The following is a 71,102-nucleotide window of genomic DNA, read 5'->3' as shown; positions in this document are numbered from 1 at the left end:
CGTGCAGGCCCCCATTTGAGTGAGGGTCTTTTTTTTTTGGTTTGGTTTGGTGTACGTACGCGCGGGCAGAACGACTTCGGCGTGAGTTGATTCCACGCGCACGCGCAACAAGTGGATCCATCCATCAAACGCCGCGCAGCCGCCAGTCTGAGGAGCTCGCGCTCCGTCTTCTCCCGGCGCAGCCTCAGCCGGCGCGTCCCAGGGTCCTAGACTCGGTCCTAGGGCTCTTCTCCGGCCACGCCAAGCCTGTCGCCGCCTCTCAAACCACCGCGCGGGCACAGCCCCAAGAAGCAGGGCTCTTCTTCCCGTGGGGCTTGATCTTCTTTTTCTCACCTGCGACTGTGAGAAGGTGCCGTGCACCAACCGCGCCCACTGGGTCTTCCACTCGCCGTCGTGTCACGCCTTGTTGGGGAACATCATGTTCGAGAAGATCGAGGAGAAACGCGGGCCCGCCATCCTTGGCCTGTCTGACCCCAACACCGTCCGCGTCCGGCAAATCGCCTCTGATATTATCCGTACAGCCCACGACCTCTTCCCCCGCGGCGACGATGACCACGACGATAAGCAGGAGACGACGGAGCGCCATGACTTCAAGTGGGAGGTGGTCATCGTCAATGATGACAAAGCTAAGGCGTACAGCTTGCCCAATGGCAAGATTGTAGTCTACACGGGATTGCCCGAACCACAGGTTTGGAAAGAAATATTAGATCGGGAATGGATCAGCAAGAATCGAGGGAAGGAGATCTGGAATGGAGCAGAAACGATGCGACTTTGTTTTTTGAACACTGAAACAATTGAGACTTTGAGAGAAAGTGGAGGGAAAACCGGTCGAACGGGATGTTTTTAGTGGAAGGAAGAATAAACCGGTGGGAGGGGGTGGTGGGAGGTGAGGCGAAAGAAAACCGCGGGCACCGGCCTACCAACTCCTTCATTAGGAGTAGAGATGAGCTTTAATCCTAGATGTGTGCATTATTTCGTTTCATGTAAAAACGGTTACTACTTAACTTTGTGTTCAACACATTCCAGCGAAAATCATCAAAAATTGGATGTAAAAGCATGTACAACTTTATTATAGGATCAGCACATTATGGTAATACTTTTACTAGAAATACATATCAATTTTGAAGGATTAAAATTATTTTTCATACTAATGAGGTCGAGTCTCCTGGGGTAGAAGCTTTCTCATACTGATCAGAGCTAACCTATACAAAATCAGGGCAAGGCGAAATCAACTAGATGCCAACATGAGATTCTAGGAAAACATACTAGATTACTTGTCAAACTGAACTATTACTGATAAAATAATACATACATTTGCCTAAGCAAATAATACATACCATAAGCAAATTTACAAACTTCACAAGATTGCCCAAACGGTAAATTTAATACCTAGCACTAGCTATACATTTGCCTCGCAGGCTCGCAAAAAAAAAACTAGCCAGGCTGAAAGAAAGTATAAATCATGTCCATGTAAACCAGGACGTCCTGAATTTATGACTCAACAAATAATACTATCTAGCTGAACATTTGAGAGAACCAAGCCAACCAACGAGACACTATTTCACCAACCACACGGTCATTGCCTTAAGATGCAAACATGAGTAAAGAAATTCCTGTCACCTTCAAAGTGAGCACACGTCCCAAAAATCTATAACCTACTAATGCCTAAAACAATCCACACGCGTGGATCCAGTGATCCCCTTCACCTCCGACAACCGAGGTTACCGGCGGAGGGGAGTTGTCGGAGGACGGCGGCGGAAGGAAGCTCTCTTAGGGTGGCAGGCGAGATCGTCTTTCTTTGTTCCCATAGAAGATAGAAAACGATATACAGTATGCGGGCTAGACACGCACTTGGGCAACGGCGAGTTGTGAAGACGAGGCAGCAAGAGGAGCACGTACGGACACATGAGTTTTCCTTTTTTTCATACAAAAAGCACAGATAATAAGGGAAGGGTTGACCGCAACAACGCCGTACGTGTGGATCACCGATTGATCGTGCGGCCGTAGGTAACTGTTTTGGACGCACGCGCAGGAGCAACAGCCCAAATATTACTTGGCACGTACGCGGTACGCATGCAAAACGATAGGGAAAATCGAGTATATATACTTCGTACGTGCATCATCCGCACGGCCTGTAATCAAGCACCGCACCTCATCCTCCGGCCGGCGGCGTATCCATAGGTCGGTCAAACGACGGCGCCGCCATGAACTTCCTGAAAAACTCGCGCTCCGTCTTCTCCCGGCTCAAGACTGTCCGGCGATACTCAAACCTGGCGCAGCCTCAGCCGGCGCGTCCCAGGGTCCTAGACTCGGTCCGAGGGCTCTTCTCCGGCCACGCCAAGCCTGTCGCCGCCTCTCAAACCGCCGCGCAGGCACAGCCCCAAGAAGCAGGGCTCTTCTTCCCGTGGGGCTTGATCTTCTTTTTCCTCACCTGCAACCGCGAGAAGGTGCCGTGCACCAACCGCGCCCACTGGGTCTTCCTCTCGCCGTCGTGTCACGCCTTGATGGGGAACATCATGTTCGAGAAGATCGAGGAGAAACGCGGGCCGGCCATCCTTGGCCCGTCTGACCCCAACACCGTCCGTGTCCGGCAAATCGCCTCCGGTATTATCCGCGCAGCCCATGACCTCTTCCCCCGCGGCGACGATGACCACGATGATAAGCAGGAGACGCCGGAGCGCCATGACTTCAAGTGGGAGGTGGTCATCGTCAATGATGGCAAAGCTAAGGCGTACAGCTTGCCCAATGGTAAGATTGTAGTCTACACGGGATTGCTGAACTGCCTAAAGACCGATGCTGAAATTGCCGCCCTTATTGCACATGAGGTAGATTTTCCCTTGTTGCCTGTTTTTTTATTGAAAGATCCATTAATCATTGCTTGATTTTGGTAGCCCTCAAGTGGAACGGATGGAATTATTTATGCCTTTTTTTTCTTATTATTAGGCCGGACACGTTGTTGCAAACCATGACATGGAGTTCTCAAGGATCCTTCCGTTCTTTGACACACTAGCCCCGCAAAGGTATTATAATTAACCTTTCACAATTTTACGTATGCTGAATATTTAATTAGTTAATACTCACTCCGTCTTAAAATAAGTGACTCAACTTTGTACTAAAACTAGTACAAAGTTGACTCACTTATTTTGGGACGGAGGGAGTACATGTTTTCTACTTTAAAAGAAGCAATTACATTTTCCATCCCTTTATTGCAAAAAGGAACATGTAAGCAATTACATTCATTATGGACATTGAAACTTGCTAGTTTGCCAGATCCTGTTTGCTACATGTATGCAAGTATATTTCATGTTAGAGGCTATATAGTATATACCGGGTCTCATGCGTGTTTTACCTGTATACAATGTAGGAATGAGATGGAGGCGGATCTCATCGGGCTGAAGCTACTTGCAGCCGCTGGTTTTGATACACACGTAGCCCATGGGGTCTATGAGACGTTCGGGCAGATCGGAGGAAACTGGTGGTCCCGATTTCATCCTTGGTGTAAGAAAGAATAACTGTTTTTCATCGGGAGGCAAGGTCATGGAGGAGGCGCTGAAACTGTACAAGCAAATTTGTGCCGGAAGAGACGTCGACTGAAATATTAATTTTAGAATAACTTCATAAACAATATTTATTTCATCGGTGGCAAGTTTTCCAATATTAATTTTCGAGTAACTTTGTAAACAAAATTTATGACATTTAATTCGTTGGCTTGCTACGTGAACAATGAATAATTTTTTTTGTTTTTACAGAACAAAATTGTTATTATATACTAGGTATTTATGCGTGCGTTACTACAGGATATAAATATTCTTTTTTTAACACTATACTCCCTCCGTCCTTTAAAAAGTGTACTTTCAACTTTGTTGGAGGGTCAAACTATCTCAAAGTTTGACTGAGTTTGTGCAAAAATATATCATTGTTTGTGAAACCAAATAGGTATATGATGAAAATATATTTTATGATGAATCTAATGCTACTAATTTGATGGCATAAATGTTGGTATATTATCATATAAATATGGTCAAACATAAAAATGTTTGACTTTCCAACAAAGTTGGAAGTACACTTTTCAAAAGATGGAGGGAGTATAATGGAAGCCCCTCACATACACGGGCATATACTCACACCTATGAACACTCGCACGCATGCCCTACCCCTATGAGCACCTTCAAGAGACTGAGCCAGCATATCATCTCGAGTTGTCATAGGAACATCTCCTTCCACTGAATATGCATCACAAAAAGGTCTAGAATGAATCCAGCAAAATGCGAGCACCAATGTGATGGATGTCATGGAGCCCCTTCCCCAGGAGACTGTCGGGTGCGAGCTGGACATGGAGGTGGCGGCGGAGATCGACGAGCACCAGCCGTAGTAGTACTCTTTTTTTTTGTTTAATTAATTAAGAGCATCGGTCTTTAATTTGTTAGAGTAATGTTTAGGTCAGCTAACTCTGTTTAATTGCTGAACTTGCTTGATTAAGAAGTGTGGGTGTGTTGTAGTCTCCTTTGTGTACCCAAATTATGCAATGACGTGGATGACCACTGTAACCATGGAAATTCGAACCAAAACTTTTGACGTTCAAACTCATCACACACGGGTTAAGCTAGCTGAATCGTTTGTGATGTCCACATATCGTACACAGTTCTGAATAAGGGACCGTGTCTGATAACACTTTGCGCGCCAGTTTTTTGGCTGAAGCGATTCTAAATTTTCGGCTTCCGCGGAAATATCTACCTCCCCGCCCCCTCCCCCTTACCAAAAGCCACATTCCCCCCTCTTTCCGCCTTCGTTTTCAAGTTGAAACCTTCACTCCTTGCTTGCAGCGCCGCCTCCTCGTCGGCGACCCTCCTTCACGCTGCTCGGCCTTGTCTATCCAGGCAGGTAATCCACACCCGACCCTCATCCTCCTCCTCCTCCTTCCACATCCCACATGCCCCGACCGCCGGCGCGAGCGCGACACCTTCCACCCAAATCATCGACCCCTCCACCAAATAAGCGCCGGCCTAAGCCATGGTGCACGCAGTATAGCCAGGATCTCAAGGAGCATTTGGCAGCGGAGAAGCAAATCGCGGCCGCATGCGCGGATGAGGTCGCGATGGCTGCCATTCGTGCCAACCCCCAGATCTTGGAGGAGCACCTTGCCATTTGCTAGCTACGCCGGTTAAGCATGCTCGGTTTACCCGTTGCGTGTGCTGCACCTGCCTTTCCTTCACACATTCTAGTGAATTGTGCTATCTAATTTTACCATGCAATCTGTTGCTCTAGTGTATATGTTGTATATGTCATGCAGTGTCGTGCTCACTTATTAACCGTTTTGTTAATTAGTTGTCATCTTCAGTTAACTATTTGGTTCAATTATGCAAATATGATGTCTAATTCTTCAGGCTGCAATTTTGTATTGTCTTTCATGTGAGAAATAAATCGAATTTATCTTTACAAAATACATGAGAAACGAATACAATTGCTATATTTCCAAGTTGTCAAGCATGCTTGGTTTGGTTATACATTGTGCAATGTGATGCTCAGTGAATGTTTGGTTCATTTGTGTTGTGGTGTTTAGTTAAATGTTTGGTTCAATTCTGCAATGCGATGTTCAATAGTTATGGGTGCATTCTGTTATTATATACTATATGAGGAATAAATTGAATTTGGCTGTGAATTTGGCTGTAGTAAATACATGAGAAACAAATACAATTGGTACAATTGGTTGTAGTTAACTATTTGGTTAACTGTCTGATCTTTATTAGGAGTATGTTATATTATGCAATGTGGTGCTCAGTTAATATTTGGTTTATTTGTTGTGGTGTTTAGTTAACTGCTTGGTTCAATTCTGCAATGCGATGTCCAATTGTCACAGATAGAATTTTGTATTGTTGTGCATGTGAGGAATAAATCGAATTTGGCTGCACTTAATACATGAGAAACATATACAAGTGCTATATTTCCTAATTCTTAATCATGCTTGGTTTGGGTAAATGGGTTTTCCGTGTGGCTTCAATTAATCTGATGAGTCTGCAATGTGCTTATTTTTCATCAACATATTTTACTGATAGTATGCGAACCCTTACTTAAACTGATGACTAACTACCTTATATGTGTTGCAGGGAAACAATGGGAAGAACTGAGGTTTACAATCGAGGTTAGCACGTGCATGGTCCGTTCTCTAATAGCACATTATTGTGTAATTATAGGAACCATTCTAATATTTTGGTTTTTAACAATTTGCTCTTGCATATGTAGGTCTTGCTGTAAGAGGTTTTGACCCACTATTCGACCCTTTTTGCATATGGAAATGTTGTCCATGAATATCAATCAAATCAAGAAACTCAGAAAGATTGTTAGGATAAAGAAATTAGCGACAAAAAACAACAAAATCTTTGTCTGCACAATGAAGAAGACATCAGTTCACTACAAGATGGTACTAACTATTATACCTTGCCTTTTTTTTATTTCTTTGCCCCATTTTCAATATAGAGAAGATATTTATGCACATCCTTATTTTCAGGCCTTTTCAAAGCAGTTCACTGATGATTACCTCTCAAACCACCTTTATGGTCAGGAGGCGAGGAAGGTTTTCATACAACACCCACGGTTGAATATTGAAGAGTTCCTGAAGAGGATGAACGACGGAGGGTCAATCATCCACAGGCACTGGCCTAAAGTTGCAAAGACCTTCAACATGAATGAAGGCTCAATATTCGCCTTCCGCTTCAGTAATTTTTCAGATGAGATGCATCTGTCTATATACCGTCTATGATGCTAACTTCGAAAGGTTCTATATGTTGCATGTGAAACTTGCTGCTAACGCAGTTGTGTAATGAGGTAGCTGAATGCTGAAGCTATATCATATTGTACTCTGATGTATTTCAATTATGAAATTCTGGTTCCTTAATATGGAAATGAAATATATTATGTGCTTAATATAAAATGTCAATTAGATTAATAAATATATTATGAATAATCGGATAATTAGCCTGCTAATGGCGAATTAGCCTGCTAATTGGGTTTTGCTACTGCAAATGGTTGTTGAAAAAATACTGTGGGCGATGACCTCAGGCAACGCACAAAGTTTCTAGGAATAAACCGTGTTGGATCAATGAACAATCACATACGACTTTGTCTTGAAAACTGTTTGCGTTAGGCCATCTTGTGCAAACACTTACCACATAAAAACTATGTGTGATGGACAGCCTTTGCCACACAGTTTCTTCTACGGACCGTGTGTGATACATTCAATAACGCAAATGATTTAACGGGAAAAATTGTGTGTGATGTACCTGTGAACGGAAATGTTTTCCTTGGAGCGACTGTGTGGGATGTACATACGAACAGAAACGTTTAGCGGGGACTGACTATGTGGGAAGTACTTGCGACCGGAAACAATTTCGTCGTATAATTGTAATTTTTTAGCTCTACTGTACGTATTTCCGTATTTGAGCGCTCGCCGGTCGCACACGACCTCATTTTGCCGAGCGTGTGTGCCAGGAGGGCATATCCCCAACGGTTTCTGAGTCGTGTGGGAAGGACCCCCTATCGCCCACACTCACTTGGCGGCGGTTCCAAATGTCGTCGCGGAAAGGGGTTAAAAACCGTTTGTTTAGGACCGACGCGTACCAGTGACGGTTGCTTGATTGTAATCACCAACCATGAGTACTGAAGCTCATTGGTTCTCAAAAAAAATAATCCAGATGGTAACTTCAATCCAAAGATGGTGGCAATTTTGACAACAATACCATGGCAACAGCATTTATCACCGGATAATAGCTTTATGGCCGAAGAAAAATTTCTCAGAACATTACCCGAGTGAGATCTAGTTGCGAAGCCCGCGACTATTCGAAGCCAAGGTGAAAGCGGATTGTGAATCAGGGGTTTAGTCTAAGAAGATTTTTTGTTTTTTGTTTTACAAGCAGTTATCAGTTTGGTTTCCTGCCTGGAAGGTCGACCATGGAAGCCATTTTCTTGGTACGACAACTTATGAAGAGATACAGGGAGCAAAAGAAGGACTTGCATATGGTGTTCATTGACTTGGAGAAGGCCTATGACAAGATACCGAGGAATTTCATGTGGTGGGCCTTGGAGAAGCACAAAGTCCCAGCAAAGTACATTACCTCATCAAGGACATGTACGATAATGTTGTGACAAGTGTTCGAACAAGTGATGTCGACACTGATGACTTCCTGATTAAGGTAGGACTACATTAGGGGTCGGCTTTGAGCGCTTATCTTTTTGCCTTGTTGATGGATGAAGTCACAAGGGATATACAAGGAGATATCCCATGGTGTATGCTCTTTGCAGATGATGTGGTGCTAGTTGACGATAGTCGGGCGGGGGTAAATAGGAAGTTAGAGTTATGGAGATAAACTTTGGAATCGAAAGGGTTTAGGCTTAGTAGAACTAAAACCGAGTACATGATGTGCGATTTCCGTACTACTAGGTGTGAGGAGGAGGAAGTTAGCCTTGATGGGCAGGTGGTATCTCAGAAGGACACCTTTCGATATTTGGGGTCAATATTGCAGGAGGATGGGGGTATTGATGAAGATGTGAACCATCGAATCAAAGCCGGATGGATGAAGTGGCGCCAAGCTTCTGGCATTCTCTGTGACAAGAGAGTGCCACAAAAGCTAAGAGGCAAGTTCTACAGGACGGCTGTTCGACCCGCAATGTTGTATGGCGCTGAGTGTTTGCCGACTAAAAGGCGACTTGTTCAACAGTTAGGTGTGGCGGAGATGCGTATGTTGAGATAGACGTGTGGCCACACGAGGAAGGATAGAGTCCGGAATGATGATATACGAGATAGAGTTGGGGTAGCACCAATTAAAGAGAAGCTTGTCCAACATCGTCTGAGATGGTTTGGGCATATTTAGTGCAGGCCCCTAGAAGCTCCAGTGCATAGCGGACGGCTAAAGCGTGCGGAGAATGTCAAAAAAGGTCGTGGTAGACCGAATTTGACATGGGAGAAGTCCGTTAAGAGAGACCTGAAGGCTTGGAGTATCACCAAAAAACTAGCTATGTACAGGGGTGCGTGGAAGCTTGCTATCCATGTGCCAGAGCCATGAGTCGGTCGCGAGATCTTATGGGTTTCACCTCTAGCCTACCCCAATTTGTTTGGGACTAAAGGCTTTGTTGCTGTTGTTGTTGTTTTTTTGTTGTTGTTGTTGTTGTTGTTGTTGTTGTTGTTGTTTTACAAGCAGTTGTATTATACTTACATCATTATATGTACAATGCATGCATACAAATGCATAGCTCCAATTGGGACGCTTAAAAAAACTGCCCAGGGAACGTTCTCTCATTAGCATTTGCTTTGATTTTAGGGAGGTTCAAGTATAGACTCGCGTCACCATAAATTCCTAAATCCAATACTATATAATAAAACCCACGAGAGTTAGCTGCTTCCGCCATAACCATTGCTCTTTTTTCGAAAAGGATCAGCACAATTATAAAATTTCATCGAAAATACAAAGCATCTCAAATATAATAAATATTAAATAAAGATTTAGAGGCTATCGAACGACCACTACTACCGCCAGAACAAGCCGTCGACGCGCCGTTTTCGCCGCTCTCCTACCGGAGCCTTGTTAATCACAGCCAGGAATTTTTCGTCAATGTGCCCTCAAGGACCAGCGCCCTACAGCCACAGCCGTCGCCGTTGAACCCTTGTATAGATCTGAAGCACCTTACGTCAAATCTCTTCACATGACGAGAAACCCTAACCTCACTGCCGCAAAGAGACAACGGGATTCTAAGCCGGAATTCTGTCGACTAAGTCCAAACGGACGAAATTGAGGATGATCGAAGCATGGAAGACAAACCTGAAGAAGCGCCGCCATCCCTCGAGCATTGCAACTGCAAGGACTAAAAAAATCCTAACTTAAACTACTACCGGAGCAGAGACACCGGCATTCTTCTCCCAGCCATGGGCGCGAAAGCGGCAAGCAGAGAGGAGACGAATCCACGGGCTCACTGGTGAAGTCTGGTGGGAAAAGTTTGTCGTAGCCTCCTAGGGTTAGCACAGGAAACCACATGTAGTGTTCTATTCGTGTCTCAGTAAAATATAAGCATTGTTTACTCATGCACCGACTCATATAGTGTCCATTAAAGACTAGGTTTGTGGGCCTAATATTGACGAAGATTGCGTACACTTTATTATCAAGTATCGATGAGAATGTGGTATCTCATAGTTTCATCTTAAGACTAGCCACAATGAAGAGTAACATACACATATCCTTAGACTATGTTACTACCTTCATAGTGGGTAGTAACATAAGTGTTGTGTCATGCAAAGCTTCATTTATTAGGTTATAGACTCATATTGCACTGGGACATGTGATGTTATGGTAACTAGCTAAGTTACTCAAACTACCTCTTTCATCATTAACTCACTGCCACATGAGCAAATTTGCTGAGTTGGACTCGATGTTACTGCTGAAGTTACTCCCACTATGGCTAGTCTAACTAACACATATGAGTACTCAACACACATCGCACTTCAAACCTAAAATTTGATTATAATGTATTGGGCTTCGGGCAAGTGTGAGTTGTGGTCCCCGTAAAAAATATGTGAGAGTTGTGGGGACGAGGCACAAGAAAGACATGGATATTCGATTAATAACTCAATTTTAAGGAAGCGCTCGATCTAACGAGGGAAGGGGTGACCGCAGCAAAGCCGTTCGTGTGGATCATCGATTGATCGTGCGGCCGTAGGACGCACGTGCAACACCCCAATATTACTTGGCACGTACGCATGCAAAGCCCATAGGGTAAATTCGGGAATATATACTTCGTACGTCTTGGCCTCTCGTCTCATCAAGCGGCGCACCGCCATCCCCCGCCGGCGTATCCCTGGATTGATCAAACGCCGCCGCAGCCGCCAGCATGAACTTCCTGAGGAACTCGCGCTCCGCCTTCTCCCGGCGCCACCAGATCGCCCGCCGCCACTGCAGCAACTCCGTGCATCCCCCGGCAGCTCCATCATCAGGCACCAAACAAGCAGGGCTCCTCTTCTCCGGCGCCGCGTTGTTCTTTGTCAGCACCTGCCACCGCGAGAAGGTGCCCTACACCAACCGCGTCCACTGGGTCTTCCTCCCTCCGTCGGTTCACCCCAAGTTTGGGAACATTTTCTTCGACAAGATCAAGAAGAAACGTGGACACGCCATCCTTGGCCCGTCTGACCCCAACGCCGTCCGTGTCCGCCGCATCGCCTCTGATATCATCCGTGGAGTCCACGACGTCTTCCCCACCAAGAGCAGCCCCCGCGAAGAAGATGACGGTACGCCGCAGACGAGGCATCTCGATGACCTCGACTGGGAGGTGATCGTCATCAATAACGCCAAAGTTAAGGCGTACAGCTTCCCCAATGGTAAGATTGTGATCCACACGGGATTGCTCGACTGCCTAAAGACGGACGCTGAAATCGCCGCCCTTATTGCGCATGAGGTATAGGTTTTTATTTATCGCCTCGTTTTTTGTCATCATCAAGAAAGCGAGGACGGGATTCATCGATGCTTTCTTTTGTAGGCCGGACACATTGTTGCAAAGCATTACATGGAGGTTTCAAGGATCATTCCGCCTATTTGTGACCTACTGGCCGTGCAAAGGTATTATAATTAATTAACCTTCTGCACCTTGAAAGAAGCAATTACATTCTCTATCTCCTATTATTATTGCAAAAAGGAACTTTTTTTTTAGGGCCGGTTTGCCAACCCTACTAGCTCCATGTACGCACGTATATTTCATGTTACAGGCTCTATATATACCGGCCGGGTCTCATCTCTCATGTGTGCTTTAACTGTATACAATCTAGGAATGAGATGGAGGCAGACCTCATCGGACTGAAGCTACTGGCAGCCGCTGGTTTTGATAAACACGTAGCCCATGGCGTCTATGAGAAGTTCGGGGAGATCGGACGAGAGTGGGGGTTTCATCCTTGGTGTAAGAAAGAATAACGGTTTTTATCGGGAGGCAAGGTCATGAAGGATGCATGCGTTGGAATGGTGCAAGCAGGTTTGTGCCTGAAAAGTCGTTGAGCAAGGTTTTCCTTACGGTGGCAAGATCTCTCATATTAATTCGATGTCAGAGTAACTTTGTAAACAAAATTTGGAAGATTTAATACTTTGGTTGGCTGGCTGCATGGTCTTGCTTTCACAACATTGAAACAAAATTAGTGATCTAAAATGTCTTACATTAGTTTACAGAGGGATTATTTATTACTCCCTCTGTAAACAAATACAAGATGTTTTAAGGAGTATATGCTAGAATTGCTACTTGGTTGAGGGGCGCCTACAAGTGCTATATTTCTACTACTTAGGGCATGTCTGGGGATCGACCACTCGTGGTTGAGCCGGAGATTGAACAGCAGCTCGTCTCTTTGAACCCATCGGGAAGCGCCGGCTCGAGGTCTTTGAGGCAACGGACCTAGACATGAATGGCAGCGGCAGTGGTCATGGACCTCGAAGGAAGGTTGAGATTGTTTGCCTAGACTATTGGTCATGGACCTTGGAGGAAGGTTGAGGTTGTCTGCCTAGACTGCTTCTAGTCACTCTCCATTGATGGCCGTGTGGCTGGATCGGGAACTCGGGAAGAGTTCGTGTACTTTGTAAGCGAGCACAGACTCATAGTTTGTCACAGATAGCAAAAAAAGATTCCCTGGAGGAATGCACTAAATTTTATTTGCAAAAAGAAGAAAAAGATTTGTCATAGGTTATCATAGAGATTTTGTATGGTCATTTTATTCAAAAGGATTCAAATCTAACATAAAAATGCAGTAATCCGTCGGCAACAATGGCCTCCATACAATCCTCTGATGTCTGCAAGACAATACAAATTGGCAGGCCCACATTCAGAGAAAACCATGCACTGAATTTAGGTTGTAGAAATTCAGATCTCGACTGGGTCACCGGCTTCGCCCTCGGCCTTCTTAATAGCAAAACTTTAGCGACAGAGTAAACTCCGCCTCTGCAAATGAATAAACAGAAATGTATTATCATCCCAGAAGGGTGGATGCGCTGCATGATAGTAGGTAGGCAGTGAACATCAAAATCACATTCCCTCCTTGGAGGCATCATTCTTGGAGGTGTGCATTGGCTCGAGGGACTAGTGGAGTGTTTCAGCGGTGGAGCGGCGTTTCATGTCACGCATCGATGATGTGGAGTCTCGGCGGCATGGCGTAGCAGGTTCTTGGTGACGGAAGAGTGATGATGGACATGCGTAGGGAGGTGGCGTTGTCTGGCGCCGTGGTGGCGTCGACGACATGCCTGGCAATCGATACGTTAGTACCTGCTCTGCAGATGGATCGGTGGAAGACGGCGGCGGCGACTTCTGAGAGTGCGCCAGACCGGTGTGTGCCCCAGACCTAGAAATGCGGCTTGGTTGGGGTCTCCGGCTTTAGATGTTAGGCTTTGGTGCGAGGTCTGTTTGGTGTTTGGCTTGGACTATCAGTATCCCGTCATCAAGTGGATAGGACTAGCGACAGATATTGTCAAGATGGTGGCTTCAGTACTGATGTATTACTTTTTAAGGTCTTTGTGAATAATTAATAAAATGGTTGTATGCATCGTCGAGATGCAGAGGCCGGGGGTCATCCTCCTTTTCAAAAAAACTCAAAAGCACATGGGTCTCTGATTGTCCAATCTTAGTAGGTCACCTTGCACATGAGCCTGGCCTATGATGGCGGCGGCGGGCCTTCTCCCTCACGCGGTGGTGGCGATATCTCCGGGCGGCGGCGGCGCATGGTATGATGGAGATCCGGCGGCAAGGAGCGGCGGGATCCCTACGGCGTGCGTGACGGCGGTGTCCGCGGAGGCGCCCCTGTGGCGGCGGGCGGGATCGCGGGTCTTGTCTTGCCCAGATGGCCTTGGGTGGGCTGGCGGTTCCGGTGTGCATCTACAGGTGAGCGTGGTGGGCCTGGCGGCGCCGGCAGTAGGCACCGTGGTGGTGCCATGGCCGGTCAGGCGGCGGCGGTCTGGATCCATTTCATCCAGTCCCGGCAGAGATGGTGGCAGTCCGTGCACGAGATGCTTGAGGGAGCCTCTTCGAACAGATCTGGGTGAAAACCTGCTCTCGGCTAGATGCCAAGGCCGGCGGTGGCGGCACTGTGTGCTCGTTCCCTTCTTGAAGGCATCGTCGTGGAGAAGTTCAAGGCCACTCTATGCTACCTCCGGGGGAAACCCTAGATCAGTAGATCAGATGGCAGCGGCGCTATGGTGTCGTTTCCCTCTTGGGGGCGTCATTCGTGGTGGTGTACACGGGCCAAGGGACCAGTGGAAGGCTTCTTTGGTGGAGCGGTGCTTCAGCTTACGCATTGATGGCCGCGGATCTCGACGGCATGGCGCAGTGGAGACTTGGCGTCCGATGGGCGGAGATGGACTCGCGCGGGAGGAGGAAACTATCTGGCGTCATGGTGGCATCGATGGCAGAGAGACCTGGCAAGGTCGGTGCATCAGTTCTTCTCTGAGGATGGATCGATGGAAGATGGAGGTGACGGCCCTTGCAACGTGCGGTGCTCACTGGGACTGTGCCAGACCGGTGTGTGACTCCATCCAGGTAGTGGCTTGGATGGGGCATCCGGCTTTAGATGTTAGGCTTTGGTGTGATATCTGTTTGGTATTAGGCCCGGACATTCGGTACACCTTCATCAAGGGGATATGAGTAGCAACCGTGTTTCCAAGATGGTGGCTTCGGGTTTATTGATGTATCACCTTATATGGTCTTTGCGAATAATTAATAATATGGCTGCATGCATCGTCCAGATGCAGAGGCCAGGGTACATCCTTTTTTCAAAAAGAAAAACCTTGCACTCTCGTTGCTTCCCCCAAGTAAAGAAAACTTACACTCTTGCACTTTGACACTCTTAACCTTTCAATAAACGACTCTCAGTTTATGTGAAGCAGAAGTGTGGCTAGCTCATGCGTACGTATCAGTTTCTGTTGGAAAAGGAAATCTGTTCTTTGATAATACTACTATGTTAATTACACGCCTCCTCCTTCTCCATAAAAAAAAGCTTGGGTTTCTGCCTTCCGTCGGCGCCCCCGCAGGTCCGCCTCCTCTCCGGTGGCTCTAGGGCCATGGGGGCGCGGTGGATCTCGGCAAGAGCCGGTGGGAGGGCTCATTTTCTAGTCGTTTCTTTTAATTTTGCTAGGGTTTGTGTCCTGCTCAGGGAGACGAGATGGCGGTGGCTCCCTGAAGATGGAATAAAGGTCTCCCCGCCTAGCCCCCGTTCCGGCGGTGCGTCTAGCACTGTTGGAGGGCGTGTGGAGGTGTGTCTCCGGCGGATCTATCTTTGGTGGATTTGCTCGGATCTCGCCGTTGTTCGTCTACTTTCGTGTGTCTTCGCGTTGGATCCTTCTGATCTACGTTATTCTTCATCTGCGGCGGTTGCTGTTCTGGTGCGCTGGTCTTACGTGGCCTTAGCACGACGATTTCCCGACTGTCTACTACAACAAGTTGTGCCCGACTCCGGCGATGGAGGGGCGATGACGGCGGCGCGCCTTCGGCTAGCTTCAATGCTTGTAGTCGTCGCTAGGTGGTCTACGGATCTGGATGTAATCTCTATTACTTCTGGTATTCGTTGTACTGCCATGATTGAAGATGAATAGATCAAAAAATTTCTTGCAAAAAAAATACTACTATTTTATTTAGAAAATCATACGAGACCACGAGTCCACAACTGATCCTCCCTAAAGTTAATGTCCGGCAAAAGAGAAGAGTTTATCTTGAGCATTAGTTAGAGGCATCCAACATACTCCCTCTATTCATATATATAGGGCATAATGCATTTTTCAAGGCTAACTTTAACTATATGTTTTTTTTTCGAAAAGGGGGTTTACCCCGGTCTCTGTATCAGAAAGATGCATACGGCCATATTATTAAAATGCAAAAAGTTCAACCGAGGTCTCGTAGTCTCATACAATGGAACAAAAAGCTCAACAAGGAGCACGAAAGCACAAAAAGGGATAGCCACAACCGGCAGGCAAAGAACAGATAGGAAACTAAACACCTATCCTATTATATGACCGCCATCCAAGCCGGTTGAAGATAGCCCGAGCTACCGTCTCCCATCAGATAGAACCAGTAACCAAATGCTCCCTGGCCTCCGTCGGAGTGAGTAGCGACCACATACGGATGAGTGTAGTGGCCCGAAAGATAACCTGCAAGAAACTAATATTTGTTGTTCTGTTAAAAACCAAATCATTTCTGCAATTCCAGATTGCCCAGAGTAAAGCACATACTCCTACTCGGTTATGTCTCGCTGTTACTATGTCAATCCCATCTAGCCACGTCCCAAATAACGTGCTGATGGAATTCGGAGGCGTTATATTAAAAGATATGTGGATCTCCACAAAATCTTTGCCAAAGGGCAATCAAGAAAGAGGTGTCTGATTGATTCATCACTATCACAAAAACTACATCTTTTAGAGCCCGTCCAAACTTTAACTACATGTTAGAGCAATAATATACTACATGCAAGTTACACAAAGCATACCAGCAAATTATACATCTCATAGACTATTAATCTTATCAATAGCCAATGACGGTCTTTAAAAACACATTAGGCCCTATGTATATGGATGGAGGGAGTATACATGCTCCCAAATTCTAATTACTGACTGAATTGCATATCACTAACAATGTAAGGTTAGCTTGGGGGCAAAAGGTACCAGGTCAAGGACCATGGAGGGTGCGAGCGGCCTCGGTTGACACCGGATCCGACCGGTTGGCTCGCACGGCGGCAGCCGGTGGGAACGTATAGGCCCGGCGGTGGAGAGGCGGCGACGGAACCACGTGGGGATGAGCGGTAGCCTGCCGACGATCGAGAGTAGAATGGGAGCGGCCGCTAGGGTTTGGCCGGTTTAAATACCACATAGATTGCCAAGTACCTTTCATCGGGGATCTCGGCAAAAACTGCCCACCATCACGGGGCCGTCAGCTGCAAACAGTCGTGCCACGTGGCTCCTCTTTACCGGGTGCCTTCTACAGGGCTCTCGGCATACCATGCATAAGCCGAGTGCCTTTATGTTTGCCGAGTGTATACCGGCGGGGCTCAGCAGAACTTCCCATGTGTCGTGTCCTAGTGTGTGCCGAGACCCGTACTCGGCTTAGATGTCTTTTGCCATGATCCCATGTTCTCGTACTCGGCAAATACAAAAGAACTAGGTAACGGCAATTTTTCCAGTAGTGTGGGTGAGCTCTCACATCCCTCTCTTCTCTCTCCTTTGATATGTTGCAGATTTCTTCAAAGTCCAGGACCTCTGTATGCTGATTGCGCCCGTATACTATATACTCCAAATTTCTTCTGTATCGTGTATATGCCAATTGTTTCCTGTACTGTGTGCACAGCGATTGTGCTCTAGCACTAATATAAATTTTGGATTCATAATTGCAGCCTGTAATTAAGTTGCCACGAAACTATAACCAATGTCACAATCCTTATTTTAGTCAGGGCAATGAACTATTGAAAAACCTAAAACTAGACGCATTCAGTATTTGAGAAGGTAATTCCATCATTCAGTATCACTATTTGGAGTAGGTGCTACAGTTATAATGAAACAGCTGGATTCTTGTACTTGTGGCCTATATACACTAACTATTTTAAATACCTGATACTGCAGCTAAAGTATGAAGTCTCAAAAGAAAAAGAAACATAACATTAAGTTGTTCACCAGCAATGCACAAGGAAACCGGAAAGCACATAGATGATCGCACTGGTAGAAAGGACTTAAATTAATAGTTCAAGCACATATCTTGGTTTCTCCCTGCAGTCAGGTACTGAAGAAAAGCTCCAACACACGATGAAATGGCAGAAAAGAAGAAGCCAACAATTAACCTTCCCTAAACAGGAGTTCTCAGGATCCAATCGAAGTTTCTGAGATGCAACATGGAAGACGTCAGATCCTCACAGATCTTCCTCTCAAGTCTTAACAACATGTATATAACCTCCTTCAGAAACTTACATTGATCTATAGAAAACCCATTTATTCTTTGATCTTTTGTGTTTTGCAAATACATACAATTCTCGCTAAATATGAAAATGTCATTTTCTTCTCCCGTTGCGATGCACGTGCATGTTTGCTAGTGAATTACTGGTCAGTTTGGGGGCAAAGGGAACCAGGTCAAGGACCATGGACCGGCATGTGATACCGCTGTCTTGGCCAGCATCTCTGTCGGTAATGGCGCCACGGTCTGGTCTATGATTTTGTACACGCCGCAACAGAGATGATCGCCCTCGGCCTTTGTCAAACATGTAGGGTGAGTGCTGAGCTTAAGCTCTCTTACAAAGTAGACGCAGTCTTCCTGAGCTCCAACTCCAACCGCACAGCCATCAACAGAAGCTGGGAGCGAGAAAGAGCATTCTAGGCTGAGAAAAAGAGCACGCCCCTTCAACCTATCAACCTTCCTCCAACGTCCATGGCCGCAGTCCAAGTCCAGGTCCATTGCCTCGAAGACCTTGAGCCACCGAGTCCGGATTCGTTTATTAGAGACGCGGTCCACTTCGATCTCCCGTTCAACCATGAGCAGCCGGTCACCGGACACGACCAAGTAGTAATAGCGCTTGTAGACGCCGTCCGAGAAGCAATCTGTTGTGGTGCCTGGTATACAGCATTGGACGGATGGTTGGTGCTGCAGGCCCGACCTCAAGTCCAGGACATGGAGCTCCCGGTGCGCATCCGGCGAAGTCAAACAACCAGTGAGCAGATAGAGCTTGCCTTTGAAGAGTGCCATGCCATCCGGAATCAACGGAGACAGCTTAATGGAGCCTACTTGCGGCCGCGGCCCGCGGGTAAAGATGTGCAATCGGGAGTAGTTGCAGCTTGAAACGACGAACATGTTGTCCGAAACCACAATCTTGCGGATGTTGTACGGGATGAGGTAGAGGGGATTCAATCTTGTCACCTGAAACCAGAGGATGTCGTGGTCGACGTGTTGCGGGGTCGTCTCCCCGGTGAGAGGGTTCATGAGGGAGCAGCCGCCGTCGTCGTGCAAGAGGAAGAGCATGCCGCCGGTGGAGACACGCCTGGCCACATTGGCTGGGATGGCGGGCAGGAGGTGGACAACGCCACCGGGGAGGCTGAGGAAGGTGCCGTCGCGGAGGGCGAGCCATGGCAGCAGCGGGGGCAGGTCGCTCGCCGCGGAGCGCCACGGCCGGCACACGGCGCGGAGGCGGACGCAGTCGGCGTGGGATGGCACGCGCAGGACCACCAGCCGCAGCAACTCTGGCGGGAGGTCCGGCCATGGGCTGCCGGCCTCTTGCGGTGGTGGCGCGCAACTGCTTGACCCAGCGACTGCTATCGGGATTGGCGCCGCTGGCATGGCCGCCTGCTTCTTCTAGCACGCGTGGGACGCGTGGAGGGTTTCTATTTTTTAGTTTGTCTAATTCACATCTAGATGTTTTTTAAGGATATCACATCTAAACACCCACAAGTATATAATGTAGCAACAAGAAACAAAAAAAACTAAAACAAAAGAAATAGATCACAAACAGAGTGGACATCAACTTAGATGTGACATAACTATGTCACATCTAGATGTGTCCTAGATAGACCCTTTTTTTTTGCGGCAATGCGCGGAGGGTTTCCAAAGGTACGTGGATGGTGGGCGTGGGTTGTTTCGATCCGACAACCTATTTATTTAGTCCCAATTCTTATGGTAACTTATGATGGTTTATGGCGTATAAATCTTTCCCTTCCTAACTTATTGTTTTAGAAACCGCCATTCATATTGTAAAAACCAGTGAAGAAGAATGGAAAACAATGAAACCGAGAAAGAAACAAAGAAAACCGATGAAAACCAAAAAACACAAAGAAACCCGAAGAAAAAATAAAGAAAAGAAAAAACGACGGGGCGTCCCGGGCTGAGATGAGCCTGGGAGTGAACACTAAAGTCACTAGAAATAGTAAAAAAATTGCGGTGAAAGATCGTTGAGTTTGTGATGTCTGTGCAAAAATTGACAAATTTAGGGTCTATGAGAAAGTTTACTGTTTTGCATTGTTCAACCTGAATTTTTTTTTGGCTGACACCTACTCAGATGTCCGGATGAGCTGAAATTTTACACGGACATCACGCACTCAAGCATCTTTCATCACAATTTTTTTGGAATTTTTCGAATTTTTGTATTTTTTTATTTAATGTTCATAGGTTGTAGATGATCTTGGTAGCCGAATTGGATATTCGAGAAAAAACTAGTGAAAACTATGAAAGAAACAAAAGTACTAAAAAAATCGAAAAAAAGCGAAGGAAGAAGAAACCAGTGAACACCAATAAAGAACGAAGAAAACCGCTCAAAAAACAAGGAAAGAAAATCCGAGTATGAATCAAATAAAACTGAAGAAACAAAAGAATAACGAAAAAGAAAAGAATAACAAAAAAGAAGAGAAAACGAAGCGCACAAAGCCAACGAACGCAAGGAGAGATCAAGAAAACAAACAATAGAAAATGGGTCGACCCATTATTGTAGTGTGCATGGAAAAGCTCGTACATCTTGCTTTAATCGAGAAATAACTCCTGTACGCTAGTAGAAACAATGAGAGAAATAGGGAAATCATTTTTCTACATGGACAATATTGGGCCAATATGCAAGTCTTTGTGTTTCTACAATTTATTGTGGCCCGAGCCAACAGTCCACTTCTACCTCTATGACTTTTTTGTTTGCAAACAATTTATGTCAAATTTGATTACTTCTCCCTCTTTATGGTTCCTCTATGAGAAAATATAATACTGATGCACTAGGTATAATACTGACCGGAGCACCAGCCACAACAACTCTGGCAGGAGGTGCGGCCATGGGCTGCCGGCCTCTTGCATTCATGGCGCGCTCTTGCTTGCCTTGGCGACGGCATTCGGGATTCGTGATGCTACCATGGTCGTCTGCTTCTTCTACCATGGGTATGCACTGAGGGTTTTGAGAGGTACGTGGACGGTGGGCGTGGATTGCTTCGAGCAGAAAACCTATTTCTTTAGACCCAATTCTTTTTAGTGACTTATGGTGGTTTACGGCATAATAAATCGTTCCCTTTCTAACAAACTTTAGAAAACGTCATTCATATTAGTTGGGATTTTAAATTAATTAAGGCATTGATTTTTATTGTGCCTTATTAAACTTCCGTGTTCTTCTGCATCAAGTATATATCCAACTATTGTGCCAATATGTAAAGAATCACATTGGTGGCAAGTTGGGAATGCGACGAGCGACCCTTCATCTCGCTTGAACGTAGTAGGGTAGCACGACATGTGCCAGCCCAAGTGTGCTGCAGGCCATAGCCTCATTTTTTCAACATATTTTTTGTTTCCGTTTTTTGCTTCTTTTTTTACTTTCGTTTATAATTTAAAATATTCTAAATAAATATATTACAAAAATCAATCAACATAAAACATTTGAAATATATTGAACAAGAATTTTAAAAATGTTAAATATATAAAGAAAATAATTATCATGTATACGAAAAACGTATGCAAAAATATGTTTCTGAAACAATTCGATCATGTATTTAAAAAAATTAAACAAGTATTTTTAAAATTTTGAATATTGTTTGAAAAATTATAATCAAGCTATCGGAAATGTTAAATGTGTATTGAAAAAATGTTGACCATGTATTATAAAAATGATAAGAATTTTTTATCATGTATATAAAAATGTTAATCAAACATTTGAAAAAATGTTGAATTGTTTTTTCTAAGTCAATCAAGCATATGAAAAATGTTACATGTGTAAATATAAATTATTGACCATGTGTTAAAAGATGTGGGAAAATTTGGTCATGAATATAAAAATATTAATCAAGCATTTGGAAGAATGTTGAACAAGTATTTGAAAAATGTAAATCAATCATTTGAGAAATGTTAAATGTGTTTAGAAAAAAATGTTGGTCATGGGTTAAAAATGTTAATATTGCATTTAATAAATATTAATCAAGCATTAAAATAATGTTATATTGCAATATTTAAAAAACACAAGGTTTCTCTTTCACCTTTCTTCCCACCACCCCTTCGTCCAACTTTCCCCATATAATAATCAATCGCCTTAATTTACTTACCTTCTGAGCAAATTCCACTTTATTTTACTTACCAAACATCTGATCAAAATATATAAGGTAAATCACGGACAAAATTTCATAAAAAATTATTACACAATCACATACTATGGGCAGGTAAATCACTTCTGATCAAAATATAGGTAAATCAAGGGCAGAATTTGCTAACATTTATTTACACAATCACATATTATGGGCAGAGAAATCAATTCTGATCAAAATATAAGGTAAATCATGGACAAAATTTGATGAACATTTATTTACTTAATCGCCTATTATGAGCGAACGTACTACAATATTTATATCCATTGCAACGCATGGGCATTGTTCTAGTGTAATTCAAAAAAGTTGGCCATGTATTAGATAATGTTAATCTTGTATTTGAAAATTGTTAATCAAGCATTTGAATTTTTTTAATGTGTGCATAGGAAAAATGTTGACCATATATTTAAAAAACATTAATGTTGGGTTTGAAAAATATTAATCCATCATTTGAAAAATACTAAAAATGTGTATAGAAAAATTGTTGACCAGGGAATACAAAAATGTTAAACTTGTACTAGAAAAATGTTAAACTTGTATTGGAAAATTGTTGCACATGCATTAGAAAAATATTGTTGACATATACAAAATATGTACAACAAAAACCATAGTAAACAAAGAAAAGCAAAGAAATAAAAATAAAAAAAGAAACAAATGTCAAAAGCGAAGAAAAAATGAGGAAATATTGAAAACCAATAAAGAAACAAAGTGAAACAAAAAACTTTGAAACCTAAGAAATAAAATAGAAGGAAAATGAGAAAAAATAAAAAGGATAAAAACCATGAAACAAACAAAAAGAAACAAAATAAAAATGAAAGAAGAACAAAAAAAAAGGATAATGACAAAAAACCAAAGAAAACATGAGAAAACTATAAAAAACAAAAAACCAAAACAATCAGAGAAACCAAATAAAACGGAAGAAAAATAAGGAAAAGAAAAAACCCAGTGAAAACCGGGAAATAAAAAATTAAACCAAAGAAGAAACATAGATATAAAAAAACACAGGAAAGAAACAAAGAAAACCATAGAAAAAAACGGAAGAAAAAAGTCTATGAAAGCAGAGAAAGAAGCAAATAAAAGCGGTGAAAAACTGAAGTTATAAGAAAGAAAAAAGACACACCAAAGAAAACAGAAGGAACCAAAAAAAACAAGAAAAAGAAAAAATCCGCAGAAAACCTAGAGCTAGGAAACGTACAGTGAGTCGTAGGGAGTGAATCGATCGAACCTAGGCTAATAGGACCATCCCGTATAATCACAACCTTTAGCGAGAGCTCCTTCCATATCGCTTAAGGCATGATATAGCTCTTGCGTAGAACCCCTATGTGTCCCTTACAGCGTGACATAGCGAAATTACGCAACGAAGCTGCCAGAATGGGCCAGTCCAACAGGTAGCACTGGGCTTCAGCCTTCTTCTCTTTTTTCTTTGTTTTTACATTTTGTTTCTTGATGTTTTTACTTTTTCTTAAATTAAGAAGTATTATAAATATATTATAAAATCATTTTATACAAGTCAAAATATTAATCATGCATTTGAAAAATCTTAAATGTTTATAGTAACATTTTTCTAATGTATATGAAAATTTTATAATGTGTATGAAAAAATAGACATTAAAAAATGAAGAAAAATTAATCATGTATCTCAAATGTTAAAAGTTAATGAAAAATGTTCCTAATGTTAATAAAAAATGTACTGTGTGTATGGGCAAAAATAGACATCAAAACATATATATGAAAAAAGTGTTAATCATGCATTGAACAAATGTTAATGTATTTGGAAAACGTTATGTGTACAAAAGATGTTCATGATGTATATAGAAATGTTGAATGTGTAGGCAAAAGTAGATAAAAATATAATTTTCAAAATATGTTAATTATGTATTTGAAAATGTTAAATGTTTCAGATGTATGCGGAAAACGTAGAATGTGTATGAACAAAGTTGAAATCAAACATTTATGTTGAAAAACCATGTTAATCATGTATTTGAAAAAATGTTCAATGTGTACAAAAAAAACATTTATTTGAATAACTGTGAATTGTGTATCAAGAAAGGTTCCTGCTCCATATGACATCAGAACAAAATGATTGAACCAAAAAAAAAGAAAGCAGAGAAAACAAACAAAGTGAATGAAAGCCAAAAGGAAACAAAGGACACCTAATAAAAAATAGTGCAAAAGAATGGAAATCAATGAAACCAAGGAGGAAACAAAGAAAACCGATGAAACCCAAAACAGACAAAGAAACCTGAAGAAAAAAATAAAGAAAACATGAAATAAAAGAAAGAACCAGTGAAAACCAAGAAAGAAACAAAAAAACCAAAAGAAAGAAAGAAAGAAAAGAAGAAAACCAGTGAACACTGACAAAGGAACAAAGAAAACCGGTCAAAAAACTAAGAAAATCAGAGGAAACCGATAAAACCGAGTATCAATCAAATAAAACTGAAGAAACAAAAGAATAACGAAAAGGCATAAAACCGAAGGGAACAAAGCCAATGAACAAATGACAGAAAATGGGTCGACTCATTAATGTAGCGTGCATGGAAAAGCTCATACATCTTGCTATAAGCGAGAAATAGCTCCCTCGGGCTTGTAGCTACAACGAGAGAAATATGGAAATCATTTGTCTATTAAATGGATAGTATTGGGCCAATATGCAAGTCCCTGTGTTTCTGCAATTTATTGTGGCCCGAGCCAACATTCGACTTCTACCTCTATGACTTTTGCGCTTCTGAGCAATTTATGGTCCCGGTTCGTCCGGCCATGGGCACGCGCAGGACCACCAGCCGCAGCAACTCTGGTGGGAGGTCCGGCCATGGGCTGCCGGCCTCTTGCGGTGGTGGCGCGCAACTGCTTGACCCAGCGACTGCTTTCGGGATTGGCGCCGCTGGCATGGCCGCCTGCTTCTTCTAGCACGCGCGGGACGCGCAGAGGGTTTCTTTTTTTTAGTTTGTCTAATTCACATCTAGATGTTTTTTAAGGATGTCACATCTAAACTCCCACAAGTATATAATGTAGCAACAAGAAACAAAAAAAACTAAAACAAAAGAAATAGATCACAAATAGAGTGGACATCAACTTAGATGTGACATAACTATGTCACATCTAGATGTGTCCTAGATAGACCCTTTTTTTGCGGGAATGCGCGGAGGGTTTCCAAAGGTACGTGGATGGTGGGCGTGGGTTGTTTCGATCCGACAACCTATTTATTTAGTCCCAATTCTTATGGTAACTTATGATGGTTTATGGCGTATAAATCTTTCCCTTCCTAACTTATTGTTTTAGAAACCGCCATTCATATTGTAAAAACCAGTTAAGAAGAATGGAAAACAATGAAACCGAGAAAGAAACAAAGAAAACCGATGAAAACCAAAAAACACAAAGAAACCCGAAGAAAAAATAAAGAAAAGAAAAAACGACGGGGCGTCCCGGGCTGAGATGAGCCCGGGAGTGAACACTAAAGTCACTAGAAATAGTAAAAAATTTGCGATGAAAGATCGTTGAGTTTGTGATGTCTGTGCAAAAATTGACAAATTTAGGGTCTATGAGAAAGTTTACTGTTTTGCATTGTTCAACCTGAATTTTTTTTGGCTGAGACCTACTCAGATGTCCGGATGAGCTGAAATTTTACACGGACATCACGCACTCAAGCATCTTTCATCACAATTTTTTTGTAATTTTTGTAGTTTTTTATTTAATGTTCATAGGTTGTAGATGATCTTGGTAGCCGAATTGGATATTCGAGAAAAAACTAGTGAAAACTATGAAAGAAACAAAAGTACTAAAAAAATCAAAAAAAAGCGAAGGAAGAAGAAACCAGTGAACACCAATAAAGAACGAAGAAAACCGCTCAAAAAACAAGGAAAGAAAATCCGAGTATGAATCAAATAAAACTGAAGAAACAAAAGAATAACGAAAAAGAAAAGAATAACGAAAAAGAAGAGAAAACGAAGCGCACAAAGCCAACGAACGCAAGGAGAGAACAAGAAAACAAACAATAGAAAATGGGTCGACCCATTATTGTAGTGTGCATGGAAAAGCTCGTACATCTTGCTTTAATCGAGAAATAACTCCTGTACGCTAGTAGAAACAATGAGAGAAATAGGGAAATCATTTTTCTATTACATGGACAATATTGGGCCAGTATGCAAGTCTTTGTGTTTCTACAATTTATTGTGGCCCGAGCCAACAGTCCACTTCTACCTCTATGACTTTTTTGTTTGCAAACAATTTATGTCAAATTTGATTACTTCTCCCTCTTTATGGTTCCTCTATGAGAAAATATAATACTGATGCACTAGGTATAATACTGACCGGAGCACCGGCCGCAACAACTCTGGCAGGAGGTGCGGCCATGGGCTGCCGGCCTCTTGCATTCATGGCGCGCTCTTGCTTGCCTTGGCGGCGGCATTCGGGATTCGTGATGCTACCATGGTCGTCTGCTTCTTCTACCATGGGTGTGCACTGAGGGTTTTGAGAGGTACGTGGACGATGGGCGTGGATTGCTTCGAGCAGAAAACCTATTTATTTAGACCCAATTCTTTTTAGTGACTTATGGTGGTTTACGGCATAATAAATCGTTCCCTTTCTAACAAACTTTAGAAAACGTCATTCATATTAGTTGAGATTTTAAATTAATTAAGGCATTGACTTTTATTGTTCCTTATTAAACTTCCGTGTTCTTCTGCATCAAGTATATATCCAACTATTGTGCCAATATGTAAAGAATCACATTGGTGGCAAATTGGGAATGCGCGACGAGCGACCCTTCATCTCGCTTGAACGTAGTAGGGTAGCACGACATGTGCCAGCCCAAGTGTGCTGCAGGCCATAGCCTCATTTTTTAAAATATTTTTTGTTTCCGTTTTTTGCTTCTTTTTTTAATTTTGTTTATAATTTAAAATATTCTAAATAAATATATTACAAAAATCAATCAACATAAAACATTTGAAATATATTGAACAAGCATTTTAAAAATGTTAAATGTATAAAGAAAATATTTATCACGTATACAAAAAACGTATGCAAAAATATGTTTCTGAAACAATTTGATCATGTATTTAAAAAAATTAAACAAGTATTTTTAAAATGTTGAATATTGTTTGAAAAATTCTAATCAAGCTATCGGAAATGTTAAATGTGTATAGAAAAAATGTTGAGCATGTATTATAAAAATGATAAGAATTTTTGATCATGTATCTAAAAATGTTAATCAAACATTTGAAAAAATGTTGAATTGCTTTTTCTAAGTCAATCAAGCATATAAAAAATGTTACATGTGTAAAGAAAAATTATTGACCATGTGTTAAAAGATGTGGGAAAATTTGGCCATGAATATAAAAATATTAATCAAGCATTTGGAAGAATGTTTTACAAGTATTTGAAAAATGTAAATCAATCATTTGAGAAATGTTAAATGTGTTTAGAAAAAAATGTTGGTCATGTGTTAAAAATGTTAATATTGCATTTAATAAATATTAATCAAGCATTAAAATAATGTTATATCTCCAATATTTAAAAAACACAAGGTTTCTCTTTCACCTTTCTTCCCACCACCCCTTCGTCCAACTTTCCCCATATAATAATCAATCGCCTTAATTTACTTACCTTCTAAGCAAATTCCACTTTATTTTACTTACCAAACATCTGATCAAAATATATAAGGTAAATCACGGACAAAATTTCATAAATAAATATTACACAATCACATACTATGGGCAGGTAAATCACTTCTGATCAAAATAAAGGTAAATCAAGGGCAGAATTTGCTAACATTTATTTACACCATCACATATTATGGGCAGAGAAATCAATTCTGATCAAAATATAAGGTAAATCATGGACAAAATTTGATGAACATTTATTTACTTAATCGCCTATTATGAGCGAACGTACTACAATATTTATATCCATTGCAACGCATGGGCATTGTTCTAGTGTAATTCAAAAAAGTTGGCCATGTATTAGATAATGTTAATCTTGTATTTGAAAATTGTTAATCAAGCATTTGAATTTTTTTTAAAGTGTGCATAGGAAAAATGTTGACCATATATTTAAAAAACATTAATGTTGGGTTTGAAAAATATTAATCCATCATTTGAAAAATATTAAAAATGTGTATAGAAAAATTGTTGACCAGGGACTATAAAAATGTTAAATTTGTACTAGAAAAATGTTGAACTTGTACTGGAAAATTGTTGCACATGCATTAGAAAAATATTGTTGACATATACAAAATATGTACAACAAAAACCATAGTAAACAAAGAAAAGCAAAGAAATAAAAATAAAAAAATGAAACAAATGTCAAAAGCGAAGAAAAAATGAGGAAATATTGAAAACCAATAAAGAAACAAAGTGAAACAAAAAACTTTGAAACCTAAGAAATAAAATAGAAGGAAAATGAGAAAAAATGAAAAGGATAAAAACCATGAAACAAACAAAAAGAAACAAAATAAAAATGAAAGAAGAACAAAAAAACAATGGATAATGACAAAAATCCAAAGAAAACATGAGAAAACTATAAAAAACAAAAAACCAAAACAATCAGAGAAACCAAATAAAACGGAAGAAAAATAAGGAAAATAAAAAAGCCAGTGAAAACCGGGAAATAAAAAATTAAACCAAAGAAGAAACATAGATATAAAAAACCCAGGAAAGAAACAAAGAAAACCATAGAAAAAAAGGAAGAAAAAAGTCTATGAAAGCAGAGAAAGAAGCGAATACAAGCGGTGAAAAACTGAAGTTATAACAAAGAAAAAAGACACACCAAAGAAAACAGAAGGAACCAAAAAAAACAAGAAAAAGAAAAAATCCGCAGAAAACCTAGAGCTAGAAAACGTACAGTGAGTCGTAGGGAGTGAATCGATCGAACCTAGGCTAATAGGACCATCCCGTATAATCACAACCTTTAGCGAGAGCTCCTTCCATATCGCTTAAGGCATGATATAGCTCTTGCGTAGAACCCCTATGTGTCCCTTACAGCGTGACATAGCGAAATTACGCGACGAAGCATACCACAGGGCTTTAGCCTTCTTCTCTTTTTTGTTTGTTTTTACATTTTGTTTCTTGATGTTTTTACTTTTTCTTAAATTCAGAAGTATTATAAATATATTATAAAATCATTTTATATAAGTCAAAATATTAATCATGCATTTGAAAAATCTTAAATGTTTATAGTAACATTTTTCTAATGTATATGAAAATTTTATAATGTGTATGAAAAAATAGACATTAAAAAATGAAGAAAAAACAATCATGTATTTCAAATGTTAAAAGTTAATGAAAAATGTGCCTAATGTTAATAAAAAATGTACTGTGTGTATGGGCAAAAATAGACATCAAAACATATATATGAAAAAAGTGTTAATCATGCATTGAACAAATGTTAATGTATTTGGAAAACGTTATGTGTACAAAAGATGTTCATGATGTATATAGACATGTTGAATGTGTAGGCAAAAGTAGATAAAAATATAATTTTCAAAATATGTTAATTATGTATTTGAAAATGTTAAATGTTTCAGATGTATGCGGAAAACGTAGAATGTGTATGAACAAAGTTGAAATCAAACATTTATGTTGAAAAACCATGTTAATCATGTATTTGAAAAAATGTTCAATGTGTACAAAAAAAACATTTATTTGAATAACTGTGAATTGTGTATCAAGAAAGGTTCCTGCTCCATATGACATGAGAACAAAATGATTGAACCAAAAAAAAGAAAGCAAAGAAAACAAACAAAGTGAATGAAAGACAAAAGGAAACAAAGGAAACCTAATAAAAAATAGTGCAAAAGAATGGAAATCAGTGAAACCGAGGAGGAAACAAAGAAAACCGATGAAATCCAAAACAGACAAAGAAACCTGAAGAAAAAATAAAGAAAACATGAAATAAAAGAAAGAACCAGTGAAAACCAAGAAAGAAACAAAAAAACCAAAAGAAAGAAAGAAAGAAAAGAAGAAAACCAGTGAACACTGACAAAGGAACAAAGAAAACCGGTCAAAAAAACTAAGAAAATCAGAGGAAACCAATAAAACCGAGTATCAATCAAATAAAACTGAAGAAACAAAAGAATAACGAAAAGGCATAAAACCGAAGGGAACAAAGCCAATGAACAAATGATAGAAAATGGGTCGACTCATTAATGTAGCGTGCATGGGAAAGCTCATACATCTTGCTATAAGCGAGAAATAGCTCCCTCGGGCTTGTAGCTACAACGAGAGAAATATGGAAATCATTTGTCTATTAAATGGATAGTATTGGGCCAATATGCAAGTCCCTGTGTTTCTGCAATTTATTGTGGCCCGAGCCAACATTCGACTTCTACCTCTATGACTTTTGCGCTTCTAAGCAATTTATGTCAAATTTGATCACTTCTACCTCTTTATTGTTCATAAGGAAAATATAATATTGCTGGACTAGGTATAAAAATTCAAAATAGGAGAGAGATATTTTGCCAGCGCTCTTCATTGTTCGTGTTTGTCTCAAGCTTAATCGATCCAATGTATCTTAGTTAATATTCATATGAAAACATGTTTTTTTGTTAAAAATGGAGTAAATGTCAACTGAAGCACAACAACGGTGGAGAAGGTTAAATCTTAATTAGGCAATGAAGCAAGGTTCAGGTGGCCGAATCAATGAGCAAACACAAGTAGAAAGGTGTGATCTACATACATGAATTTGTGTGGTTACACACCAGCGTCTGACAAGGCAGCTCTAGACGAGTCCATTTACCCCGCAGGTTACAAACACTATCAACAACACTAATACGTACTCTGGATGTGGATGGACTATGTTCTGTTGCCCAGAAGTTGTGGTCAAGCGAAAGAAATATCAATAGTTGTGCTTTTGTTTGGCTTGGTTTCCTCTTCCTCGTCTGCGTCAAATCTCCTTTTTTGACGCAGGTGGTGTAGGCCACTACTTAAATGTAACGCAGCTAGTGATGCATACATTATTGAAGTACCTACCAGAGTTGCAATTCTCTGCTCTTGTCACGCATTACCTTTTATATGTAGCTTGTAGCTACTACTATGAGTGTGTACACTATTTAAGTATACTAGAATATGCTTTTTCGTACATATAATTTTGGGGCAGATCGATGATCTCATCGGAAAGGCGTAGTGCAGCGGCCGGTTATGACAATGATAGTGCGTATGTCGTAGCAGGAATGCATGGCATGCACATTATTACACTCCTAAAGTACTCCATGTCCATGATGAACCTACCAATCATCATAAATAATTGTTTATTCATTTTGATGGATTTTGTTGCCGTGGCCTTCCTTTACGGCGACAAATCGCAGACTAATTAATATGTGCAAGTTTGGCCCCACACAATATAGGGCTTCAAGCAAAAGCTATATAATATAGGACGTATATATGTATATATGCTTCAATGAGTTAGTATATATGCAGCTTGTCGATGACCCTTGCAACATGAAACCAAGAAAGCGATGGTTCACCAACCAAGCAGGAACTAGAAGTCCAACATTGCAATGTACTACACTAGGATGGATCGAGCATTGCAATGCATGCATGCATGCATGTGAGGAACACATGAAAAGCTGGCCTCACATGTAACGCAAGAATCCAAACTATATAACCGACCACTTACGTCACCGAACATGTATTATTAGTACCTTCTCAGAGACAAGAGATTAGTGGTGCAAATGGGTATATACCTTTAGGGTATTTTGTGACCTGTTTAGTTAAGCTAAATAAACAAAATTTTCAGAAGTCACATAACTTTTGAAAGTTTAGTTCATTTGGTTGAACTAATAAGGGCGAGAGGGTACCTGAAGAGTCGCAAATTTGCATGGTTAAAGTGCTTCTCTTTTCTTGTCATGCATTTCCTTTAATCCTAGCCTCTTAGTTAAATCCCAGATAATAGGAAGCAGCTACTGTGTCAGTGTACATCTCATTGTGTGTACCAACTAACTAACTAGAATCTGCTTTTTGTACATATTATATGGGAGTAGAGTCGATGATGGATCTCCATGGAAAGGTACAGTGCAGCGGCCGGTTATGACAGTGAGAGTACGTACGTAGCAAGATATTACTCCAAGAACCTAACCCGGTTATCATAAATGGTTCCCCAATTAATTCGTTTTGATGGTTTTTGTTGCTTGCCATCGTCTCCACGGCCTCTGTCTGGAACTTTGGGTTGATTTCAGACAGATTGACTCCATCACAAACGAATTGTATATTACGCAATATATAATATCTGGGACCACACTACACTAGCCAGGACACATGTGGTCGATCTATATATACTTTGATGAGCTGATGTGTGTGCAAATGAAATGATGTGGATCGGATCGATGGTGCAGCATGCAGGCTTGTGGATGACTTTTGCAGTATGAAACCAAGAAAGCGATGGTTCACCGGACACCAAAGTTCAGCGTGGGCATGTGGCCAAGACTCGATCGATCCATCTGCATGCATGTGCACATATGAACACATGAAAAGCTAAGCTGGCTAGCTAGAGCCCTGACATGTCCACACAAAAGTCCAGCACCTAACCCTTCGCCTCGTCCAACAATGAGCATGTATGCAAGGAAAATCTTTTAGCTTTTCTAGGACAAACAGAAGGAGGTATACCAAACGGATGTTGGTATTAATTAATGAGCAAAATACGCCGCAAGTCCTCAAACTATTTGAGGATTGTCAAGTTAGTCCTAACACTGTGAAAATGTGCACATTTGGGCCCTAAAATCTTGCTAAGGGTGTCACCCCCAGTCCTATCCATGCTAGAATTGACTTAATTAATCCTTTTGCTTTTATTTACTTCGCATGTTAGCTTTGTCTGAAGTAAAACTTTATATATTTGACCAAATTTAATTGAAAAAATATTAACATAAACATTACGAAATCAATACCATTGCATTCATCATTCAATATATTTTGGCATCGTATAGATTTGTTATTGTAAATGTTCATATTATTTTCTATAAACTTGATCAAACTTTATAAAGTTTGACTTTAGTCAAAGCTAATACTCGGAATAAATAGCAAATGAAGGAGAGTATATGGTGACCATTATCTATGACTTTGCAAAATATAACATGTAAATTTTGGTAAAATAATAGATTATGGTTTTTATTATTTACTAATACCCTCAAAACTGGTTTGTATTGACCGTAATGTAACAGGCATTTTAATTTCTTCTCCTTCAAGGAAAGTAGTTGATGAACTATAGGTATGTGTCATTGATCCATCGGGCGTTTACCCATTGCAAGGTTTGATGGTTATCAAACCCAAATTATGTATTCTCATAATTTATATCTAATAAGAATGGAAACAACTGATGATAATTGAATATTGGCCAAAATGCTAAGAAATGGGGTTCTAGTTCAAGAAAATCTCAGGCAACCTAGAAACAAACAATCAAGTACCATTTTATAATTCTACTTTGTTCAAAAAAGAGTTATATGTATAAGTACTTTAGCCTTATATGAATGTCTCAATACAAACAATAGTCACTCATTGGTTACGTACGCACAGGTCAGTGCAATGCAACTACAACCTACAAATGTCATTTTGTAGGTGTATAACATTAAATTTTCATTCAAGGAAAATTTAAAATATTCAGGAAGCAATAATGGAAAAAGCCCACTTTTGACTTTAGAGCAAAATATTAATATGTGTTGTCCTTGCTTAATTATGTAGAGAAAATATTACCACCACATATTTTGGTACCTCCAAGTAATTTAGTGGTATGATAATTCCACACAGAATGCATATCTAGCAGCGCAATCGCGCGGGTGGCTCCTCTAGTTTATTTCTAACATAAAAGACCTTCTTACACCATTTATCGTAACTCACCGGCGTTGCCGCAGTTTGATGTACAGTAACTTTAAAATTTTACTCATTGGGAAATCAATTAAAGTTTCTCAAGAGACTTCATATGTACATTTGTCTGCATATCTTTCTAGATGCATCATTTTTTTTCATAACTTTTCACTGGCAAAAAAGGAAAGTTTTCATAAATTTTGTAAGGTTGTAGTCTTGTTACACTATCATGATCACTTGTAGAGTATCAGAAAAATCGGACAGGAAGCTAGCTAACTAGAGAGCTGCCAATAGGGTTTTTAATTGACATGAGTTTGAGCTCGTGAGTCACAAGACGTTAACTTGTCATGCGGTTGCCTCACTGACACGGCCGAATTTAAGGGTACACGTGACAAGCTATATATCGCTAGCTGCCGCAGGAGTATATTATGGGTAGGACTTAACTGTTATGCGTATTAGGTTAGATCTATTTAATTGCGATGATCTGGTAGCCCGCTAATCTGTTCGTTATCTGTCTGTCCATGCATTGATGATTCAACAATACACAACTAAAGTTTACGTAAGTAAAACAAGATGCCAGTCAGGTAAATGTGAAGCTAGCTAGCATTTCATGCTAATCAGCTCGCCAGTTAGGTAAGCAGTCGAAAGAGAATCGAGGCGTGTACGTGTACCTGACAAAGAGGTTCAATCGACTTTAACAGCAGCCGCTCTCTGTTCACGCGTCCACGCGCTTGTACACACGGTGCAGGGTACTATAGTCTACAGCGCTTACTGTGCTTAACTAATCATGTGACAGTAATGGTATACGTACTTACGTGGCGATGATCCGCTGCCTAACTAATCAGCCTAGCTACCCAGCTTCTAATTTGCTACAGGAAACAGATGTACAGCTACAAAAGTTTGATGCATGGCCTTGACACAAAAGAAATAAGAGAGCGGCAGTAATTAAGTGGTACTGCATATTCTTTGATGTTCACCGCTCGCCTACTCAAAACTGCATTGTGTACGTTTTGTTTCTTGGACCTCAGATTAATTAGCACTACACAATGCCTTCGCAACATGGAGAGGGGGATTAGAGACCAAAGTTGGAGCAGACCGGACCCAAAGCTTGTAAAGCTCAACGTTGATGCATCGTTCTTTGTTGATGCCGGTGATGGTGTCATGGCGGCGGTCCTTAGAGACGACAAAGGAAATTTCCTGGCTCCAATGCAAATATATACCACATGCTGCCCATGTGGTTACCACGGAAGCAATGTCAACGCGTGATGGTTTGAACTTCGCAAATTTTCTGAGATTTCATCTGATTCTACCCATGTGATAGATTCTTGCACTGGTCAATCAAGATGGTGGAATACAGCAGCCGCTAGCTTTGCTGAGTGTGTGATCGTAAAGGTCAACTTTAAGCATTATTTTCGTACTTTTAATCAAGCGACGCATGTGTTAGCTAGTTAGAATTATTATAATAAAGTTCAGCGGCGCGTCTTCAGCTCAATTCAGTGCTTGTAGTCGTCGCTAGGTGGTCTATGGATTTGGATGTAATTTTTATTATTTCTAGTGTTCGTTGTACTACCATGATTGAAGATGAATAGATTGAAAAAATTTCCCGCAAAAAAAAAGTTTCACTAAGTTGAACAGATGAGCCTCTAGGTGTTCTGCTCTCTAGACTTATGGATGATGTAACTACTATTTTAGTTGAATAAAGCTAACCATGATGCCTTTCCTAAAAAAAAGAGAGACGACTGTTGCACAAGTGCCTTTTTTTTATTTAAGCCAAATTGTTTGATTCAAACTCGACAACCGAGAGCCTTTCTTCCTCTTCCCACCGTCATGACCCCTCCCCCCTGACATTTGTCGAACGTCGACCCAATCACAGCCGGTGGCGCTACCACGCGCACCTCGCCACCCTTCCCTCCCCCGACATCCCCCACACCGCTGAGTGGCAATTATTGGCTTTGCATTTTTAGATTTTTTGCATGCCTGGTTACTCATTTTTTTTCTGCAAAACGGATCTGATCTATTATAAAGATTCACCGAAAGTATAAAGCACTTCAAACATAATAAAAATTACATCGAGGTCCATGGACCACCAAACGACCATTGTCGCCGTCAGAACGAGCCGCTGACGCGTCGCTGTTGCCGCTCCCATACCGGAGCCAGCCTAACCCTGTGGATGACAGCCGGGAAGTCTTCATGCAGGTGCCCCTAAGGATCAGCGTCCTGGAGCCGCAGTCGACGCCGTTGAATCCTTAAATCAATCTAAGGAACCTGACACCAAATATTGTTGTTGCGTACGCACAGAGAGAAACCCTAACCTCACCGCCCCAAGGAGCTTGCAGAAATCTACGCCGGAGCTCCGTCTAATCCGTCCCAACAGGCGAACTTGAGGAGGATCGGAGTCTGGAAGATTGACTCGAAGGAGTGCCGCTATCTGTCCAAACGTCACCCCTGCTAGTACTAAAACCCTACCTATCTACTAACACGATAGAAGTATGCTTGGTTAGTACGTTCCCCTAGGTTGGACATACGTTGGGACTAAGTAAAAATTAGGATGCATAAATTTATCATAATAATAGAAAAATTCACTTTAAAATTTCGTTAATTATTTGTGTGACATATGTATATATTTTATTTTGAAGCATGTCAAATATTTTTTGCCTAGCTCCAAATTATCCTAAAATAACCTGGACAAGTAAAATAAATAACATGATCTGGTAGTTTCTTCTGTGTGTATGTACAATGTGAATGACCAATCTTTGTAGGAATGCACATTTTTATGCCAATTGGGCATGCATCCTATGTAGGAAAGTGTTACGCTGATCTTTGTTATACAATAGAAAGACAATAAATAAATAAATAAAAAGGGCAGCCCGGTGCATGTAGCTCCCGCTTGCGCAGGGTCCGGGGAAGGGTCCGACCACTTTGGGTCTATAGTACGCAACCTTTCCCTACATTTTTGTAAGAGGCTGTTTCCAGGACTTGAACCCGTGACCACATGGTCACAAGGGAGCAGCTTTACCACTGCGCCAAGGCTCCCCTTCAACAGAAAGACAATAAATAAAATTAAAATTTCCTTCCTTTTAGTGTTTTACATACTTGGAATACTTATAATGTACCCTTGATCGATAGCACGTCGGCAGCTCGTCCTGGTACCAATAATGTTTTAGTGGTCTGAGAATCTCAATGTAATTTGTAGGGTCTGTCTAGGGCATATCTAAATATGCTCTCACTAGTAGAAAACGACTTTTAGTACCGGTTCGTAAGGACCTTTAGTACCGGTTCTGGAACCGGTACTAAAGAGTGGGGACTAAAGGTCCCCCCTTTAGTCCCGGTTTAACACGAACCGGGACCAAAGGCCCACCACGTGGCACGAGCCGTGCCGTGGTCTGGGGGACCTTTAGTCCCGGTTGGTAATGATATTTTTATTTTTATTTTTGAAAGCAAAAACAGCCAGCCTACTGGACCGGCACGGCCTGCATACGACTAGAAACCCAATCTCTAGTTGGGCCAGGATGCAGGCCCGTACGGCCCAGTAGGCCCCACAGGGCAGAAGACTTGCAATAGGCCCACAAAGGCCTGCTTAGAGAGGAGCTCGACAGGGTAGCCGCGGCGGGGCTTATAAACCGGTGCGAGCTCCTCTCAACTAGCGAGGTGGGACTAAACATTATGCACTGCGGGTGGCAGCGCACCACCTTTAGTACCGGTTGGAGCCACCAACCCGTACTAAAGGCCACCACCTTTAGTACCCACCTTTAGTACGGGTTGGTGGCTCCAACCGGTACTAAAGACCCCCCCCCCCCTTTAGTACCGGTTGTAGTACCGGTTGGAGCCACCAACCCGTACTAAAGGCCACCACCTCTTTAGTACTAATGAGCGCCGCCCGCCTGGCCGTTAGAACCGGCATTAATGGTCACATTAGTGGCAGTTCAATACCAAACCTGGACTAATGAGTTTCACATTAGACCCTTTTTCTACTAGTGTCTAGTTATTACACGTCTAAATGACTCAATCAAACAAGAAAGAAAAAGAAAACAATTTTGCTAAAGCATAAAGTGTTGTATCATCGATTTTACGCTAAGATTCGTGCAAACATTTTATTTTGTCGTTTTTCCTTTTTCTTTCTAGTTTGATTGAATCATCTAGATGTGCAATAACTAAGCATATTTAGATGTGCCCTAAATAGACCCGAAAGAAAAAAAACTAATAAAAATACTTGCACGAAACTTCACGTAAAATTAATGATATAGGACTTCAATGTGCAATACTTAGGGCAGATGTGAGTATGCTTTAGCAAAACTGTGAATTCTAAGCACCCGATCCAGCAAGCAATACTATTCCGCCGTCCACGCGCAGGGCTCGGCCGGGGGGCGACATTAAATGGGGAGACACTGTTCAACCTTCGCGAACCGGGCCTGACTGCACTTTGAGGGAATCCTCTCGTTCAAAATCAAAATTTTTGGGAGAAGCTTCGCTCCGATCCAGCTGGTAGAACCACACTGCCACCGAGTCTCCGTGCACGTGTACGCTCGAACTTCAATATGGGTTGGCCGTGTACGTGACGTACGTACGTGTCGACGCATGCATCGATGCCGATAACTTAAATACAATCGGCCGTACGCACTACGTACGTGCGTAACCTTGGGAGGACGAGTATGATTATTAGTTGTTCAATTTTCCCTTTGAGTGGTGTATTTTGCCTCTTAATTTACGAAGATCCAAATACTGTTTGGACGAGGACGATTGTTATCTTAGGGGAAAAAAACATCTCTAACTCTTTCCTTTTCTTTCCCTCGTATGTTGCGGCCAGTGCAAACTCTTCCTCTCTAGGCTTTGCCGGCGAGCTTGTGGGTTTGTCACCATTCCGTGTGCCTCTCTCCACTGGCCGGGAGGGAAATTCATGTGTCTTGGCTCCGACGAAGAGTTTTGGTTTGGGTTTTTTAGTCCTTGCAAGAGGGATGTTCGAGTGGCCGGTGACCCTTCTTCTTCAAGCTTACTCTTTCAAGATCCGATAGTCATCCAGTTCGTCCGTTTGGACAAAGTTGGCGGAGCTCTGACTTTGATTTCTATTAGGGATCTCGTTGTGTGGTGCTTTCAAAACGATTTAAGAGCCTAACGGCGACGACTGTAGTTCAAGATGTTGGTCCTTAGGGGCACATGCACAAAGACTTGAGAACTATTATCAACCTCAGATCATTTTGGTAGGAAAAGTGACCGTTTGGCGGTTCAGGGATCTCGATGTAATTTTTATTATGTTTAAGACGTTAATTACTTCTGACGAACTTTTACATTAGAACTGGATCTATTTCAAACAAAGAAAATCTTTGGAAAAGAACGTATAGTACCTAGTTTAAATTTGAGCCAACTGATTAGCATCAAAGCCTCCAAAAATAATCACATGCCCCGTTAAAAAACTCCAACTAAAGTGTATTCCACTAAACTCGTACCGGACAATATATTCCCGCATGCTTTCTCTTTTGAAAAATGATATGAGCAGCAAGTTCCTACTACTAAATGTATTTGGTATACTACTACCAGCACATAATCAAATCTTGTTTAATACCCACCACACCACTACTACTACTGACTAAAGCTCACATTTTTGTCCTCCTCCGATTCTCTCCCATGCATATACATCGTACCCTTCCCTCCCCCTTGTGTCTCTTCCGTCGCATTTCCCCCACACTCCAAGAAAGCAAGCAGGCCAAGCACTGCGTCCGCGGGAGACACGCGCGCGCTCACCACCGGCGGCGGCGGCATGGACGTGGCCATGGCGCTGGCCACGGTCTTCTTCTGCCTCCTGCTGCTCGCCTCGGCCGCCATCTCGCTCCTCCTCCTCCGCCTCTGCCTCGCCGCGCTCCGCCGGGCCCCCGCACCCGCCGCGCGCGCCCCCTACGCCGCGGTCGACCCCGAGGCCGCCGCGCGGGCGGCGGCACCGCCAGCAGTGCCGCAGCAGGAGCCGCCCCTTCCGGCGGCGTGGGCGAAGCCCAAGGCGCCGGAGCCCCGGCGGCTGGCGTGGCGGGAGGTGGAGGCGCTGACGGGCGGGTTCGACGAGGCGGCCGTGGTGGGCCGCGGCGGCTCCGGCGGCGCCGTGTACCTGTCCAGGATCCCCGTGTTGGCCGGCGGGCCCCCGGCCGCCGTGAAGGTGCACCGCTGGTGCGGCGGCGGCGAGCGCCGGCTCGGCGCGTTCCGGCGCGAGCTCGACCTGCTCCGCCGCGTCGGCCGCCACCCGCGCCTCGTCGCCCTCCTCGCCTACTCCGACGACCACGGTAAATGTTCCCTCCTCCACCTCCTCCGCCGCGCACGCGCCAGAGGAAAATGAAAATGAAATCAAATGCCCATCACTGCTCCTGCCGCCGCTGTAGCTTTGACTCCACGCTCTCGCCTCCATGTGGCCGACGAAACAACAGAGGGAACTTCCTCTTCATCCAAATAAACAATTTTTCACCTTCTTACACTGCCGGTAGAAGTAGAACGTACTCCTACTACTACTCAATTTCAATTGTATACATACTTAAATACAGCAATACAGCATATTTTATCATTGCCAGGTGTGTGGAAAATACATAGGATGAATTGAAAATTACTGAATTTGTTGTGGTGTTTGCAGAGGAGGGAGGCGCGCTGGTGCTGGAGTACATGCCGGGCGGCACGCTGGCGGACCGTCTCCACCACGCCGCCACGCCGCCGCTCACCTGGCGCCACCGCATGCGGGTGCTCCACGACGTGGCCGCCGCGCTGGAGCACCTCCACGACGCCGTCTCCATCGTGCACGGCGACGTGTCAGCCTCCAACGTGCTCCTCGACGGCGGCGGCCGCGCGCGGCTCTGCGACCTGGGGTCGGCCTGCGAGGGCACTTTCTCGGCGGCCGTGGCGCCGGCCCGGGGCGCGGCCGCCGTCGGCTCGCCGGGCTACGCCGACCCCTTCTTCCTCCGCACCGGCATCGTGTCCAAGAAGTCCGACGTGTACGGCTTCGGCGTGCTGCTCCTCGAGGCCCTCACCGGCTCGCCGGCCGCCGGCGCGCCGGGCCCGGACGGCGTCGGCGGCCAGTACCTGGCGGCCAGGGTGCTGCCGCGCGTGAGGGCGGCCGGGGTGGCGGGGCTCGTGGACGGCAGGCTGGGCGACGGCTATGATGCTGTGGAGGCCGGCGACGTCGCGCGGATCGCCGTGGAGTGCGTGGCGCCGCAGCCGGGGCTCCGGCCGACCATGGCGCAGGTGCGGGCCGCCGTCGCGGAGAAGGCGGCGAGGTCCATCGCGGGGACGGACGGCGGCGACGGTGATCTCAAGTTGCTCGACTTGTTTCGCATGACCAGTTAGCTGACCGGAGCACTGGACCCCATTTTTCAGAAGCGCCATTAGCTTCATCATCTTCTCCTCCTCCTTCTCGTGTGTATGTGTTTTAGAAGACATTTAGTGGTAGAAAATGGATTGGTTTAGTGTCTAGTGCTAGAACTGAGTGGGATGTAAATATGATCCGACTTCACTTACTTCCATAAACGGGTGCAATAAAAATCCTGTCCATGCAACAATGCATAGTTTAAACTTTTACCCAGCATGGTACTACTATTATCAAGATGTAGGCTAATGAGAAATCTTGGTTCCAAAATTGCTCACTGCCCAATGATCATTCAATCATGGCTGCAGGGGCAGGTATCGGACGACATAGATATATTACGGGATTCTATAAAAGGAGTTGGATATATATATAATCGTTGGAGGATCTGAGGAAGGAATGGACCAAGATCCCCAATGTATAAAAATTGCAATCATGGTGATAGAAGGGATTTCCATGGTTTTCGCCGAGTCCCAAGGGGTGTCGCCGTGATTGGCAGGTTGCAAAATGTTTCTGGCTACTAGACTACCACTAGCAGCAGAATTTGCTGGACCACAAGATGGAAACACAGGGCCAGGATGTTAACAAGAGAGCAAATAGCAGCACATGTACTGAACAATTAGTCCCTGGGTTAGGAGAGTACTGAATAATTGAAGGGCCAGGTACTACTACACCACTACTCGATGCCAGTTAGAAAGAGCATCGAGCGTTTGAGCTTCTGGGACACTTGGTTCAAGCATGCCTGCTGTCAAAAGTGCTGGACAAGCAACAGTCAATAATACACAATGATTGCACCAACTTGAAAGTGTCATTATTGTCCGTCGAGTCGCCATATCGTGCATGGAACGGAGCATAGGGCTTCGTTGCTACGGGGCCGAATTTTACTAGTAACAGAAAAAGAAAAACCACGAGCACACACACGGGAACGGAACAAAAAATGGTGTACCGATTTAAGGATTTACAGAAGAGATGGTTTTGTCAGTGTTGTTGTTGTTTCCATTCCAGGCATGGGGTGGCACCATACTGGATTACTATCAATTTTGATGCAGGCGGTCCGGACCGCCCTGCCCAGGGTCCTGCCTGTGCCTCGTCCTCTTCATCTTTGCTTTGAACCTCAGTTTCAGGGCCAGAGTCTCCACCGTGTTGACGAAGTTACCAACCGCCATCACCACCAGCAAGATCCCGCACACTATGACCTGGAAAGGTGGGCGACGACAAGATCACAGGAGTCACTTCCGGGGGACCGAATAATAGGCCAGACAACAACACATTTGGCAGTTAACTAGTGCATAGCCTAATCCTCATGGAAACTTCGTATTGCAACTGTGAATACCATTGGCTTAATACTTGCCTGCCATTCAGAGGTGAGCCCGTGCCACGCCGTCTGAAGAAGCAACACTCCAACATATGCTTCAAACCCCTGTAAACATGAGTGACCAAGATGAGATCCGATGGTGCAGACCTAGAAAGAATATAATGGCCTACTAGCCATCTTGTTGCTCCTATTCTCACTTCGACTGAACAGTAAGGTAAAGACACATGTAACTAAAGTATCAAGAACCAAACAACATGACCACCAAGAATTGGTCATCTACCGACCGCTAATTAGTTTCCCAAGGCCCTGCTTAGTTGCCATATTATGGGAAAACCAAGAGCTGACGTGTTTTATGGGCTCGCCTGACACCTACCTGTAATACAAAAAGAACAGGATATAGTAGCAATAGCTGCCCTTCCACACCAGCTGTTTCTCCAGCAACGACATCCATTCTTTTAGCCTGCAAGTAGTCAATGACAACAGAGTAAATCAAAAAGAGACAGAGGAAATATTACTCTTACTGGTACAAGAGGTTACGGTGGAAAAGGTAGAGAAATGACAACATCGATTTAACAGTCCATCAAGTTTACAAAAAAGCATTTTCCCATATGATTTATTTTAGGGAAGATCACAACTCTTATATTCATTTATTTGTGCAAGTGCTCTCTCCAAATCCTAGCTAAACAACAAGCGAACTGAATTGCTTTTCACAAGCACCAACTATAGATCTCCATGAATACTTTGATTATATGCAGGATCATCTACAGTTGATACTGATCAGAATCTTATTTAATAATACTAGTTACTCTTCTTATACTCAAGTTGCAAAGTTCTAATATTAAATGAGCAAAGGGCACATATCGATCTATTTGTTAAATCAAAGAAAGGCCTCACCTTTCCCAGAGCAATTCGGGTGCGTAATCTTTGACGCTGGTACCTATTCTGTAGATGCATCGCAATTCCTTGCATGATTGCCCAACGCAAGAAAAGCTGTACCCCTCTCTGCAAAAAGGCCAGATTGTGAGTTTATAGTCTTTAAAATTTGGGACTAACAACAAAGCAACATACCAACTTCTACAGAAGTATCATATACCTGCTTACTCGAGCAATCAGGCTGTCCCTTTATCTCCCAAGTAAGGCTAACAAGAGCCATTAGCATTGCTAAATAGTGGTGGTATATCCACCTGAAAATATAGCAGCACTTATGATTATTATCAGATAGTCATGCTTTGGAGAAGAAATTGATTTTGCAAGATTTGGAGAACAAACTAAACATGGCCTTGCTGGAACAAAACAAACAGATGTGTCGATGCCAGATTTTAGAGCTAAATAAAGACATTTATTAAAATTTGAGCACACTTGACTGACAAGTATCAAAAAACGAATTGCTTGAATGCTGCAGTCTACAATTTTATATATTAAGTGATGAAAGTTTTGATCCTTACCAAGGACGGATATCACTTCCATTTACAAGCAACACATTCTCCCGCAAAGCAAAACTTGTGTAGAGGAATAATAACCAAGCCTGCAAAGTGGAAACATAGTCTTTTGATCAATTCTGTCGGACAATGATGCGATGAGCTCAGGAAATATACTCAGGGTATGTGAAAGTACTCAACAAATACCTGGTACACCTGAACTGCCAATGCTGGAAGGCACCCATCCCACACCCACCATCTCAGTAACAGGAGAGTGGATGGAAACAACAGGAACATATAGGCAGCCCTATCCTGCCAATAGAAAAGGTTAAACCATCTAGATCGTCAGGCATGGTGTAGAAATTCGGAAGATAAAAAATGTTAGCAAGCTTACAATATTTCACTAACAAAACACAATTTGAACTGAACATAGATGGTAATCTTACAGAACCTTGAAGCATAATTACCAGCATACAGTACAACATTATGTTTGTCTGTATTAGCTAAGCCAACTTTATCACATGCAAAACAGGCAGGAGATTTTCAATTTGCATGACTGTGAGCTTGAACATACAGACGTATAATCTTGATAGTTCAATTTTTATTTTTATTTTGCGGGTGTTGATAGTTCAAATTTAGCTTACATCGTTGTCAGCAGTGTCAGGGAAACTGTGACATAGGCCATATTGTTAACATAAACCAAAATTTATGCAACACAAATAGGAACAACCATTAGAAGTTTATGTTTCACCACGAAAATCGTTAAAAGTTCAGAATGCATTAATCATCATACTGGAGGTCGTGAAGAATATAAGCAGATAATTTTAATCTATTTACTTCTTGATACCATACCAGAAAAAGTACCCACACAATATCTAAAGGAAAAACATCTGAAGATTATTACCCTATAATTGTTGTACTCGTCCTTCACTTTGAGCTTATCCTCCTTCCTTGCCACCCGCACATTCACAGGGCCAACAAACTTCTTAAGGAACTTTCCTAAAGGTTCAGACATAGTGCGCTTCAACCACAACTCATAAAGAAACAACTAAACTTCAGCCCAGACAAAATGGGGGCCAGGAAGGAAACAAAATGTAACTGACCATTTCCCTTGCTTGGGAGAAACGCAGCCACGTCGCCGTCCAAGATTGCTGCCCTGGCACGCTCCAGTTCCTCCTCGACCTGCACATATGGCAACAGAATACAAACAAGAACATAAGACAAATAGTATATATACTAGTAAGATAAGCAGTGGTAACATAACGGGAACTGGAGACGGCGATTCTTATTTAAGCAACTGAAACAATACAAACGAGAACATAAGAAAATAGTATGTATACTATCATTTGTACATGCCGAAACTACACATGGAAGTACTCGCAAAACGATAAACACATGGGAGCACTTTGCAAGATGCGTGTGGCTAGCATATGGAGCAATAATCTCTAGCTTCAGATGAACAATTCTGGGCTTAATAATCTCTAGCTTCAGATGAACAATCTCTAGCATATGGAGTAATAATCTCTAGCTTCGCACTGCAAGGTTGGTGTTAGCCCAACTATATACTGTGTCAGCTCGAGAACTGGTGAAGAGGAAATCCTAGTGCTCAGGCGAGATGAAGCAGCGACTGATTGGCCAGCATCCAGCAATTCGATGCGCGCGCCACAAATCCGTGCACTCCTGGGCCAATAAGAAGCGCCACATCTTCGTACAGCAGCGAATTCAACCGGATCAGGGAGCAGATTCCGATGCCGCACACACACGCGGAGCCCGCATCTCTAGGCACGCGCGCGGGCGCGAGGCAGCAGCGACACGGTGCTGCCTCGAGAGCTGGCCGCAGCGAGGGCCGCGGCGCGAGGAGGGGGCGACGGGGATCGAATTTCGAATCAGGCAGAGAGAGAGAGACAGAGGAGGGGGCGGGCGAAGGGGGGGCACGCGGACCTTGTCGAGCGTGGCGGGGTCGAGGGGGGCGAGGGAGCCCTGGAGGCGGCGGACGTCGGCGTCCAGCGCGACGGCGCGGCGGCGCAGCGCGTCCTCGTCGGCGGCGCGGCGCACGGCGAGGGCCGCCGCGGCGTCCCGCAGCTCCCGCGCCGCCTCGGCCGCCGCCGCCGCCTGCTCCTCCAGGCCCTGGGCCCCGTCGCCTCCGCCGTCCATTGCCGCCGACGAGGAGCAGGAGAGATGGGCGGTGCGGCGCGGCGGTGGCGGAGGAGGTTGGAGAGAGAGAGAAGCTTCTCCCTTCGCGTGGGTGACCGTGCCCGCGTGACGTGTCTGCCTCCTCCTATCTGGTCGCGCGGGGCCCACATGGAAGGCGACAGCTGTCGGGGCCGGTGTACCGTACGGGTGACCATCGTTTTTGGGTTGGCATATCTGGCGAGCGAACGTTCGCCACATGAGATGCCATTTGCGAACGTTTGTGTGGCAGTTTCTGCGTATTGAGAAAACTTGGTGGCTTTTTTGCAAAACTGTCATGGCATTTCTTTAGTTTTGAGTGTGAAAAAGTCAACCAATCCGCACCGTAGGATCAAGATCATGCGGCGGTTTAGGCGTTTGCTAGTAGTTTCGGCTAGGCGAACGTTCGCCAATTACTATTTTCCGTCATTTTTGGCTCATAAAATAAGCTTAAAGTTGGCACCATTAGCCGAAAAGTATTGCGCATTATACCGGACCCCCTCTCCATCCCATTACGTCACAGTCCAGACACCATCTGACAAAGTATCGCCATCCAACCGAACCTTCAGACCCGATCCATATGTGGAGCGAATTTGGGGCAACTGACCCATATATGGAGCGTACTTGGGGTAGCTTGGGCACGGTCGGACGTGTACAACACGTCAAATCCGACAGGTCAGACCCGCCCCAAATCCCTTCAAATGTGACCAACCCTTGCCCGATCTGCCCTCTTCCTCTCACTTCTATGCTTGTTTGACCACCATTGCCTAGCTCTGCCGCTATCCCCACCCTAGCTTCGCCACCGTCCCCAACCCACAACGCCACCACCGCCCCTTGTCCCTCCTGGGCTTCATTGCTTCTCGGACACGTTCGCCGCCCCTCTCGCCCCGGTACGTCCTACTCCGTCGGATATACATCTCACCTGCCATGTGTTTACTAAAACTTTGGAGCTGTTTTTTAGGTTCTTTTTATCATTTGTAGGAACGATGGATTCATTGGGTGATGAGGTTCCTTACGAGGAGCTTGATAAATTCATTTTCAAAGAGTTCATCAATTCGTTGGATTCAGACATGATGACGAAAAAGATGCTGACTTAGTGCTGATGATGAGCATCCTTGGAGAAGTAGAGAAGAAAGAGGAGCATGTTCCCAAATTCAAGGGTTTGATGTCGGGGCAACATAACGTGGTAGGATAAAGAGACAACGAGATCACTACGACAACTACTTCAAACCCGGGCGGCTATTCCATGAGTTTTTGGGGAATCCTTTTGGATAAGGAGTCACGTGATCTTGTGCATAGTGTATGTGTGAATGCATATGATCTGCTTCACGCTGAGGAAGTATAGTTGTGGAAAATTGTTGTTCTCTTTCTATGCAGAAATGCACGCTTGCTCTAATGATGCTTGCATATGGTACATCTAGAGATGTCATTGACGGGGTCGTCTGGACGGGGAGAGCACATGCATTGAGGGAATGGAAAAAATTTCCTACACCATGGTGAAGGTGCTTGGACTTGAGTACTTGAGAGAACTAACTACGGAGGACATAGAAAGTTATTGGCAATTGCAGCAGCAAGAGGTTTTCCAGGTATGCTCAATTCAGCCGATTGCATGCTTTGGCAATGGAAGAACCACCCATCAGATTTGTGCGGGCAGTTCCAAGGTCACACTAAAGAGGCAGCCATCATACTTAAAGCAGTAGCATCAAAGGACTTGTGGACTTTACATGCTTTCTTTGGCATGCCCGGTTCTCACATTGACATTAATGTGCTTCAACGATCTTCATTGTCCAAAAGCCTTTGTGCTGGGGCTCTAGCATGCAACTACACCATCAAGTGTCAACAGACACAACTACACCATGGGGTACGATCCGTCTAATGGCATCTATCGGTGGGAGGCGTTTGTGAATACTATACCTGATCCTAAGGTAACAAACAACGTCTCTTTGCAACAATGCAAGAATATGTTAGGAAGGATGTTGAGAGGGCATTTGGAATGTTCCTAGCTCGTTGGTTATCGTTCGTGGAGCTACAAATATGTGTTATCAAAAGACATTTGTGGCAGATCATAACTTGTTGTGTAATCTTGCACAACATGATTGTGGCGGATGTGGGCGAAGGAGTAGTCCGCACACATGATTTTGAGAAGACCGGAGTACATGTCCGCCTCATGAAACAAGATGCAACGCATGTTGTGAACTTCCTAGAGATACATCGACAACTTTGAGATACCTAGACACATATGCAACTACTCAATGATCTCGTGGAGCATATGTGGATCCATACTGGAAATCATTGAATTTACAGTTTGAACTATGCACTCTGAATAAATTTTATGTTTTAACTATGCATTATTCCAATCTAAACTAATTTTGTGTGTGTGTTTATATCAATTGTTCCATGTTTTTTGTATTGTTCAGTTATCCAGGTAAATTTGTTTGGATGGAATTGAGGTTTTGGAAATGAGGGGTATGGATGTCTAGTAGGATATAGGGGGTGATTGGCTCCCGTCCGTGGACATATATGGGGTCATATTCGGCAATTCCGGTTGGAGATTCTCTAGTTCAATATAAAAAACAATAATCACTGGAGATAACATTAAGTGACAACCCATTGTATGATTATTATTTTTCTTCTCTGGACAAATGGGACGCATAAGAAAATATTATGATCAGCTCTTTATCAACCACTGTATATGATAAGATGTGCACATACACATAAGTATCATGAACAGAAAGCAACTAGTACATGCGAGTGAGTGCCCCTTCATTCGCTGGCAACAATTTTTCTATAAATTTCCGTCGAGACACGTCCATTTACAATCGTCGGGGACCTGGGATGGCCACCCTGCTCGCTCAACTGTGGATCCGCCAATAACCACACCGAAGGTTGCTTCCTATAATGGAAGGATCCTGTTCTACAATACCTTCGTAGTAACTAGACATTGCCACTTGGGATTGTTAAATGTTTTTGATTCAAATATCTCTCGAAATAGGCTTTCGCCCTGCTATATAGATATAGCAACCACACGATACAACTGATAGTCCGATGCTGGGGCAGACAGCACAAGCAAGCCCAAAAGAAATAACAGAGGAAGAAAAAGAAACTAATGACAACAGAGTCGGATCGACGAAAACGATGGTGACCCGCAACCGCTGCGCCCGCCGGAGAATTTCCACCACGCTCCTAGCACTTCGGACTGCCGCATACCAAGCAACACCTTCAGGAAGGAACACGACGATGCCGATGCTGTTGCCCGGACTGGTCCTAGGGTTTCCCCCGGTACACGGAGGGGTGTGTGGAAGAGGCAAGCCCGACGCCCTTCAGGAAGGAACAGTGGCGCCCGCGGGCGTCACCGCGTCGGTGCCGACCAAGCCGACAGGGATTTCTCCCGTCCGCCACACATCCACAGCCCCGGCCGCTCCGTCGCACTCCACCAATCTTGCCGCCCACCAACATGCGCCACCACGATCTTTAGATCACCACCGCCGTCTCACCATGGAAAGAGAAGCGAGACCGACGGATCCGAGAGGGGACAGCCGGGAACAAGGAGCGGCAAAATCAGCAGCCACGCGGGAGGGGACAACCTCCACCGCCTTTGGCGGTCACTGGCCGGACGCGACAATAGGAGCACACCAGGCCCATGGCCCAGCCGAGCCAGAAAGGACTCGAGAAGCTCCCGTCACCACGATGCAGTTAGCATCCTCACCATCCGGCGCAGCGCCGCCGCCGGAACCACCGCTACCCGAGGAACACCACCGCACGCCCCCGATGGGGAAGGAAGACCACCCGTAGCACCACCGGAGGACCGAAGCCGGGCCCCCGCCGCCACCACGGGGCACAGCCGCCGCGGGCCAAGCACCTATCCACCGCCGCAGCACCGCAGCGCGCCGCCGACCGGAGGGAGAGCCGCCTCGCCGCCGGGCCCTGTGCACGCCCGATGCCACCGCCCAGGGAGGGAGCCCCGCGCCCACCAGCAACAAGACGTGGAGGAGAGATCCCCTGCCGCCAGCCACCGCAAGGGGCTTAAACCTGGCGGTCCCGGCCGGCGGCGGAGGCGGGAGGAGGAAGGGGAGGGAGCCCGCGGCGGGATCTGGCGCCGCCGCCCGAGCCGCCCGCGGGGGGACGGCGCGGGGGCAAGGGGCTTTTTTCACCTGATTCAAATATCTTCCTGCTCATGGTCAAAGTAGGATTGATTTTCCTCTTATCTTTCTGAATTTTAGTTCAGTATAGATTGTGATGAAGAAAACAAGTACACCCCTCGGGGTAGTGCTACTTTCTTTATTAAATCGCTGCATAAGTTTCCAGAAAGTTTCTGACAAATCATTTTGTTAGACTATTCACAATAGTGTCTCAACGAGGGCAAGTAATTTGGAAATATATTTATACTAGAAGTGAAAGCGCGCTTTGCTGCGCCGGGTTGAATTTCAGCAACCAATTGAGTGGAGTACAACCATCAGGGAATTCGGAAATTTTGGACACTGTAGTATATGCGAACTCTATGAAAAGAGTGTAACTAAATTTCAGATCTGGTCTTTATTTAAAAGAAAAATACTTAAAAACCATCCATCCAGTTGTAACACTTGACATTACAGGGATTTTCACAGTAAGCAATTACATGCATGTGTCCAATCACCGGAGATTCCATTTGCAGTAAAATTTTGATTCTGCGGAACACAAAAGGACCTGATCCCACGGATTTCATTGATCTTCACTGTGATTGGCCCTAAAACACAATGAGGAGCAGCAGGTGGATTCAAAGGCTTTAGTTGAGCGAGCAACAAGTTGTCCACCATGAGTGCACTAAAGCAGTAATTATGTACACACAAACAATGGCAAGAAGTGTTCCTGGAAGTATTAGCATTGGGGCATTAGCATAAGATATAACTGAGTGAACAATTGTGTGTGTTTTAATATGTGAACATTTATTCATTTCCATATGTGTAAAATAAGGTATAAGACATAAAAAAGCATCTGACTGAGAGCTCGCATTTGTTACCATGACTTGGAGGCATTTCAGAAGAAGTTCGATCTTTTGTCAGTTAACCCAACTAATAACTATGCAAGATAGCTTCAGATTGTCACAAAAGAACATGAGTTCAGCATTTTCAGAGAAGTTACAACGATCATAGAGTTCCAAGTTCAAGGATAGCATGGATTCTTCTATGAATTTGCAATATAGTTGCAACAAAATTCTGATCGTTTGGTTAAATATTTTTCCTTTTCCCAATCAGTCTGATGGTTCACATAGGTTGTGCAACACTTGCGAAAATATGTAATAAATACTTTGAGCAAATATTATAATTACTTTTCTAACCTAATATTACATGCTTCTGTATATTATTTCAAAAACTAACTGCACAAAAGAGAGAAGTAAATAGCATTCTAAAAATCCACACACAACTAACTAAATGCTATAGGAAGCACACATATTGACATTGTCAAGTGAATGAAGTAATACAAGACTAAAATGCAGAATTACTGCAATTTCTAATTCTCCATCGTATAAACAGATCTTTAGTAACAAAATACAAAGCTCAACGAGTCTTGCTACTACTACGGGTAAGGATTCAGTTACGTACGCAATGAGAAACTTTGTATTTATGCTCACATAGTGAAACCTGGTTCCCATTGTCAGTCATCCCAGAATAACCAGCATAAAAGAACTGCATTCTCCTAGTAATGCTAATTCAGTGCATCATCTGTAGCCAATCCAAAGTTGGTTAATTTAGTGTTCTGACTACTGAAACAGAAAAATATAGTTAAGAAGTAGCGTAAAATATTTTAAGGTCTTTGGAGAAAGATGCAGAAACAAAGCCAATGAAAAGAACATAACTTCCGACTTGCCAAAGTTTGACAAACAGTTCTTTTCCCAGAGTTGACCCCCTTCCCAGCTTCTCCCAGAATTGCCACTCTATTTTTTTTTTACAATTCCTAACTAATTAGACCTTAACCAGCTAGGAATTGTAAGAAAAAAATATAATGGCAATTCTGGGACAAGCTGGGAAGGGGAGAATTGCCCAAAAGAACTGGCTCTATATGCCAGTCAAAGAAACCCTATGTCCCACCGCCACTAGCACCAGCCACCAGCTACCTACGCTAGCTGGCGTGCAGTCGTTGATCTACCTTTGAACGGCGGCAATCAGATGAAGATCTTTATCAAGACCTTCACCGGAAATACGTTGGCGCTGGAAATCGAGGGCGGCGCCACCACGACCGGTTGGGCGTCAAGTGGAGGATCTACGACAGGGAAGGCACTTCCACCGGCGGACCAGCGCCTCATCTCCGACTCGAGGCAGCTGATGAATGGCAATCATCCTTGCAGACTGGAGTCACCTCCCCCGACGGCGACGAAGCCGACGATGCGACCGCTGCTGCGCTCCTTCGTCTGATCGTTTGCTCCTATTTCTGGAAAGAAAAAAGTCCATTTTACTACCCTGAATAAAGTGGGTGGTTCACTTTACCCACCGATCTATTTTTCGGCTTCTTTTACCCCCAAACAAACCCAAACCGGACAAAACGCCCCCCAGGCTGGTTTTTATCCACCCGCTGCTGATGTGGCACTAGTCAACGGTGGTTTTGACCTAGGTGGGCCCACTTGTCAGGTTTCTCTCTCTCTCTCTCTCTCGGTCACAACAGCCCCGAGCCCCCGACCTCCTCTATGCACGGCTGCGTCTGAGCACCACCACGTCGTTGTGTCGCCGCTGAAGCCCTCCACGCCGGCGATCTCTCACTCCTTGCGCCGCTCCGCTGTCGGTCGCCTCATCGCTTCTGCTCCGACAAGGAGCTCGCCGCCGGCCACCTTCGGGCCTCCTGCAGCACCTCCCCGCCGTCCAGCGACGCCACCGTCGGCCTCGGCGCTGGCGGCGAGGCAGAGGAGCTTGCACGGCGGTGACTGCATGTGAAGGAAAGAAATGTGAGGAAGAACTCACGATTGCATTATCCTCTGGGTGTACACTTATACACAGATAACACACGCACATGGCTAACAAAAAAGGCTTTCGCCCCGCTATATTGATATAGCAACCGCCCGATACAACAAAGAGTCCAATGCTGGGGCAAACAACACAAGCATGCCCAAAATAAACAAAAGAGAAAGAAGAGAGAAAAAAATTTCCACAGCGTCGGATCGACGAAAACGATGATAACCCAAAACCGTTGCGCCCACCGGAGATGTACCACCTCGCTCCAGGCACCTCGAACCTCCACATACCAAGCAGCACCTTCAGGAAGGAACACGACGACGACGGCGCTGCTGCCCGGACAGGTCCTAGGGTTTCCCCCGGTACGCGGAGGGGCGTGGGGAAGGGGGAGACCCGACGCCCTTCAGGAAGGAACGATGGCGCCGCCTCACCGTGGTCATCGAAGCGAGACCGACGAGGACGAGAGGGAGCAGCCGGGAACGAGGAACGACAGCGAGGGCAGTCATGCCGGAGGAGACAACCTCCACCGCCATCGGCGGTCACCGACCGGACGCGGCAAGGGGAGCGTACCAGGCCCTCGAGGCCCGGCCGAGCCCAAAAGGGGCTCGTGAAGCACCCGTCGCCGAGCTGCAGTAGACGTGCCGCCGTCTCCACCACCCCCCGCACGAGCCGCACCACCACCGCCCCCGCCGGAGCCGCCGCAGGCGAGACCGAGTCAGGCCCGCCCAGACCCAGATGGGGCCCAAAAGGGCCCAGATATGGGCCGGGAGGGCGCCGCCACCATCCACCGCGCCGCCAAGGGGCTGCGCCGCCGCCTCTAGGCCACCCGGAGCTGCGCCGCCAGGAGCAGCCGCCGCTGCCGGAATCACCGTTGACCGAGGAGCACCGCCGCGGGACGCCACCACCCGAGCCGTGGCACCGTGCGCGGGGAAGGGACGGCCGCCGCCGCCGCCAACACCATGCGGGCAGGGCCCGGTGGCGCAGGCCGGCGGCGGCGGGAGGAGGGGAACGGGAGGGGGAGGCGCTGGAGGGCGGGGAGATGGGCCCCCGGTCGCCTCGCTCGGGGAGGCGACGCGGGGGGCGGGCCGGGAGGGAGGAGGGAGGCGGGGCGCGGCGCGGCGCGCGCGGCCGGAGGCGTGGGAGGGTGGGGGGAGGGGGCTGGCGGCGGCGGCGGAGCGGGGGGAACCCTCCACGCACATGGCTAGACTAACTAACACAGCTATGCACAGGCTAACCACTCCTAGAAGCTAGCATGCAGATAGTGGGCTGTTGGCGCAACAACAGCACGCACGTTAGTGCATGCACTACTACCTGAAAGACTGGTTCCAACAACATGGTCCTCGCCGGATCCGAAGCCGGTGCCCGACGGGGACGAGTGCTGGGTGACGAGCGGCGACGACGGACGAGGATCTGTGGTAGGGCGGCGGGATCCAAGTCGAGGGCGCTGGAGGCCGACGGTGACGGTGGTCTCAGGTGGCCACGGTGGTTCTCAGCATCGCCGATCTGCAGAACGGAGCGCTGGCCATGGCATTTAGAGCAAGGAGAGAGAGTCGTCGTGGTCATGGTACGCAGCAACAGCAGCATGACGAGGAGGAGGAGGAGGACGGGGAGCGGGCTGCTGCAGCCTGGAGAAGTGCTCCCACGACGGCGGCAGCAGCGCGAGGAAGAAGAAGGGGCAGGAGCAGAGAGAGAGAGAGAGAAACCTGACAAGTGGGTCTACCCAGGTCAAAACCACCGTTGACTAGTGCCACATCAGCAGCGGGTGGATAAAAACCAGCCTGAGGGGTGTTTTGTCCGGTTTGGGTTTGTTTGGGGGGGGGGGGGGTAAAAGAAGCCGGAAAATAGAGCAGGGGTTAAAGTGAACCACCCACTTTATTCAGGGTAGTAAAATGGACTTTTTTCTTCTGGAAAAGGTTTGTTTGGTGACCGAGCAACACAAGAACGCGGGCGACGAAGCACATGTAGGTTCTGATCTCGAGGCAATCAAAGATTGTGCAAAAAATTTATGATGATGCTCGTAAGAAAACCGGTGATTTATAGTACTTGTTTCTTATTTCAAAATATGGCATCGTTCGTGGATCATACATTTCTTCGAACAAGGTAGCTAAGCTATAGGGGAGGCGTTGCCATCGCCGCTCCGGGCCGACGGCGGCGACCGAGACAGTTTCTTAAGGCACTCTTCCTTGCACTCGTCCATCGACACGTAGCAATAATAACCAAGGAGACAGCAGTAGCAGTACGGCTTGTCGCCACCGCAGGCAGTGGAGCCTCGTTCGTGGACGCACAGCCCGTTGGGCAAACTAATCTTCTCGTCGCCGCCATCGATGATCCGGCCTGCGTATGTATGTGGCAACAGATAGCAATTGAGTAGTCGAAATTCAGTGCCATGATGAACAAACGAAACAAGAATGGCAGCAATGGCAAGTATAGGGAGGAATCAGCAGGGCGTATTACCTCGGGCCTCCACAGCGAGGAGGCATATAACGAGGAGAAGCGTGGCCGTGTGCTTGTCCATGGTGCGTATGAATGATGTCGATGAGGTGACCGACACAGCAGTAGGCGGACGCTTGTTGTGAAATGTTTTTGATGCATCGGGGGCATGATCTTGTGCACGTATATAACGATGGAAATGAAGCCTCCAACATACATTTGGGTATTAATTGATTGCTATATATGATCGCTTGCCAGATATTTTGGGGGTTGTATAAGGGCCGCAAATATTTTGTCTGCAATAATCCTGATTTACCTGCCATGGACAACGTGGTTCATGGCAACTGCAATAATCCAGATTGTTTTTGCTCCACGTAGGCATGATCTTCTTCTCTTTTTTTTTTGTGGGAAAAATATATTAAAATCAACACCTGTATCAACGCTATAATTCCAACATAATCGATTTAGTTGCTCCGAATCAGCACTACATGGTGCAAATGTTTTGTCTGCAATAGTCGTGATTTACCTGCCCTTTTATGTTGCCAAAAAAACCGATTTTAGTCGCCAACTAAATCAGCACCTATTGAATTACCAACGAAAATATGATTTGCCAATAAAACGTGTGGTTTTGTAAAAAAGAAATAAAGTGTGTGGTGGTTGAGATATTTTTTTTAAGAAAAACCAGTAGTGAAAAAACCAGATGTGGTTGGGGCAAAATCAAAACAGAGGGTAGAACGTAGGGGTGGACGAACGCGGAGTAGGAGAGATATGAAGCCGCATAATAGTAGTTTATCCCGGAAGGGACATTTTCACAGTTACTGCGATAGAATTATATCCTCAAAATCCTTTGGGTTAGATTATATCCTATTTTAGGGTGATTTTCTCCTTTTTTAAGAACAACATATTAAGTTTTAAAGGAATCAAAATGATTCTAAGTTTATTTTAGAAAAGACACGAAAGGGAATCTTATATCTGATAATTTTCAAGCAAAACATACTACAATGAAAAAGATAACAAGACACCAAACAACCATAAAAAAATAATGAAATTTCAACCAATACAACTAACCGTCTTCTTCCTTTGATTGTATGCTGCAAGTTGGAGCTTGAAAACCACAGTAAATCCATAGTAAGGTAAATGCATACGCTGCGAGTTGGAGCTTGAAAATACATATTTGGCGCTGGAAATCGAGGGCGGCGGCAGCACGACCGTCCGGGGCATCAAGTGGAGGATCTACAACAGGAAAGGCACTCCCGCCAGTGAACCAGCGCCTCATCTCCGACTCGAGGCAGCTGATGAATGACAACATCATCCTTGCAGACTATGGAGTCACCTCCCCCGACGGCGACGAAGCCGACGATGCGACCGCTACTGCGCTCCTTCGTCTGATCGTTTGCTCCTATTTCCGACAAAAAGTTTGTTTGGTGACCGAGCAACACCAACACGAGAACCCGGGTGACGAAGCACGCGTAGGTTCTGATCTCGAGGCAATCAAAGAGAGCATTGTGCAAAAAGTTTATGACCTTGCTCGTAGGAAAACTGGTGACCGACAGTACTTGTTTCTTATTTCAAAATATGGCATCGTTCGTGGCTCATACATTTCTTCGAACAAGGTAGCTAAGCTATAGGGAAGGCGTTGCCATCGCCGCTCTGGGCCGAAGACGGCGACCGAGACAGTTTCTTAAGGCACTCTTCCTTGCACGCGTCCATGGTCTCGTAGCAATAATAACCAAGGAGACAGCAGTAGCAGTACGGCTTGTCGCCACTGCAGGAAGTCGACCCCTCATCGTGGACGCACAGCCCGTTGGGCAAACTAATCTTCTCGTCGCCGCCATCGATGATCTGGCCTGCATATGTATGTGGCAACAGATAGTAATTGAGAAAATTAGTGCCAGGATTAACACCAAACAAGAACGAGGAATCAGTAGTAGGGATTATTACGGTATTACCTCGTGCCTCCGCAGCGAGTAGGCATATGATGAGAAGAAGTGTGACCACACGGACGGGGGCCGTCTGCTTGACCATCGTGCATGTGATGCAAGAACACTAGGTAGCTTGGTGTATTCAAAACTAGTGTGAGATGTGATGTTATGCTCCATGGAGGCATGATCTTCTTCAGTATAAGGATGGAAATTAAGTGTTATGATCGATGGAATCAGCCGTGCTTTTACACCTGTATCAACGCTATCATTCCAACATAAATATGGCCATTTGGTTGCTCTGAATATACCCGTATTAGCTACTCGTTGCAGTACAGTGGTTAGCCAGATTTTTTTCCCCGCACTACAGGGCAAATGTTTTGTCTGCAATAATCGTGATTTACTTCCCGCAATTTTTTTCATGATTTACCTACGCTTTTATGTTGCCAAAAAATATTTTAGTTTTTTTCGTGAGAAAACTTCGGATCCATTCATTTTGAATAATGGCATTAGAACGAACACCAGAAATAATAAAAATTACATGCAGGTCTGTAGACCACCTAACGACAATTACGAGCACTGAAGCGAGCGGAAGGCGTGCCGCGGTCGTCGCGCCTCCCTTGCCGGAGCCGGGCAAAACTTGCGGTAGTAGACAGTCAGGAAGTCTTCATGCTAAAGCCCCAATCTCATAGGATCAGCGCACTAGAACAACAACCGCCGCTGATGAAGAGTTGTGTAGATCGGGCAACCGATGACTTTTTGCTTGTTGATAAGCATCACAAACCGACTCAATGCTCGACTCTTGAGAGCAAGGAAGTTCATTATTGCTAATAATTTTATGAACTATGTTCAAAGACGGATGCCCTAGGCGATAGTGCCACCTCGTGGATGATGATTTGATGGCACCGTAGGCTTGATTTATTGACATTGGAGAGGATGACTTGAGTGGATAAAGACCACCTTCACATCTGCCTTGAAGAAGAGCCTTCCTCATGACCTGATCCTTGATGACAAAGAAATTTGGATGAATTTTAACAAAAGCATTGTTATCGATACCATGTTTTTGAGCAGTGGCGAGAGTTTTTGTTGTCTTTGGAACATGCAAAACATTTTTGAGATGGAGTTTGTTATTTGGGGTATGAATAATAGTGCTATCGATGTGACTCATTTCCATACCTGCACCATTTGCGGTGTGAACCTTGTCATGGCCGTGGTACCGGTCTCTGACAGTTAATTTGTCGAGTTCTCTGGTGATGTGGTTAGTAGCACCAGAGTCAATGTACCAATTAGTATCAACGCCGTAAGAGGTCATCATGGAATTTGCTTGACGTCCATGATCAGGAACGTAGTCTGGATCAAAACGATGCCAACAGTCAAGTGCCGTCTGGTATCTGAATTTGAAACAGACTTGGCACATCTGCTTAGATGACCCGTCTTGGTTTCCACGGCCTTCACCTTGACCTTGCCTTGGGCCACCACGACCTCCACGGTTTGGACCGCGGCCACCACGTCCTCCTCCTCGGCCATGCTGGCTTGGTCCGCCACGTCCAGAGAGAGTAGCAGAGTTAGCTTGCAGTACAGAGCTGCGACCTCCTTGAAGGATCTCCATACGGGTGTCAAAACTGAGTAGTTGGGCGTACAAATCATTGAGGGAGACCGGATCTCTTGCTGATCTCCCCAGCACCGAAGCCACCAGAGGGTTATATTCCAGGTGAAGCCCAGCCAACAAATGAGACACCTGATCATCGTCATCAATTCTCTTGCCGTCGGAGGCGAGTTTGTCGGCGAGAGCTTTCATCTTGGAGAAATACTCAGCCGCCGTCATGCTCCCCTTCTGCATATTTGCCATGGTCATGCGGATGTTGATAACCCGCTCACTGGATTGCGACGAGAACATTTGTTCAAGCGTCGCCCAACATTCAGCTGCGGTTGGAATTGACACTACTTGCGTCAGTATTTCCTTTGCCAGGGAACTGAGCAAGAAACCCAGAACGGCTTGGTCCTGACCTATCCACCGGACACACTCCGGATTAACAGCCTCCATTGTGCCGTTGTCCGTCGTTGTCTGGATCATTTTTCCACACGCTTGTGTTGATCCATCGAGATACCCAGCGAGCATCGCCCCTCAGATTGGAGGTAGAACTTGTGCTTTCCACAACACACAGTTCTCTCTTGTGATTTTCTCCGAGATTTGTTGGTTGATGATGATAGGATTGAAGATAGAGGAGGACGCCATGGAAGGAGCTTGATGTGGTCTATGGAAGAGAGGGCTCCAATACCATATTGAAGATTTGGGAGCGAGAGATTGAAGCGTGTTGCCTGTCCTGGCAGGGACGCCTTCGTGTTGATTTATATAACAGCTTACATCAAGCGTTACAGATTGAGGAGATGGAAAGACCTTCTATAAAACTCCATTGCATATTCTAGAGCCTACCACTGATCCCTCATATGCCTGGGTCAGTTCACATGACAGGACACATAATTAAGTCTAACACCTTCTACCATTGCCAGTTCAGCTATACCAGGTACACACTGATGCTTGTTCATGGAATTTTGGTAACAATATGAACCATGATATGTTCTGAAAGATAAACTGACAGGCGAACTTATCTTATGTTTAACATGTTTGGCTGTTGTTCCTCTATACAACTTTATCTTTTAGTATCGACCAATATTTCATATCCCATTTGAAGGTATTATTGTGATGCTCTAGGGCTTTATGTTATCTTATCATACTATCCGGTAAAAATGATTCTCTTCTTCAATGCCTGTCTATCCACCTGACATGTTGTTTGTTGGCTTTTCTTGTTATGCTTTTTTCCGTTCGGTTCAAAGTCATCAACTCATTAGGCATATAAGTACCAATAATGTTCTTAGGAGTAATGACTTGTTGCGGTACCACCGCGTCGCCTTCCGCTAGGGCGACTCGGGCGGCGCCCAAAAACCTAGGCGCCGCCAGCCTGCACTCCCTCCTCCCTTTCCTCCGCCGCCGCCGGGGGACACTGCCGGTCTAAGCCCGGGGGTCGACGGCGGTGGCGAAGGACATCACCTCTCTCCCACGTCTATGGGGTTGTGCGGAGCCCCGATTCGTATGGAGGCACACCCGATCCCATCTGCGGCGCGGCAGCATCGGAGGCAGCGCAGGCCGCGGGCACGACGGCAGCGGCGCGGCAGCGTCGGAGGTGGCGCCGATCGCGGGCGCGGCGGCAAGCCCTGTTCGGTCGGCGGCGGCAGCGCGCCATCTGCCTTTGGATCGGCGACGGCGGCGTGGAGGGTCTGGTGGTAGCGTCGGCGGCACCTCCAGTCAGATCTGTTCTAGCCGGTGCAGCCGACGGTGGTGGTCATCTCTTCCGCCAGAGGTGGTCGGCCCACGGCTGGGTGGTCGGATCTCGAGATTCGTCATCTAGTCCCGGCTACGAGTCGGGGAGACATAGTTGCTGGTGAAAACCGAGCCGTTGGCCGGTGATGGCGTCGTTTTGCGACGTTACCTTGATGAAGGCATCGTCGTGTAACTATTGTCGAACCACTCGTGCTGCTTTGGGGGAAATCCTAGGATCTGGTCTTCCAGATCGGACGATGGCGGTACTACGGTGCCGTTTCTCTCTTGGGAGCATCGTTTGTGGAGTAGCGCTGGAAGACAGAGGTAGGAGGTGGAGCGGCTTCCTCTCGCACGGAGCTTCGGTGAAGCTGTCAAGTCATGCCTGGCCGCGACAGGTGCTAAGCTGAATCATGCCTGGTTGGCAGGTGCTACGCAAGACTGATCTTCCAGAGTCTTCACATCTGGACAGACGAGCGCAGGGCGGTGGCGCTGTTGGGCGCTGCGGTTGCGTCAACAGATGTCCGGATTGGCAAGGATGATGCGGATCTCTCTCCTGAAGATGGATAGTGGTCCGATGATGATGGCGGCTCCTAAAACATGTGCATGTGGTGTGCGCTTTAGGTAAGGCTGCACCAGACGTTGGTCCCGATACGTTATGTGGATGGATCGGCGACGACACTGGTTTTAGATACGGGGAGTGAGAGCACTCCACATTATCGAGTATGTAGGTGTGAGTGGTGGCTTCAGGTGGATTGATGTATATTTTTGTCAGTCCTTTGTGGAATAATTAATAAAAATAGCCGCATGCATCGATTGATGTAGAAGCCCGGGGTTTAACCTCATTCTCTAAAAAAAAGTACCAATAATGCAAGTTTTTTGGGTGCAATTGGAACTTAAACAAAAGTTCATTTTATTCGGAAGGTGAGTATGGAATGATCTTTCCGACATCCTGACGGCTCTTGTAAGTCTGAAATGGGAGATTAAGGGACAATCACATGGTAGGTGTACTTTAAGACCTCTGTACGTGGTTGTGTTGGAAGAGAATGTCGTTGTTTAAGGGCAACTACTGTTGTTCTGTCACTTTCTCTTTCTCTTGCTGGTATGTGGTTATCCATATGATAGCTGGGATTGAATATGCAACATGCAACTACCTACCCAAGCTCATCAAGCAGAGACCGATTTTTGTCTTCATAATTCACTTTTCATCTTGATACATGATGATATGCTAAAATTTCTGTTTTACTTCTTGGACAATAGTGCCATGTCATTTTATTTAGAATAGTAGCAGGTCATTTATTTAGAATACTACTAGGTCATTTATTTAATTTAATGCGTACATTGCAGTATTCCTTGAAATGCTAGCCAAACTTGTAGGTGAGTTAGAAACCTACTTCTAAGTTCTGGTATGTCCGCCAAGCAACCAAACTTCTGTTGGGAGTGCCATTCTGGTTGGCCTTCCACTTGGAGAAGATCGCCATGGACACCACAAGTCAGAGCGGTTGTTCCTCTACTCCATACAGATGTGGCACTCAGCGGCGATGACAGCATCAAAATAGAAAGAAGATTATGAAAAGTTGGACAGAAAGATTAAATATTAGTGTAACTGTGTACTTGAACATGTTATTCAAGATTCATAGAATAAGAAGGGTAGTAATAATTTGAAACAGGAATGCAATAGCTTTTTGGGGTGGCAAATGAAAATTTTCTATACAACAATTTCATTTTAAATATTTTTCACTACTATCAGATTATGCTTTTACATACATGTGCATTTTCACATATGATATAATATTAGTCAAGGCGTGCTTGGATGGTTAGAGAGACAGTGGTATCCCTATCCCACCAGGGTTTAAGTCCCGAAGCTCGCATTATTCCTGCATTTCCGGCAATCGCACGTGCGTGCTTACTAGTATGAAAAAAATGAACACAATAAACTAACGAACGAAGCAGCGGTATTAGCCACCAGGCCAGCCCACGAGCGCGCCGCTCAAGGAAAGGCTGTGGTTGGGACGTTGGGTAGAGGTGCCCACAAAACAAGTGCGCGACGGGACGATGCCACGGCCACGGCTAGACCGCTCGTTCATTTGATCTGATTGACTACGTCTTTTGATCGAGCAAAACGCCGCCACGAGAAAGCCGGCCGGCAGCGAAGCATGCAGCAGGAGGTTCTGATCTCAAGGCGAGAAAAGGTTGTGCAAAAAGCTTATGACGCTGCTCCTAGCAACACCGGTGATACTAGTTTCTTATTTCAAAATGTCACATCGGTTCGTGGACTATACTACGTACATCTCTTTAGAGAACGAACAAGGTCGCTAAGCTAGCGGAGGGGTGCTGCCGCCGCCGCCCCCGGCCGACGGCGGCGCGGCCAATTTCTTGACGCACTCCGTCTTGCACACGTCCATCGACCGGTAGCACAACTCCCAACCCACGCGACAGCAGTAGCAGTAGGGCTTGTCGCCCCTGCAGGCAGTCGACGTCTCATCGTGCACGCACAGCCCGTTGGGCAAATTGATCTTCTCGCCGTCGTCGTCGATGGTCCGGCCTGCATACGTAGAAACAGATAGTGATTGAATAACTGATATCTAGCGCCATGCGTGCGTGATCAACAAAGCAAAACGAGATGAGAATCCGCAAATATACAGAGGAATGGAATCAATCAGCAGGGAGTATTACCTCGCGCCTCGGTAGCGAGGAGGAGGCATAGGATGAGAAGCAGCGTGGCCGCGCGGACGGGGGCCATCGCTCGTCTGATGACGATGACGACGTGATCGATGCAGCGCTAGGCAGCTGGGCGGATGCGTGTTGTGAGATGTTTTAGCTCCACATCCGGCGGTGTGAGTGATATTGGGCGTATATATAAGGATGGATCGATGGAAGTATATGGCCGATGGACGTAATCAGCGGGCGAATTTTATGCGACGCTATCATTTCACATACTCTATGTATTTGGGTATTTTATTAATTGCCCCGAATATTTGGCCTTATTAGCTAACTGCAGGATTTTTTTGGTTTGAACTAAAATCATGACACTTATATACGCCTAAAATCATGACAATTGCCGTGCGTCGTAGGGGGATCAAATATTTTGTTTCCAATAATCGTGATTTGCCTGCCATTTTGTTGTGAAAAGATACATTTTAGCTACGGAATGAATCTGCATCAAATATTTTGTCTCCAATAATCGTGATTTGCCTGTCATTTATTACCATAAAAATGGTTTTTAATTATGGACTGAATAAACATATATCGACTTACCCCAGAAAACATGAGTTTTCCAATGAAATGGTACTTGTGGCATTTTTGAACATAAAAAGGTAGTGAAAAAACATACGTTGAGGGGAAAAATCAAAATGGGAGGGTAGAAACTGGGAGAAGGAGTAGGGAGATATGAACTTATTGCATATAATAATTAAAACTAGCGAGGTGCCACGCTCATTTGCGCGGCTAAATATAATTTAGGATTTTTATACGACTCAAGTACCCAATTTATCAATTATTTTTATATAAAATATATTTGTATAAAATAACAGTATGAAGAAAACAAATCCAGAAAACATTTATTGTTTACTCTTGATAAATAATTTGTATATCACAGTACATTTTTCTCGATTCTCAAAATAAAAAATAGTACCACATATTTACTGTTCATCGGGTGCAGAATTGGATATTCGGGATGCTACCACATATTTTGCCCATCCTCAGAGCATCTCCAACAGCCGCGCCAAACTAGCGCCGCGCCGCAAAATTGCCCGTTTTAGCGCGCACGCAACCGGTATAGTTGCTCCAGCGGGCGCGCAAAAACAGCGCGCGCGGCATATGTAGTTCAGCGCGCGGCTTATTTGCTGCGACCGCTCCCGCGCGCTGGACTCTCGCGTGCTCGCTCGCAACTCCCACCCCCATCCAGCCGCGCCGCCGCCGCCTACCGCGCCACCCGGCGACCGTTCCGGCGCTTCCCCGGCCTATCCCCGTCCCACGGCGGCTTCTCCGCCCCCCCCACATCTAGTCCCACCGCCCCTCGCGCGCGTCCGTCCTTCGACGAACAGCGCCCGCGCGCTCGGCGCCCGCAAGGTGTTCGACAAAACGCCTAGAAGGTATGTATTGTTCAAAAGCCATGAATTTCGTGCATGTTGATTGTAGTTTTTATAGCATAGTATTGAACATTGTAGATGAATTCGTCGTATGATTCTTCCGAAGAAGAATTTGATATGGAAGAGGAGGAGGATCTTGCAATGATCCTAGCTTTACTTATCAATAAAAAACCGAAGCACGGTGGTTCGGCAGAAAATTTGGAGGGATAGGATCGATGCCCACAACAGATTGATCAGGCATTATTTTGCGGAGAATCCCACATACCCCGAGTCGTATTTTCGTCGCCGGTTTAGGATGAGCACCGAGTTGTTCAGGCGCATTGCAGAGAAACTAGCGAGCCATGACCGCTTTTTTCAGCAAAGGAGGAATGCCGCCGGAGAGCTCGGGCATAGCACCTTTCAGAAGGTGACAGCCGCTTTCCGTATGTTGGCATACGGTATACCGGCTGATCTAGTTGATGATCACTTGGCTATGGGTGAGAGCCAAGCCATCATGTGTGTCAAGCGCTTCGCAGTCGGAATTGTGCAAGTGTTTGGCGAGGAGTATTTGAGATCTCCCAATGCTGAAGACGCCGCAAGGCTATTGGCAATGAACAAAGCTCGCGGCTTTCCTAGCATGCTTGGTTCAATAGATTGCATGCGTTGGAGTTGGAAGAATTGTCCAAAGGCATGGCATGGGCAATTCCACGGCCAAAAAAAGGGTTCCACTATAATCCTTGAAGCGGTGGCCGATCAAGAGACTTGGATTTGGCATGCATTCTTTGGAATGCCTGGATCTTTGAATGACATCAATGTTGTCAACCGGTCACCACTGATGAATAAGATTGCAAATGGTGAGTTGCCACCGGTGCAGTTTGTAGCAAATGGCCGTACATACAACTATGGCTATTATCTAGCGGATGGCATCTATCCAAAGTGGCAAACCTTTGTCAAACCGTTGAAAAAGCCAGAAGGTAAGAAAAATCTTGATTTCCACAATGCTCAGGCGGCGGCTAGGAAAGATGTGGAGAGAGCTTTTGGGATTTTGCAAGCCCAATTTGCTATTGTGAGAGGACCGGCTAGAATTTGGGATCAAAAAATGCTTTGGTACATCATGCACGCTTGTGTGATCATGCATAACATGATCATCGAGAATGAGCGTGGCCAAGATGTAGACTACTCTCAGTATGAGCTCTTGGGACATCCCGTGCGAGTGCGACGGAGGGCTGAAAGGGTGGCCTGTTTTGTTGCCTCCTATCATGCCATTCAACGTCCCGCAGCGCATAATGATCTTCAGAAGGATCTCACTGAGGAGTGGTGGGCATGGAATGGACGACAAAGAGCATCATGATTTGTGCGTTCGATATTGTATTGTTGAACTATTTGTTGTGTTTACTATTTGTTGTATTGAACGATAAACTGTTTGTTTGAGTTGTAATAATGAAATTGAACTATTCATTTTGATTTATTTTTGGTTGTGTTTGATCTTTTTGCTTCTGTTTTGGAATGCATATGTTGTTTGTGCGAGAGTCGCGCGCGCTGCATTTTTGCGCACTGTTGGAGCTGCGCGCGCTGCTTTTTAGCGCGGCTGCTGGAGCCAGCGCGCGGCAAAGCAGTTTTTAGCGCGCGGCGCGTTCGGCGCCTGTTGGAGATGCTCTCAGAATTGGATATGTTGGGATGCTACCACATATTTTGCCTTGCTCTATGTTCCTGCATTTTCTTGTCCATCTAGAGCAATGTATTCCTAGATGTGTAGTCATCAAATTTCCTAAACTCCCCATCATACTCAAGTTACGTTTTTAGCACAGCTAAATGATTTATTGCATGTTTGACAAAGCATGGCTTTTGCCTCTAACTGCAATCACGACCTTGTTATTTCGTTTGTACTGTATGCATTTACCATAGGATACTGGCATTCGTCCATCAATTCTTCTTCCATGATGCCAAGCATGCCATATACACCGTATTCATAAACTTTTGTTGGTCCTTCTCAATCTAAGCTACAGACTCATGTTGACATTTGATCCAGACGTTATTAATGAAAATAAATTTACTAATCGTATTTCACTTTAATTTTCTGATTTTTAGTTTTAGTCAAAATTTCATTTCTAAGTCAAAATACTATTTTTTCTTATAATTTATTACAAACTGAGCTACTTATAAACTTCATATTCATTAGTATATATATAAAGGGTTTTCCAAAAATAGATACTACCGATTTTGTGTAGTGCTTATATTAAAATAAAATTATCGATTACGTTTTATTTAGTTATTCAAAATTATATTTACAATGTGTAGTTGTATTTTTCATCCACCTAGCTAATTAGAGTTTGTCTTCATATAATCTAATTGAACTTTAGCTACTTATTATGGATGTCATCTGGAGTCCAAATGAGTTCCGTCGCAAGGTTTCATGGCAATAGACATGATTTGGGGATTTCTATGGAGGCAATGCACACGTGGAAGATCTAGGTATCGGATTTCACATAGTGAAGGTTTTACCCAGGTTTTCCTCCCCCATTATCCTGCATAGCCACTGGCCATCGGCTCACCGCTCATCCCCTGCCAATTCCTCGAGCACAACACACATGACACCGGCACACGCACAAGCAGTGGGGGAGACAGAGGACCTGCAGGGCCCTGGCACCCTGCCCCCTAATGTCACTGATTTAAGCCTAACACTAATGTAAACAATGATTTTGTTGTTGTTACAATTGTGTACTATTTTGATGGATTGGCCCTCTATAACAAGGTTTCACAACATTTGGGCCCCATCATTTGATTTCCCGGGCTCTGTCACTGCGCAAGAGCACAACACGCTTGGCACCGGTGCACGCACGCCGGCATAGCACCAGCACAAACACATGCACAAAATGCATGACACTGGTGTACAACACGCATGGCACCTGCGAACACACAGACATCGCAGGCACAACACCGACGCACCCACACATGGCACCATATAGCACAACCTCTCACTTAATAGTTTTATGTCCATTGTGTATTTTAATCTTTAAAGTATACCCAAAAACTATTCTGCAAAAAAAAGTATACCCAAAAACTATTTTTACAGTACGGAGCGGGTTTTGACAAAACAAGTGCCATAAAAATCGTTTCAAGCCAGATGTGGAGCCCACCAGGAAAATAGCAAATATATACTACAATTGGGGATGCGTAGGAGAGCCAAACGACCTAGCCTGCCGTGAGGATGCGTAGGATGAGGGGCATGACAGCATCCGCGCGACGGTCAGTGCAGACACGCGGGACAATTGCGTCCGGCTTGGCTGCCGCCATGGCCTCGCCGTCAAGCGGCTCTTGACCAGCCGATGGCGCGTGGTCGAGCAACTCTTGACTAGCAGCGTCCTGATGGCCTGAGGCGCCACTGCCGTGATTTCCCTCGTGGACGCGGTAGGCAGAGGCGGAGGCCTACACGGAAGGCAGTCCTGGGCCGATTCCGGCGGCACGACCTCAGGATTGATGGTGGATGGCTTTGGCGGCTCCATGGTGTTGCGCGGGTGGTGGGATGAATGTGGGACGGTGCGGTGGCAGCGAGGCTAGCATTGGCACAGCCGCAAGGGCGGGAAGCAGAGGTGCTGAAACTTCCCTCCCATAAAGCATGCACGCCTATCTTTTTTTTTGCGGGGACGCATGCACGCCTATCTAGTTTGGTCAATTTTTTTGTCTCCAAAACGCTAAAAGGACAGTCTTACACGCAATTCGAGTAAGTCTAGGTCTGCGGTCTAAGACGTGTATAGATAAACACGATGCTACGAGATTGTAATCGTGTATAAAAATTAGAAGAGAACAAAGAGAAAAAGAAGGATACAACATGTGCACTTGCCCAAATTTTTTTGTGTGCGTGTGTTCGTCATTTTGATGCGATTGTTCCATGGACGAATTCCAACATCCAGTCCACGAAATCCAGAGTTCCAGACCATGAGGTGCTTGGTCCGGTTCGGCTCGTCACCGTCCGGTCCAACCGGCGGCTCGCTCACCTTACCAGGGCGAAGCCACACTTACTCCATAATGTTGAAAACCGGACCGGAAAAAACCGAAACCAGCGATCTGAACGGTTTTTTAAGCCTGGTGGGCCGTTTGAGCAGTCAAACCGGAAAAAACATGGCGAACCGGCCAGTTTTTGGAAAAGCCGTGGTTCACATAAAACCAGATGGTTTGATGTTGATTTTAGGAAAGCCCCTCAATCAATTAGTTTTTGTACGTACAAGCTGAGTGTAGAGTCAGTAAAGGAAAAAAAAACCTCTTTCGGTAGGGTTTTGGCCGATTGGGAGCTCTCTCTCAATTTTGTCCATAGAGACAAACCCATCGGGCACCACCGCCCCCTCCGTAACCACCCTTGCTCAGCACTGTGGCGAGGCGACCCCGCCTCTCCCTCGCCGATCCGGCTCCGTGCGGCAGCACAACACATTTTTTAATCATGTATATGAATTAGATATTACCAGTTTGGCTTTTTAAACTATGACTTACTCTCGTCGTTTGGTTCTAGTTCCTGATAGTAAGGTACGTCTGGTGACCGAGCAACACGAGGAAGCCGGCGGCGAAGCAGTAGGTTCTGATCTAGAGGCGATCAAAGATTGTGCAGAAGCACCCCCGTAAAAAAAAAGAGATTGTGCAGAAGCTTATGACGCCGCTCGCAAGAGAAGTAGGAAACCAGTGGTCGATACTCGTATCTTATTTCAAAAACATCCATCCTCGGTGGATTATACATTTTGTCTTGAAGAACAAGGTAGCTAAGCTATCGGAGAGGCGTTGCCACCACCGCCCCCGGCCGCCGGCGGCGGCCCCATTTTCTTGACGCACTCCTTCATGCACTCGTCCATCGACAAATAGCAAACTTCCACGGCCACGCGACAGCAGTAGCAGCGCTCGCCCTTGCAGGCAAACGACGTCTTATCGTGGACGCACAGCCCGTAGGGCAAACTGATCTTCTCGCCGCCATCGTCCATGGTCCGGCCTGCATATGTGGCAACAGATAGTAAGTAATTGAGTAACTATAAGCAGCGCCATGATCAACGAAGCGGGATCAAGAGGGATTATTACATCGCGCCTGGGTAGCTAGGAGGCATATGATGAGGAGGAGAAGCGTGACCGCGCGGACCTGGGCCGTGTTCTTATCCATCGTGGGTGTGAATGATGTCGACGAAGTGAGCAGTAGGCAGTGCTGTGAGATGGTTTTGCTGCGTTGGGGGCATGGTCCATATATATAAGGATGGAAATGAATCTACTATCGTGATTTACTTTTCTTGCGAGCAATGGGAAGATTGTGCAAAATCTGAGGGGCCGGTTCTTAGGTAGTAATTGCTTTGTGATCGCTTGCCAGATCTTTTTTCTTGGGTATACGTAGTACGCAATTGCCATGCGTTGTAAGGGCCATAAATATCTTGTATGCGATAATCGTGATTTACCTGCCATTTTATTACCAGTCTTGCTAAGTCGACTGAGATTAGGTGAAGTCCCAGTCGATGCTGTACCCGTGAGATCTTACATTGAGATCCATGCAAAATTTTATTTTTCAGTTTTTTTTCTCTCTTGCATGTTATGTCACTTACCTAGTCACACCCTTTTATTAACACAAATGAATTTTGGGTGCCAACCGAATCAGCGTCAAATATTTTGTCAGCAGTAATCGTGATTTACTTGTCGTCTTATTATCATGAAATAGATTTCAGCTACCAATTGAATCAGCATTTGTTGGCTTACGAAGCGAAACATGATTTTGCGAATGAGCTCTGTAGGAGAGACATGTTTGGGCACTTTTGAAAAAAAAGGGTAGTGAAAATACCTAATGTGGGAGGAAAAAAAATTCAAAATGAGCATGGTAGAAAGCAGAGGGAGGAGTAGGAGAGACAATGCTATAGTTGCTATAAGGCGTTGTTTGGATAGCAAGTATTAGGCGTTGGTTTATAGAAAATGAGTTTTTACCTGATTTTTTGCAAAACCTGTTTTACTAATTTTTTTGTTGAGAATCAGTTTATATAAGACTACGTTTGGGTTGGAAAGTGTGTTTGTCAGTTCCTCATTAGGATAACGATTCAGACTATTCCTATTCTCTCCTGATCTTCTCATTCTTCCGTCACATTCAGTCGAGGTATACAAGTACAGGAGAGCAGGCCCATCGATCTCGCCGGACGTGCGGATACACGCGCGTGTAGAAGCTAGCTACCGAGGCAAGCGCTGGATCAATTCGATCCGCCTGCTGCCGAACGCACGAAATTACGGGGGTGTACACGCACGCATATGTAGAACGTAGCTGCCGAGAGCAAGCTTCTGGATCGATTCCATCGGCCGGCTGCAGAACGCATAAAACGACGGCCGTACATGTCCATGTAGAAGCTAGCTACCCGTCGGCTGCA

At 44.8% G+C, this 71,102-nt stretch overlaps 6 protein-coding genes and 1 non-coding gene across 7 annotated transcripts; 3 read left to right on the top strand and 4 right to left on the bottom strand.

The window, feature by feature from the left end:
• Positions 1-2,204: 2,204 nt before the first annotated feature.
• LOC109762860 (mitochondrial metalloendopeptidase OMA1-like) lies at positions 2,205-3,512 on the top strand. Its single transcript, XM_020321739.1, has 3 exons — positions 2,205-2,825; positions 2,944-3,020; positions 3,365-3,512. The coding sequence occupies exons 1-3, from the start codon at positions 2,205-2,207 to the stop codon at positions 3,510-3,512; spliced, it is 846 nt and encodes a 281-aa protein (XP_020177328.1).
• A 7,360-nt stretch (positions 3,513-10,872) lies between these two features.
• On the top strand, positions 10,873-11,439 carry LOC141025679 (mitochondrial metalloendopeptidase OMA1-like). Its single transcript, XM_073501591.1, has one exon. The coding sequence runs from the start codon at positions 10,873-10,875 to the stop codon at positions 11,437-11,439; it is 567 nt and encodes a 188-aa protein (XP_073357692.1).
• Positions 11,440-18,078: 6,639 nt separating this feature from the next.
• On the bottom strand, positions 18,079-19,302 carry LOC109762859 (putative F-box/kelch-repeat protein At5g24040). Its single transcript, XM_020321738.1, has one exon. The coding sequence runs from the start codon at positions 19,300-19,302 to the stop codon at positions 18,079-18,081; it is 1,224 nt and encodes a 407-aa protein (XP_020177327.1).
• Positions 19,303-39,467: 20,165 nt separating this feature from the next.
• On the top strand, positions 39,468-41,389 carry LOC109762875 (salt tolerance receptor-like cytoplasmic kinase 1). Its single transcript, XM_020321756.4, has 2 exons — positions 39,468-40,110; positions 40,452-41,389. The coding sequence occupies exons 1-2, from the start codon at positions 39,600-39,602 to the stop codon at positions 41,156-41,158; spliced, it is 1,218 nt and encodes a 405-aa protein (XP_020177345.1). The 5' UTR covers positions 39,468-39,599; the 3' UTR covers positions 41,159-41,389.
• Positions 41,390-41,950: 561 nt separating this feature from the next.
• Positions 41,951-46,172, bottom strand: LOC109762876 (uncharacterized). The gene is made up of 10 exons (XM_020321757.4): positions 45,849-46,172; positions 45,011-45,089; positions 44,812-44,906; positions 44,115-44,219; positions 43,935-44,014; positions 43,583-43,673; positions 43,384-43,491; positions 42,863-42,949; positions 42,526-42,594; positions 41,951-42,370 (listed from the first exon to the last, which is right to left on the bottom strand). The coding sequence occupies exons 1-10, from the start codon at positions 46,059-46,061 to the stop codon at positions 42,209-42,211; spliced, it is 1,089 nt and encodes a 362-aa protein (XP_020177346.1). The 5' UTR covers positions 46,062-46,172; the 3' UTR covers positions 41,951-42,208.
• Positions 46,173-58,959: 12,787 nt separating this feature from the next.
• LOC120967626 (small nucleolar RNA Z247) lies at positions 58,960-59,104 on the bottom strand. Its single transcript, XR_005761352.1, has one exon. It is a non-coding gene; the product is annotated as a small nucleolar RNA Z247 (small nucleolar RNA).
• Positions 59,105-69,392: 10,288 nt separating this feature from the next.
• Positions 69,393-69,905, bottom strand: LOC120967285 (uncharacterized). The gene is made up of 2 exons (XM_040393897.2): positions 69,790-69,905; positions 69,393-69,703 (listed from the first exon to the last, which is right to left on the bottom strand). Exons 1-2 carry the CDS (start codon positions 69,866-69,868, stop codon positions 69,480-69,482), a joined length of 303 nt encoding a protein of 100 aa, XP_040249831.1. The 5' UTR covers positions 69,869-69,905; the 3' UTR covers positions 69,393-69,479.
• Positions 69,906-71,102: the final 1,197 nt, after the last annotated feature.

Source organism: Aegilops tauschii, chromosome 6, assembly GCF_002575655.3.
Source record: "Aegilops tauschii subsp. strangulata cultivar AL8/78 chromosome 6, Aet v6.0, whole genome shotgun sequence".
Classification (NCBI taxonomy): domain Eukaryota; kingdom Viridiplantae; phylum Streptophyta; class Magnoliopsida; order Poales; family Poaceae; genus Aegilops; species Aegilops tauschii.
This window is presented reverse-complemented; position numbering and strand designations above follow the sequence as displayed.

Coding starts and splice junctions, on each gene's coding strand:
- LOC109762860 (XM_020321739.1), top strand. CDS start 2,205: ATGAACTTCCTGAAAAACTCGCGCTCCGTCTTCTCCCGGCTCAAGACT. Junction 2,826..2,943: donor CCGCCCTTATTGCACATGAG/GTAGATTTTCCC, acceptor TCTTATTATTAG/GCCGGACACGTTGTTGCAAA. Junction 3,021..3,364: donor GACACACTAGCCCCGCAAAG/GTATTATAATTA, acceptor TATACAATGTAG/GAATGAGATGGAGGCGGATC.
- LOC141025679 (XM_073501591.1), top strand. CDS start 10,873: ATGAACTTCCTGAGGAACTCGCGCTCCGCCTTCTCCCGGCGCCACCAG.
- LOC109762859 (XM_020321738.1), bottom strand. CDS start 19,302: ATGCCAGCGGCGCCAATCCCGATAGCAGTCGCTGGGTCAAGCAGTTGC.
- LOC109762875 (XM_020321756.4), top strand. CDS start 39,600: ATGGACGTGGCCATGGCGCTGGCCACGGTCTTCTTCTGCCTCCTGCTG. Junction 40,111..40,451: donor CGCCTACTCCGACGACCACG/GTAAATGTTCCC, acceptor TGGTGTTTGCAG/AGGAGGGAGGCGCGCTGGTG.
- LOC109762876 (XM_020321757.4), bottom strand. CDS start 46,061: ATGGACGGCGGAGGCGACGGGGCCCAGGGCCTGGAGGAGCAGGCGGCG. Junction 45,090..45,848: donor ACCCCGCCACGCTCGACAAG/GTCCGCGTGCCC, acceptor CCATATGTGCAG/GTCGAGGAGGAACTGGAGCG. Junction 43,492..43,582: donor CTGATTGCTCGAGTAAGCAG/GTATATGATACT, acceptor GCCTTTTTGCAG/AGAGGGGTACAGCTTTTCTT.
- LOC120967285 (XM_040393897.2), bottom strand. CDS start 69,868: ATGGATAAGAACACGGCCCAGGTCCGCGCGGTCACGCTTCTCCTCCTC. Junction 69,704..69,789: donor CCTAGCTACCCAGGCGCGAT/GTAATAATCCCT, acceptor CCACATATGCAG/GCCGGACCATGGACGATGGC.